Source organism: Lolium rigidum, chromosome 5 (assembly GCF_022539505.1).
Source record: "Lolium rigidum isolate FL_2022 chromosome 5, APGP_CSIRO_Lrig_0.1, whole genome shotgun sequence".
Lineage (NCBI taxonomy): Eukaryota > Viridiplantae > Streptophyta > Magnoliopsida > Poales > Poaceae > Lolium > Lolium rigidum.
Genome location: NC_061512.1, coordinates 248,848,639 through 248,920,727, shown reverse-complemented (window position 1 = coordinate 248,920,727; position 72,089 = coordinate 248,848,639). Strand labels below are relative to the sequence as shown.

The 72,089-nt window shown below is 42.7% G+C and overlaps 2 protein-coding genes across 2 annotated transcripts; both read left to right on the top strand.

The window, feature by feature from the left end:
• Nucleotides 1-27,748: 27,748 nt before the first annotated feature.
• Nucleotides 27,749-31,567, top strand: LOC124657437 (eukaryotic translation initiation factor 5B-like). The gene is made up of 5 exons (XM_047195990.1): nucleotides 27,749-27,898; nucleotides 28,025-28,484; nucleotides 28,569-28,670; nucleotides 29,425-31,064; nucleotides 31,161-31,567. Exons 1-5 carry the CDS (start codon nucleotides 27,749-27,751, stop codon nucleotides 31,239-31,241), a joined length of 2,433 nt encoding a protein of 810 aa, XP_047051946.1. The 3' UTR covers nucleotides 31,242-31,567.
• Nucleotides 31,568-33,997: 2,430 nt separating this feature from the next.
• LOC124654871 (ribosomal RNA processing protein 36 homolog) lies at nucleotides 33,998-36,716 on the top strand. Its single transcript, XM_047193849.1, has 8 exons — nucleotides 33,998-34,359; nucleotides 34,453-34,519; nucleotides 35,212-35,264; nucleotides 35,409-35,463; nucleotides 35,551-35,625; nucleotides 36,260-36,377; nucleotides 36,459-36,505; nucleotides 36,596-36,716. The coding sequence occupies exons 1-8, from the start codon at nucleotides 33,998-34,000 to the stop codon at nucleotides 36,695-36,697; spliced, it is 879 nt and encodes a 292-aa protein (XP_047049805.1). The 3' UTR covers nucleotides 36,698-36,716.
• Nucleotides 36,717-72,089: the final 35,373 nt, after the last annotated feature.

The window sequence follows — 72,089 nt, the reverse complement described above, 5'->3', positions numbered from 1 at the left end:
GCCTCCTTTCGTAGCGTGAAGGTGACAAGTGTGCATGCTATGTTAGTACTTGGTTTGGTTATGTTGATCTGTCATGCACTCTAAGGTTATTTAAACATGAACATCGAATATTGTGGAGCTTGTTAACTCCGGCATTGAGGGTTCGTGTAATCCTACACGATTAGTGGTGTTCATCATCCAACAAGAGAGTGTAGAGTCTAGCATTTATCTATTTATTCTGTTATGTGATCAATGTTGAGAGTGTCCACTAGTGAAAGTATGATCCCTAGGCCTTGTTCCTAAATATCGCTATCGCTGCTTGTTTATCGTTTTATCGCATCTCTACTCATCCGCAATATTACCACCATCAACCACACGCCAGTCCTGGGCAAAGCACTTTTCTGCGGTGCCGTTGCTACTCGCTTATATTTATTCATACCACCTGTATTTCACTATCTCTTCGCCGAACTAGTGCACCTATTAGGTGTGTTGGGGACACAAGAGACTTCTTGCTTTGTGGTTGCAGGGTTGCATGAGAGGGATATCTTTGACCTCTTCCTCCCCGAGTTCGATAAACCTTGGGTGATCCACTTAAGGGAAACTTGCTGCTGTTCTACAAACCTCTCGCTCTTGGAGGCCCAACACCGTCTACAAGAATAGAAGCACCCGTAGACATCAAGCACTTTTCGGGCGCCGTTGCTCGGGAGGAAAGGTAAAAGGTACTCACACTCCGGATCTCGGCTACTAAGCACTTTTCCAAGCACCGTTGTAAGTACTCGAAGCTATTTCCTTTAGATCCTGCAATTGCATCTTTTTGTTTCTTGTTTACCCTAGTTTGGCATAATGGACAACAATGCGCTTCTTATTCTATTTCCTGATTTAAGACATGGATCGTTTGATGCGAAAATTAAAAAACCCATGGAACATATTAGTATGAACACTTTGAATACCATTGTTGCTAATGATATAGAAAGTTCTAAGCTTGGGGAAGCTGGTTCTGATGAGCATGATCTTTTTAGTCCCCCAAGCATTGAGGAGAAAATTTACTTTGATGATACTTTGCCTCCTATTTATGATGATTATAATGATAGTAGTCTTTTAGTACCACCTGTTATGGAGGATAAATTTGATTATGATTACAATATGCCTCCTATATTTGATGATGAGAATAATAATGATAGCTACTTTGTTGAATTTGCTCCCACTATTACCAATAAAATGGACTATGCTTATGTGGAGGGTAATGATACTTTTATGCATGTGAATAAAGATGTTTTATGTGATACTTATATTGTTGAGTTTGCTCATGATGCTACTGGATATTATTATGAGAGAGGAAAATATGGTTGTAGAAATTTTCATGTTACTAAAACACCTCTCTATATGGTTTTGAATTGTTTAAAGGTAGCACATGAAGTATTTACTTGGAATGGCAGAAAATACCACATAGTAGGTAGTTATGGTGGACACAAATGGCATAGGTTTTGGCTCAAGGTTTTGGATGCACGAGAAGCATTTCCTCTCAGTACAAGGCTTTGGCTAGCAAGGTTGTTTGAAGCAAACACAAGTATGAACCGGTACAGCAAAACTTACATAAGAACATATTGCAAGCATTATAAAACTCTACACTCGTCTTCTTTGTTGCTCAAACACTTTTACCGAGAAAATATCTAGACCTTAGAGAGACCAATCATGCAAACCAATTTCAACAAGCTCTACGGTAGTTCTCCACTAATAGGTTTAAACTACATGGTGCAAGAGCTTAATCATGATCTACTTGAGAGCTCAAAACAATTGCCAAGTATCAAACTATTCAAGACAATATGAAGCATTTTCTGTTTCCAACCAAATAATATTAAGTGCAATAGCTTCCAACTTTTGTCATTGAACATTAAAAGTAAGAGCGAAGAACACAAGTGTTCATATGAAAAAGCGGAGCTTGTCTCCCTCCCAAACAAGCATTGCTAGGATCCGAATTTATTCAAACACAAACAAAAATAAAAACACACAGACGCTCCAAGTAAAGCACATAAGATGTGACCGAATAAAAATATAGTTTCAATAGAAGAAACCTGATAAGTTGATGAAGAAACCAAGCTTAGACTTTAGTCCTGTAGTTTCAATAGAAGAAACCAAGCTTAGATGCTTGAGTATACTTGAAATATGCAGGGATGAACCACGGGGGCATCCCAAGCTTAGACTTTTCACTCTTCTTGATCATATATCATCCTCCTCTCTTGACCCTTGAAAACTTCCTTCACACCAAACTTCTCATAAACTTCATTAGAGGGGTTAGTACTCAAAAAACTTTAATCCACTTTAGTCCTGTAGTGACACATTGCAAGAACTCAATAAAACATTAGCTACAGCTCTCCACGTGTAGAAAGCCTCACTTAAAGTCCACAAAAGACAATGCAAAAAACAGAGACAGAATCTGTCAAAACAGAACAGCCAGTAAAGACGAATTTTTGAGAGGTACTTCCATTGCTCAAATCAGAAAACTCAAAACTAATAAAAGTTGCATACATATCTGAGGAACACTCACGTAAATTGGCAGATTTTTCTGAGTTACCTACAGAGAATCCTACCCAAATTCGTGACAGAAAGAAATCTGTTTCTGCGCAGAAATCCAAATCTAGCATCAACCTTCTATTTCACGGTGGGCAAAAAACCGATGACCGAAGACCAAAACCGAAAAGACCGAGACCGAACCCGAAAAGACCGAGACCGAAATGACCGATAAAATATTGGGTAGAAAATTTTATAGACCGAATTAAGTTTGGTCAATTCGGTCATTTTGTTCCGAGTAACCGAATAGACCGAACTGACCGAATTTTACGTAAGACTGTCCCAATCTTTAGATTTTGTGATATGCGTGAGATGTGATATTGTTGAATGTTCATAAACTTCTCTAATGTTGTTATATTTTTATTTAGATTGTTGAACATTTATTCGTGCCAATTGATAATAATAATATATGCAATAAAAAAAATCCAAAATACATCTAAAATGATGCCAACCTTTTACTAAATAATGTCTAAGTTTTGCGTTGACAACGTCGGCCACTATGTTCGGTCATGACCGAACCCGAACCCGAATTATTGGGTACCCGAATTTGTCGGGTAGTAAAAGTAACAAGTATATTTCGGTCTTCATTTTTTTCAGACCGAATTTGAAATAGACCGAAATACAAAAACCGAATTTTCGGTCATGACCGAATGCCCACCCCAGCTTCTATTAGAGACTTCACTTGGCACAACATTGCAATAAAATAAAGATAAGGAGAGGTTGCTACAGTAGTAACAACTTCCAAGACACAATAAAACAGTAGCAAAATAAATACATGGGTTATCTCCCAAGAAGTGCTTTCTTTATAGTCATTAAGATGGGCTCAGCGGTTTTAATGATGCACTCGCAAGAAATAAGAGTTGAAGCAAAAGAGAGCATCAAGAAGCAAATTCAATACACATTTAAGTCAAACCCACTTCCTATGCATAGGAATCTTGTACACAAATAAATTCATGAAGAACAAAGTGACAAGCATAAGAAGATAAAACAAGAGTAACTTCAAAAGTTTCAGCATATAGAGAGGTGTTTTAGTAACATGCAAATTTCTACAACCATGTTTCCCTCTCTCATAATAATTTTCAGTAGCTTCATGAATAAACTCAACAATATAGCTATCATATAAAGCATGCTTTTCATGATCCATAAACACATAATTTTTATCAAGCTCAAAAATAATAGGATCAAAACTTTCAAACCCACTTTTATCAATAATGTAACAAGATGATTGATCAATCTCAAAAGATATGGGACTCATAGATAAAGTCAAGAATTCTCCAATCCCATTTTCATTAGTAGTACAATTAATATTATCAAGTAACATAGGACCATCATCTAGAGATCTATCATAAACATTTGCCAAGCAAAACTCTTTAGTACCATGCATTTCGACATCGGGAACAAACAAAGCATTATCATAAGATTTATCAAAATAGCATGGATTATCATAAATAATAGTAGCATAATTATTCTCACAAGTTTTACTCATAGGGAATATTTCAAGAGAATCCACAGGAATATAACATTCATCCGCCTTCGGTAAGCATGGAGGACAATCAAATAGTGTAAGAGATAAAGAGTTACTCTCATTAGAAGGTTGGCATGGGTAGCTAATCCATTCTTCCTCCTTTTGTTCATCACTCTCCTCTTCTTTTTCATCCAATGAGCTTTCAGGTTCATCAATTTCCTCCTCTTTTTCATCCAATGAGCTTTCGAGTTCATCAATTTCTTCTTCCACGAGGTTCCTGCAAATTGTGAGTGCATTCTTGTGCATTAATGAGTCTCTCTTTATAATCAATGATATAAGGATTATCACTGTAGCTTTCTATGCAAAAATTAAGGATAGAAGAGACATAATCTTTAAGGTCCTTACAAACAACACAAGTTTCATAATTTTTAGCAATGAAGGATTTGATCTCGAAGCTCCCATAAACAAAACAAATTGTTCTACTTCTTCGAACCCAAAATGAATATAGCTATCCAATTATAGTTCTTAATTAAAACTTCCTCACTAAAGCCACATTGAAATTTAAGATGTTTAGTATCCTATTGAGAGCAACAGTTTATATCATGGCGTTTAAGCAAGATTTTAGCAATTGTATTAAATTTTTCTATCACATCACTCATAACTTTACCCGTTCTTGATTCTCTATAGTTATTATATAATTCTATAAGCTCCAAATAGGTTGTAGGTTCTCCCATAATAGCAGTTTTTATTTTTTAGGTTTTTCAAATTTTTATGGATTTTCGGGTATATAGGGAAAATAAAACAAGACAAAAAGAAACTAGACAAAAATAAACTAAGCAAAATAATACTACACGAAATAAACTAAGCACAAATAAACTAGACAAAAGTAAACTAAGCAAAACAAAATAAAATAAAATAAAAGCAGAGAGAGAGGTAGAGTGTACTCCCCGAGTGAACTTATGAGTAGAGCTATGCCTCCCGGCAACGGCGCCAGAAAATAGTCTTGATGACCCACAAGTATAGGGGATCGCAACAGTCTTCGAGGGAAGTAAAACCCAAATTTATTGATTCGACACAAGGGGAGGTAAAGAATACTTATAAGCCTTAACAACTCGAGTTGTCAATTCAGCTGCACCTGGAAAAGCACTAGTAACAGGGGTGATGTGAAAGCAACAAGTAATATGAGAGCAGTAGTAACAATAACACAGTGACGATAATAGTAACACAGAGGCAATGACACCAGAAAATAGTTGATACTACTTCCAATGACATGTAGAACGAGTATATGATGATGAGAGATGGACCGGGGTTCCCAACTATCTTCACTAGTGGTAACTCTCCATTAACAAGTGTTGGGTGAACAAATTACAGTTGGGCAATTGATAGGATTGAAATAGCATTAAGACAGAACATCAAGATTATTAATCATGTAGGGCATGTTTTCCATAAATAGTCATACGTGCTCGCAATGAGAAACTTGTACAACATCTTTTGTCCTACCATCCGGTGGCAGCGAGCCTCTAGGGAATCTCTTGGATATTAAGGTACTCCTTTTAATAGAGCACCGGAGAAAAGCATTTACACTCCGTGAAAACATGTGATCCTCATGTCTAAGCCTTCCCTCCAGTTATCCCGATTCTTTGTCACTCCGGGGCCTCGGGTTCCGGACATAGACATGTGCAAACAACTTGTAGATACAATCTAAGCAATAAGTATAGAGCTTAAATCTAAGATCATGCCACTCGGGCCCTAGTGACAAGCATTAAACACAACAAGATTGCAGCAACAATAACTTCATAAACTTTATAGTAACAATCCATCGGATCCCAACAAACACAACACCGATTACATCAGATGAATCTCAATCATGTAAGGCAGCTCATGAGATCATTGTATTGAAGTACATGGGGGAGAGAGAGTACCAACAAGCTACATCTAGAACCTGTAGTCCATGGGGGAACTACTCACGGAGCATGATGGAGGCGGTGGCGTCGATGGAGATGGCTTCCGGGGGCACTTCCCCGTCCCGGCAGGGTGCCGGAACAGAGACTTCTGTCCCCCGAATTGGAGTTTCGCGATGGCGGTGGCTTTGGAAGGTTTTCTGGTGTTTCGTCAATTGGTATCGAGGATTTAGGTCAGGACGGCTTAAATAGGCGAAGAGTCGGAGCCGGAAGGGCCACGGGGCCCCCTCACAGTAGGGGGGCGCGCCCCCCTAGGCCGCGCCGCCACCATGTGTGGGGCCCCCAGGGCTCCCCTCTGGTCCCACTCTGGCTCTCTGGAAGCTTCCGGGAAAAATAAGGTTCTGGGCATGTCACCCACTTCCTATGAAAAGGAATCTTGTAAATAAATAAGTCATGTAAGCATAATGCAACAAGCATAGAAAGGCAACACAAGCGCAACTTCAAGATTCTCAACATAAAGAGGGGAAACTTAATATTATTAAGATGCATATAACCATGTTTCCCTCTCTCATGATAACTTTCAGTAGCATCATTGATGAAATCCACATTATAACCATCACATGAAACATTCTTATCATGAGCTACATGCATAAAATTATTACTCTCCACATAAGCATAATCATTACTATTAATTATAGTGGGAGCAAATTCAATAAAATAGCTATCATTATTATTCTCATCACCATAATCATCATATATAGGAGGCATATTGTAATCATAATTAATTTTCTCCTCAATAGTAGGTAGACTCGAAAATATGATAGTCATCATTGTAATCATCATATATAGGAGGTAAAGTATCATCAAAGTAAATTTTCTCCTCCATGCTTGGGGGACTAAAAATATCATGCTCATCAAAACCAGCTTCCCCAAGCTTAGAATTTTCCATAGCATTATCAACAATGATGTTCAAAGCATTCATACTAATAACATTGCCATTAGCATGCATATAAAGTTCCATAGGTTTTTTAATTTTCTCTTCAAACACCTCATGTCCTAATTCAATATAAATTTCATAAAGATCTCTAATTTTTTTGTTGTTTTCCATTAAGCCTAACTAGTGAAATAAAAACAAGAAACAAAAAGATATAATTGCAGGATCTAAAGGAAATAGCTTCGAGCACTCACACACCGGCAACAGTGCTAGGAAATAGCTTAGTAGTCGGAGGATGTGAATACCTTTTACCTTACCTCCCCGGCAACGGCGCCAGAAAATAGCTTGATGTCTACGCACGCTTCTATTCCTGTAGACAGCGTTGGGCCTCCAAGAGCGAGAGGTTTGTAGAACAGCGAGCAAGTTTCTCTTAAGTGAATCACCCAAGGTTTATCGAACTCGGGGAGGTAGAGGTCAAAGATATCCCTCTCAAGCAACCCTGCAATTAAGATACAAGAAGTCTCTTGTGTCCCCAACACACCTAATACACTTGTCAGATGTATAGGTGCACAAGTTCGGCGAAGAGATAGTGAAATACAAGTAATATGGATGATAATAAGTAGTAATTGCAATCTGAAATAAAAATGACAACAAGCGAACATGTAGCAGAACTTGTTGGAAACGGTGTTTCAATGCTTAGAAACAAGGCCTAGGGATCTTACTTTCAGTTGTGGACACTCTCAACAATGATCACATAACTGAATAAATAAATGCTACTCTTAAACGCTCTCTTGTTGGATAACAAACACCATTCATTGTGTAGGGCTACAAAAACGCACCTCAAGCCGGAGTAAACAAGCTCCACAACTTCCGGAGTTCATATTAAAGTAACCTCTAGAGTGCGTAATAGACCGTTGCAATTTAGACCGACTACTAACATAACATACACACTATCACCAATAGCTATGAAAGGGGGAATAGATCACATCAATACTATTATAGTAATAGTTAACTTCATAATCTACAAGAGATTACAATCATAACCTAAGCCAAGTACTACATGATGCACACACTGTCAACTTTACATCATGGAGGAGGAATAGACTACTTTAATAACATCACTAGAGTAGCACATAGATTAATAGTGATACAAAGCTCATGATCACATAAAGATCACACCATTGGAGAGAGAGATGAACCACATAGCTACCGGTAGAGCCCTCGGCCTCGAGGGAGAACTACTCCCTCCTCATCATGGGAGACAGCAATGGCGATGAAGATGGCGGTGGTGTCGATGGAGATGACTCCGGGGGCAATTCCCCGTCCCGGCGGCGTGCCGGAACAGAGATTTCTGTCCCCCGAAACTTGTCTTCGCGATGGCGGCGGCTACGGAACTCTTCGTGGAATATCGTCGATTGTTTTAGGGTTTTCGGAGACGGAAGAATATATAGGCGAAGAGGCGATGTCGATGGAGTCCGGAGGGGCCCACCCCATAGCTAGGCACGCCCCCCTCTTGGTCGCGCCGCCAGGTGGGGTGGCCACCTCGTGGCCCCTCTCTGTCTCTCCTTCGGTGTTCAGGAACACTCCGTGGAAAATAGGCCTTGGGCTTTTGTTTCGTCCAATTCTGAGAATATTTCCTGTGTAGAATTTCTGAAACCAAAAACAGCAGAAAATAGGAACTGGCGCTTCGGCATCTTGTTAATAGGTTAGTTCCAGAAAATGCATAAAAATGATATAAAGTATGGATAAAACATGTAGATATTGTCATAAAACTAGCATGGAACATAAAAAATTATAGATACGTTTGAGACGTATCAATGTCCAAACCATCTGAGACGATGTTGGACTAGCTTCTCTTCAATCGGTGCTACCCCAACTCTCTCCCGTATATCGTCGTTCCGTACCCGATCCTTTCTTGTGTGGCCACATATCCATCTCAACATGCGCATCTCTGCTACACTTAACCGTTGGATATGTCGTCTCTTCGTTGGCCAACACTCAGCGCCATACAACATCGCAGGTCGGATAGCTGTCCTATAAAACCTGCCTTTTAGCTTTTGTGGCACTCTCTTGTCACAGAGTACGCCGAGCTTGGCGCCACTTCATCCAACCAGCCTTGATTCGGTGGCCCACATCTTCATCGATATCGCCATCCTTCCGCAACATGGACCCCAAATATCGAAAAGTGTCTCTCTCCGGTACCACCTGCCCATCAAGGCTAACCTCTCCCTCCTCGTGCCTAGTAGAACTGAAACCGCACCTCATGTATTCAGCTTTAGTTCTACTAAGCCTAAAACCTTTCGATTCGAGAGTTCGCCTCCACAACTCTAACTTTCTATTAACCCCCGTTCGGCTATCATCGACTAGCACCACATCATCCGCAAAGAGCATACACCATGGGATATCTCCTTGTATATCTCTTGTGACCTCATCCATCACCAAATCAAAAAGATAAGGGGCTCAAAGCTGACCCTTGGTGTAGCCCTATTCTAATTGGAAAGTCATCAGTGTCGCCATCTCTTGTTCGAACACTTGTCACAACATTATCATACATATCCTTGATGAGGGTAATGTACTTTATTGGGACTTTGTGTTTCTCCAAGGCCCACCACATGACATTCCGAGGTATCTTACATAGGCCTTCTCCAAATCAATGAACACCATATGAAGGTCCTTCTTTTGCTCCCTGTATCTCTCCATCAGCTCGTCGTACCAAGAAGATGGCTTCCATGGTAGACCTCCCGTGCATGAAACCAAATTGGTTTTTGGTCACGCTTGTCAACCTCCTTAAGCGGTGCTCAATGACTCTCTCCCATAGCTTCATAGTATGGCTCATCAGCTTGATTCCACGGTAATTAGTACAACTTTGAACATCCCCCTTGTTCTTGAAGATTGGTACTAAAATACTCCGCCTCCATTCTTCGGGCATCTTGTTTGACCGAAAAATGAGGTTGGAAAGCTTAGTTAGCCATACTATCGCTACGTCTCCAAGGCCTCTCCACGCCTCGATGGGGATGCAATCAGGACCCATCGCCTTGCCTCCTTTCATCCTCCTTAGTGCCTCCTTAACCTCAGACTCCTGGATACGTCGCACAAAGCACATGCTGGTATCATCAAAGGAGTCGTCAAGCTCAATGGTAGAGCTCTCAACCTCTCCATTGTAAAGGTTGTCAAAGTACCCCCGCCATCTACGCTTGATCGCCTCATCCTTCACAAGAAACTGATCCTCTCCATCCTTGATGCATTTGACTTCGTTGACATCCCTCGTCTTCCTCTCCCTAAACTTGGCCATCTTGTAGATGTCCCTTTCGCATTCCTTCGTGTTTAAACGTTGGTAGAGGTCCTCATACGCCCGACCCCTTGCTTCACTCACCGCCCGCTTTGCAGCATTCTTCGCCACCTTGTACTTCTCCATGTTAGCTGCACTCCTGTCCAGATATAGGCATCTGAAACTGTCTTTTTTCTCCCTAATAACCTTCTGGACCTCATCGTTCCACCACCAGGTATCCTTAGCTTCCCTTCTACTTCCCTTAGTCACCCCAAACTCCTCTACAACGACCTACCGCAAGCAGGTCGCCATACTCATCCACATCATGTTTGCATCGCCTCCTTCCTGCCAAGGGCCCTCCTTAATAACCCTCTCCCTGAAAGCCTGGGATGCCTCACCCTTGAGCTTCCACCACTTTGTTCTAGCGACTTTGGCACGCTTACCCCGCTGGACACGGATCCTAAAGCGAAAGTCAGCAACCACCAACTTATGTTGAGGGACAACACTCTCTCCAGGTATCACCTTACAATCAATGCAGGCGCGTATGTCTTCTCTTCTAGAGAGGACAAAATCAATCTGGCTAGAGTGTAGACCACTACTGAACGTTACTAGATGGGATTCTCTCTTCCTAAAGAGGGTGTTAGCTACGACCATGTCATAGGCCAGAGCGAAGCTAAGGACGTCTTCTCCTTCTTGGTTCCTCATGCCATAGCCAAAGCCCCCATGCACCCTTTCAAAACATGTGTTAGATGTACCCACATGGCCATTGAGGTCTCCTCCTATGAAGAGCTTCTCACCAATAGGTACCCTCCTAACCAAGTCCTCCAGGCCTTCCCAGAACTCCCTCTTGGTGCTCTCATTGTGGCCTACTTGTGGGGCATACGCGCTGATAACATTGAGGACTAAGTCCCCAACAACCAGCCTTGACAAGGATCATCCGGTCCCCTTGCCTCTTGACGTCCACAACTCCATCCCTGAGGCTCTTATTGACCAAGATGCCTACTCCATTTTTGTTTGAAGTTATCCCCGTGTACCACAACTTGAAACCGGTATCCTCCACCTCCTTCGCCTTCTGTCCCTTCCATTTGGTCTCTTGGACACATAGGACATCAACACGCCTCCTCACCGCCGTATCAACTAACTCCCGTAACTTACCCGTCAGGGACCCTACGTTCCAGCTACCTAAGCGTATCCTCCTAGGCTCGGCTAACTTCCTTACCCTCCGCACTCGTCGAGTCAAAGGCGGAGACTGTTGCTCATTTTTCACTACACCGTGGCATCGGTGCAGCGCGCCACTAAGGATGCGGCGACCCGACCCTTGCTCACTTATCACCGTATCCAGATCAAGATACGGCGCGCCACCAAGGGGGTGACGGCCCGGCCCTTGCCCATTTGACACCACACCCGGGTTCCGATGTGGCGCATCGCTAAGAAGGTTACGCCCCAACGAGGTTCCTTTGGGTTTCATCTCCATAAGAGTGGCTGGGTTTTTTACGTTGGCTCGCCTCGCCTATCACAACCCTCCTCCTTTACCCGGGCTTGGGACCGGCTATGTTGAGACAACATAGGCGGAGTTTCGTCCTGATGACAAAAACATATTTTTTTGCTTCCTTGCCAACTGCGCTTTGCAAGGTTATCTTTGGTGAGGATCACCCCACGATGAAGATACCACGCAAAAAAAAATAGTTTTAGGCGGGATCGTCATTTTCCAAATTTTCAAATTATTATCGACTGGTATATCTGGTTGACTTAAAGAGTTGTACATAAATGTCACTGAGAATACACCGTCCCCAGTAAGTTCCAACTGAAAACATCGGAGCCCTGCACCAACTGGACAGAATCCAGACGGCGTAACAATTCATCCCATGATGCTTGTCTCGGTCCAATGAGGCTTTGTCGGAACGACACATTTGGTGGGGATGTTTCCAACACCTTAGCAAGTGTATCATTCTTGTGGCGCACAATATTGTACAATGTCGGATAATGTTCTCGGAGCGTGGCATTCTCCAGCCATTTATCCTCCCAGAACCTAATCTCGGATCCGTCCTTAATGGAGGAAAATCCATATCGGAAGAAGAACTTCGTCGCCATAAGACCCGCCCAAAAATGGAAATCTCCAGGTTTCAAAGTAACTTGAGATAGCGCTGTACTTTCTCCTTAGGAGGGTTTGCCAAATTCCTTCCCCAGTAAGTAGTTTTAATAACCATTTACCAAGCAGGGTCATGTTTTTGATCTCGAGGTCTTGAATACCAAGACCTCCTTGATCTTAAGAGTGGCAAACCACACTCCATTTTGCCAATCGATATGTCTGCTTCTCACTATCTCCTTGCCAGAAGAATCTTGATCGGAAATAATCCAATCATTTTAAGACTCCTCTAGGAAGTTGGAAGAAAGATATCATGTACAACACCATATTACTTAGTACTAAATTGATAAGGACTAATCTTCCTCACAGGGATAGTAATTTGCCTTTCCAACTACTTAATCGAATTTGTAATCGTTCCTCCACCATTTTGCATTCGGCTATGGTGAGTCTTCGATAATGAACAGGGATTCCCAAATACCTAGTAGGAAAATAGCCTTGCCTGCAACCAAAAAAAAACAGCATACAAGTCAGCATGATCCTTAGCTTCGCCGAAACAAAACCACTCACTTTTACAGAAGTTTATCGTTAGACCTGATAATTGCTCAAACGCTGAAAGTATTAACTTGAGGTTTTTTTCTTTTTCAATGTCATATTCCATAAAAAGAACTGTATCACCAGCATACTGAAGAATAGATAGTCCACCATCAACCAGATGAGAAATCACACCTTCAATTTGGCCATCGGATTTCGCGTGTTCAATCATGACAACGAGCATACTAGCTACTATGTTAAATAGCATTGGCGATAATGGATAACCCTGTCTAAGCCCCTTCTTGGTTTGGAAGTACTTGCCAACGTCATCATTGACTTTAATAGCAACACTTCCTCCCGAGACGAAACTATAAATTAAAGCACGCCACTCATCAGAAAAACCTTTCATTCCGAGGGTCTCATTGGAGGAAATACCACTTCACTTTATCATAGGCATTTTCAAAGTCAATCTTAATTACTTAGCTAGCCACCCCCTTCAGGATGTTACACCCTTGCATCAAAGCAGTTTGTGAAGGTCGAACCACATGGTCAGCCACAGTTTTTAGGCAATAACATGATTTCACCAAAGTTTGGGCGGAACAACTCTAGTTGTCTCGTATGGAGGTGACCAAATAAAGCAAGCAGGTCTGGCTTAACAACATCCTAGAAAGACTGGTAGAACTCAGATGGGAAGTCATCCGGACCTGATGAATTATTATGCTCCATTTGGAAAACCGCTTTACATACTTCTCCTCAATGTAAGGTGCAATAAGTAAGTTGTTTTCCTCCTGGGACACTTGGGGGGATATCGTCGGTTTCTAGATTCATCCAATGAGAAATTTCCTTTCTCTGGAGCACCGAATAAACCCTTAGATGTGGATAATAATACCGAATAAACCCTTAGATGTGGATAATAATGAAATGTACTAGTGTGCAGAAAACCAATCTGAAAATTCATTGAATTTAGGCCGAGAAAAATGATGAATGTGTGGATCTGGGTTAGGTGAAGAGTACACATTTTAAAACTTGAAAAATTGCCAGATATATCATTTTAAAACTTTTGAATTCGTTAGCATGTCAAAATTATTATGCTCCATTTGGAAAACCGCTTTACCTACTTCTCCTCGATGTAAGGTGCAATAAGTAAGTTGTTTTCCTCCTGGGACACTTGGGGGATATCGTCGGTTTATAGATTCATCCAACGATAAATTTCCTTTCTCTGGAGCACCGAATAAACCCTTAGATGTGGATAATAATGAAATGTACTAGTGTGCAGAAAACCAATCTAAAAATTCATTGAATTTAGGCCGAGAAAAATGATGAATGTGTGGATCTGGGTTAGGTGAAGAGTACACATTTTAAAACTTGAAAAATTGCCAAATATATCATTTTTGTGTAGCCTAGAATATATGGAATTTTGAATTGAGATTTTGCACTAAGGTATAATTCAACATTATCCAAACCTTGGATTTTTATTTTGAATTTTTACAAACATTCAAATGACGATTTTGAAAATTTCAAAAAGAAGTCTACCATGAACCTCAAGGTCGATTTGTGGGTTCCGATAGTACAAATGCTTTGGAATTTGTTGATCTCTTCCCTCGGCTCCTATAGTGGGAACTTATCGCCTATATAAGGTCTTTTAAAAAAATGTTAAAATTTTGTTTAAATTAAGATGTATTTATTATCTTTTTGGGTTTATTCAATATCTCTCCGGAATCAAAGACATTGCAAACTCGTAATAAAACATGGCGTGTTTACACGTTGTGTTTTCCTAGGACCAACACTTCAGCGAGTGAGATACAGGAAAAGGAAGAAACCAAAGGGCTAGATCTGTAGCGCATCCCAGACCTTCCAAACTCGTAGTAAAACGCGACGTGTTTACACGATGTGCTTTCCTAGGACCCACACTTCAGCGAGCTAGAGATACCGGAAAAGGAAGAAACCAAAGGGCCAGATCTGTAGCGCATCCCAGACCCAGACCTTTCAACCTCGTAGTAAAACGTGGCGTGTTTACACGCCGTGCTTTTCTAGGACCCACAGGTTGGCGAGTGAGATACCAAAAAGAAACAAATCAAAGGGCCGGGTCTGTAGCAGCATGTGTACACCCGTGCTTTTTTAGGAGGTGCATCATTGGGCGAGATACTGAAAAAGGAAGAAACCAAACGATTAGATCTGATCTGCAGCGCATCCTATACCCAGACCTTCCAAATTTATAGTAAAACGCGGCATGTTTACACGCTGTACTTTCATAGGACCCACACGTCCGCGAGCGAGATATTAGAAAAGAAAGAAATCAAAGAGTCAAATCTCTAGCGCATTCCAGGCCCACAATCAGCGACTCTACGGGGACTACCTGGCCATGGACAGCCCGACCCGAGGCCCAGCCCGAAAAACTCGGGCCAGGGCCTAAAAAAGTTGGCCCGATGGTCGGGCCGGACCGAGTATGGGTAGCCCAAAAAACGTATTTAACACTACGGCCTGGTCCACGGCCCGACGGCCCAACGTGCTTCATGGGTATTTGGTCGGGTCGGGCCGGGCTTGTGCCTGATTTTCCTGCGTTGGGCTTTCCTTGGCCCCTTCTGGAAAGCCGACCTCGATCTGGCCCCTTCTGGACTCTTCTGTCCATTTCAAACTTTCAAAAAACAAACAAAAAAGGACGCGTGCCCAAACCCTAGGCGCGCACCGCCTTCCTCGTCCCCAACGGTCATATCAATCCCCCCACCTATATAATCCCTCGCGCTCCCGATTGCGCCGCCGCATCTCAGCATTTCGCCGTCAGCAAATCCGCCGCGCCACATCACATCACCAGTAGAAGGTAGGAAGGAGACGGGAGCGAGAGATGGAGGCGGTTGCAGCGGCGGCGGCGGCGGACATGGTGGACCTGAACACCCTCTCGCGCCGCGAGCTCCAGGCGCTCTGCAAGCTCAACGGCGTCCGCGCCAACATGACCAACCTCGCCATGGTCGAGGCCCTCCACTCCCTCCCCTCGGTAAGCACCCTTCTGATTCACGCTTCTCCATTCCGTTGCGGTATACCAACCGCGATTCCGTCTGGTGATGATTTAGGGATCGTTGTTTGATGCGGGTTTTCGTTAGGTGGACGGGATCGACCAGATCGGCACCACGCTCTGCCTCCCGACGCCGGGCAAGTCGGCGATGAAGTCGGCCCTGCGGACCGCGGCGCCGGCGGACCAGCAGCAGCAAGGGAGCCCGCTCCCGCGCGGCCGCCGCGTGTCCGTCAAGTCTCCGGAGGCCATCAGGATGGACGCCATGGACGATGAGGGGGACGAGACGAAGCGGGATTTCGTGCGGACCCCGGGCGTCGCGCTGCGCAGCACCAGCCGCCGCCCGCGGGCCACGCCCGCTCCTCTCCCGACCCCGGCGGCTGGCACACTGCGGAGGAGCCAGAGGTCGACGGTTCGCAAGGCCGCGGCACCGGTTGAGGAGACCGAGGTCTCCACTGCGAGGAGATCGACGAGGAAGACCGCGATTCCGAAGGTCGCGATTGATTTCGACCAGGAAGAGGAGGATGCGACGGCGGCGACACAGGAGGAGGACAACGCGCAGCACGTGGAGCGGGAAGGTGAGTGTGATTTGCTTTTCACCTGATTAATTTGTTTGGATCGCCCGGAGCGTTCCAGTTTTGATGCGAGATTTGTGGTTATGCAGGTGCTACTCCTGACGAGAAATGTGATGACCCTGTGGAGGAGGAAGTTACAAAGCTTCCGGAAGAAGGAGATATCAAAGAAGATGAACCAGAGCAGGGAGAGGAAGGTAAGATTTGTTACTGACTCGATTGTTTTTTTTTTCTATTAGGATTATGTGTGAAATTTGCGAGCACTAAACCATTAAGCATAAATGCATGATGACTGAAAAACTATAAGAGTCTGCCAAGCATATAATTTCTGTACTGATCAAGTCTCTTGATTGTAGCATGTCAAAATTCAGATTCAGATACTTGTTACTTGTTTTATCTGTACTTATTAAGACTGATTTGTGGCTTTCTGAATTGAGCATGTGTTCCTTGCTCCCATCTGTAGCAATTACTTAATTGTGGCATTCTGAAATTCATCCATTTGTTCCTTGCTTTATTGTTACTGCTGTAAGACTATGAGTTGTGGCTTTCTAAATTATGCATGTCTTCCGTGCTCTCAACTATGACCATTCTGAATTCATCCATGCTTATGACTTTTATATGTTGATTCAATTTGCTAACTTCTAACCATGATGAAACAGGAGCTGCTGCAATTGAGGAAGAAGAGAAGCTTGTCAATGCTGAGAAATCTGCTCCCCTGTCAACCATGGAGGATTCACCAATAATAGGTGTCATTTCCAAGGTGGCACCTGAACCAGACATGAAGAACGTTGCAAATAGCTCGACTGAAGATCGTGAGGTTCTTGGCAGTTGGTCACCTGTGCGGGAGATAGCTGATGAGATCAACAAGTCCAGTGAAGATAAGGAAGATATTGCTGTTGAAGTGCCTGAGGAAGCCGTCAAGGAAGATGCTACCAATTCCACCATTGAGGATGCTGCTGCACCTAGCAACATGGCTCCAGCTGCTATGACTGAGAAGGACGTCACTGTTGATGAGAGTGCTGAGGAATATAATCTTGTTGCGGAGAACAGAGAGGAAGCTGACCTCACAGAGCAGAGCAGGGAGGTGGGTGATCACGATCAAGAGGAGGAGGATATGCTGAAGGCTGACCGGACAGTTGATGAAGAGAGTGATGAGACCATTGAGGCTGCTGCTGCACCTAACAAGATGATCCCAGCTGCTGTGACTGAGATGGAAGTCGCTGTTGATGAGGTGCCGCAGGCTGATCTGACCGACGATGAGAGTGTTGATGAATATGATCAAGATGGAGAGAGCAGCGAGGAAGCTGACTTCAGTGAAGAGAGTGGCGAGGTGGATGACCTCGATGAGGAGGAGGAGCATATGCTGAAGGCTGACCAGACAGTGGATGAAGAGAGTGATTATACCTTTGAAGTGAGTGGCTCCACTGGCGTGAACTTTGATTCAGACGAAGAAGAGGAGCAGCTCGAGACAGGAGAAGAGACAAAGGAAGTCGAGGATAGCGACTCACTCACGGGAGAGGAAGATGATTTCAGCGGTGATCTGTCATCAGAGTTTGACGATCTCGGGAATTTCAGTGATGCTGAAACTGAAAGCGACAGCTCTCATGTGGCGCTGGAGGGAATCCATGTTGCTGGTGCTGCTGTCTCATATGCAGCCAAGGAAGCTGAAGAATCTGTCATTACAGAAGATACAGAAGTGCCCAGCGAGGAGGATGTGGTTTCTCAACACGTCGAGACCATTGTCGAGTCTCTGGACAAGGTCACCATCGCTGAGGAGAAAAAAGAAGAGTGTGCAAAGGAGAAGCAGCAGCTGAAAGTTGGAAAGGAAATGAGCCTAAGAAAGCTGAAGAGCGCTTACAAGGAGAGCCTCATTGCTGCCAAGGTAATGCCAAACCTCAGTTGCACCAATATTTCATATCTCCGTTGTTTTATAGTGTAAATTGTTCCCTGGATTTTGCTGATTAATATGTATCTGATGCAGGGAGGGAAGACGCTGACCATCGCCAGCGACGAAGGCAGCAGGGTGGCGCTTGCGGAACTGGACGACAACGCTGAATGCTGATACAGGAATCATCATGCATCTGCTCGGACTGAATGAAAGAGTGAGGGCTCTAGCCCTGAAGTGAAAACTAGGTTTTCCATCTTTCTGTTTTCATTTCCAAATGCTGTGGTGAAGTGACCACTCCAAGTTTTCGTGTGTGTGGTGAGAGCATTGGGTTGTGAAACCATGGTTTCTCTGAACCAACCTGCAGTTCGTGTTGCTCCACATCGTTTTTTTCAGTTCTTCAGGTCGTTTTGTGTTAGTTTTGTGACATGTCAAATGGATATGAACTATACACATACGGGGTTGATCATACAACCTTGTTAATCGTATACGTATATTACAGCAGTCCCTACTACATGTGTTTTTTTCTTTCTCAAATGTCCCTAGTACTTGATGCATAGCTGCATTTTTGCACTGCAACATCTGTCAGGTAATGTCATGCCTGATTCAGGATTCTTCCAAAGATTTTACGCCGGTTGTATGTGCTGCAAAATAATATTGTAATTTGTAATGGCTTGTTCCTAAACGTGAGCTGTGAAGTTCGTTAGCAATCTGCCAACTATTATTCGGGCATGCAGTTGGTTGAGAAAATTCCATTTCCAATTTCCTTCAAAATGCTGTAAATTTGGAAAACCAGTCAATCTGGATTTCTGGAACAAGGTAGCAGTAGTGCAATCTCAAGTTTTGAGCTGCTTTTGTCTCGCCGTAGATTTAACTCTGAATACGTACTAGTAAATGCAGAGACCGAACAAAGGCCTTCTCAAATCGATTCAGCATTGATATACCCGTGCAGTGGCCGCTGTGCCAAGTCTTGCGCGCCACCTTCTAATCTTGATTTGGGGCTGAACGTCATCCCTACAATGTAGGATGAGTGCTATCCAATGGAGCAACTGCCGAGCGTCTCATGGTCATATATTTTATATAAGATGTAACTTCAGGGGAAATACTATATTTTGTGACAAGGTTTACATAGTAGTCATGCTATTATAGATGAAGGATCTTGAGGAGGAGGATCGCGGTGAAGATCAAAGGATGAGTTCTTCTTCGGACCCCTTCTTCTCCGTTCGGGGACGAACTGTGGTGGATGTGAATGTTTTTCGTCTATCCCCTTCACGAAGTTGTTTCTTTTGAAGAGGTGAAGGTTGCGACATATGACCGGGGGTCGTTAAGATGTTTGTTGCCTAGGATATCAATCTTCTCAATTAAGGACTTGCTTGATTTCTTCCAAATCTTCATTTATGACTTGATTTACTTTCAAAATTGACAATTTCCTACAAGTTTCATAGGAACACAAGGAATGCAAGTTTCGTTGTATTTTGACACTTTGTCGGTTAGTTAGAAAGCAAAAATCAATGAATCCAAATAAAATCAAAAACACCTCGGGAAACACATCATTTTAGGAGCTATGAGCGGCATGACGGGGACTCCGGCCTCATGGGAGGCGCGGAAGCTTGTGGAAGCGTGGGTTGGGGCGGCGCAATATTGATGCCGACGGGCGGTTGCCGCATGAGCTCCATGATGACACTTGGTGGCCTGACGAGTCTAGAAGGCGTGGGGTGGGGAGATCGGCCGCGGCGCTTTGGCGGGAAGGAAGGAGCTGAAATGTACCTCCCACCAATGAGGGTGATTGGATCCTGTCTACCGAAAACCTGGGCGTCATTCTCGACTATATCCGGGAACTTGCGGCCCATTTTCCGTGCCCCTTACAAAAAAATTTGGTTAAGGCCATTTTACGGTATATGCACGAGTTATTTTTCAGCCAAAAACCTAAAGACAGTTTTAGTTTTTCGAGGCAGAGGTATTGAGGGATATGTTAGAGATCTTTTACCATGTATCACCAATAATCATGCTTCCTAGCATTGAAATGAATATCACAAATTTATCTAAATTTGGATGTGACATCTTTTCGCGAGAGAGGGAGCACATTATTTTGGTTAGATCATGGTCCAAAATGCAACTTGTAGACTCCTATTACATGTCGGTAAGGGCATATTCAGCGGCTCGAGGCAACATACCAAACGTGTTCGCTTTGGTCCGCGTGGATAGGAAACGGGTAAAACCCTAACCCAACAACCCGATGCAAAGTGACAGGCATGTCTACGCTGAAGCATTCCCGACCCAACTTTGGGCTGCAAATGCGTCAACTTTGGGCCTAGCGGTGGGTGTGCTGCATGCATCGCTTCACCTCCTGTGTTGTCACATGATTTCCCCAACGGTCAGCGGCCACATTCCTTCCCTATTGTGTGGCATCAATATTGCCTAGGCGCGGCTTGGACCTAGCCCGCGTCTAGGGGTGGTCTGGGCCACCAGGCGTCCACCGACCTCGCCCTTCCGCCTATAAATTCCCTTCAACGCAAAAACCTTAAAAAATTACAGCCTCCATCCACGAAAAGTTCCATCGCCGCCGCCAACGTCCAGACAAGTTTCGGGGGTCAGAAGTTCCTGTTCCGGCACCCTGCCGGGACGGGGATTAACCCACGGAGCCATCTCTATCGACTTCACCGCCTGCACTTCGACTCCATGATGTTCGTGAGTAGTTTCCCCCTGGACTACATGTTCTTGACTGTAGGTAGTTGGTACTCTCTCTTCCATGTACTTCAATACAATGATCTCATGAGTTGCCTTACATGATTGAGATCCATATGATGTAATTGGTGTTGTGTTTGTTGGGATCCGATAAATTATGGAATTGTGATCAGATTGTTCATCATATTATCATACTACTGTTATTTAAGATCTTGCATGCTCTCCGATATTTGTAGTTATCTTGATCAAGTAGTTGCATGTATCTACAAGAGGGAGTATTTATGTTCGATGGTAGGTTCATATACCTCTAGTTTTCTGGAAGAGTGACAATAACTTCTAAGATTGTAGATGTGATGTTGCTACTAGGGAGAAAACAACAATTCTTTGTCTAAGGATGATTCTATTATTTACTTTACACACATTGCTTAATACGATAATCTGTTGCTTGCAACTTAATAATGGAAGGGTTCGGATGATAACCGGAAGATGGGTTATTAGTCATAGACACAGTTGGATTACGATCTATGTATTATATTGTAATGCCCAATTAAATACTACAGTAACTTTTATCTTATCATAGCATGCATCGTCATGCCCTCACAATTATCAATTGCCCAACTACAATTTGTTCACCCAACACATGTTATTTGGAGAGTTACCACTAGTGTAGATAGTTGGGAACCCCGGTCCTTCTGTCATCATTATTGCTCTACAATCAACTATGCACTGGAATATTTTCTGGTGCCATCTCCTATGTGTTACTGCTACTGCTGTTGTGTTACTATTGTCACTACTCTCATATTACTGCTGGTTTCACATCACCCCTGTTACTAGTGCTTTTTCAGGTGCAGCTGAATTGACAACTCCGCTGTTAAGGCTTATAAATATTCTTTACCTCCCCTTGTGTCGAATCAATAAATTTGGGTTTTACTTCTATCGAAGACTGTTGCGATCCCCTATACTTGTGGGCCATCAGCGAGTGGCTGCTGGGCTTCTGCGCCACCATCAACGTCACACGCTTGGAATCCCACACTGGCACTTCAGGAGGTCTTGCCTCCATCCTTTTAAGGGTACAGACAACGTCCTACCATCATTCACTCCAGACACCATAGTTCTTTGGAGCTAGCCAACTTGGTGAAACCATGGGCAATGGAGCGTGTCCATGGAGGAAGTTGAAGAAGAACGACGTGAGACCGGGTCATCATCGGCGAAGCCCCGCATCTGCGTCCCCATCCCCCCCCCCCCCCCCCCACCACCACCAAGTGACCGTGGGATCATTGTCCTGCACCTGCAGCGGGCGCTCCCCATCAGCTTCGACTGGCATTACCTCCAGTGGTGTCGACACACAACTGGTTGTGGTTGATCCCGCCATTCGTCAACCTCACCCAGCCGATGATGAGTTGTCTAGAGTTTGGAGGCCCGCTTTAAACTTATTTTGTAATTTGTTTCTTCATTTTTTCTATGTAAATTAAGTTTCATTAATTAAATTTATAGGAACATTGGAACACATTTCTTAAGGCTGCTAGGGCAGCCCCGACCCAAACATGCAAGGGAGATGACCGCACCTGATTTTGTGTCCGCAACCCGACCTGTACGGACAAAAATGGACACATTTCGTGTCTAAAAAGCGTCAGGCCGCTGAGTGATGCCCTAATGCTTGCTTATTCAGGTTGCTCAAAACAAAAAAGAAAATATAGAGAACCGATCAATCTCAACGTTTGCCCAAAGAAGGAGAGCCTCAAAAGGATTCACATCTCTCCGGAATCAAAGACCTTCCAAACCCGCAAAACGCAGCGTGTTTACATGATGTGCTTTCCTAGGACTCACATGTCAGCGAGCGAGACACTGAGAAAGAAAGACAACGGGCGTGTTTGGTACGCTGCATCTAAATCGTGCATGGGTTGGGTAGTTCTAAGTTAGGCTTTGCCAGGTGAGTACGAGAGCTAGGACTCCGTTTGGTAGGATGTGGTGCATATAGTGGACCAAAATTGTAGCATGTTTGGTTGTCTGGGTTTCCCTTGGCTGCAACCTAGGCTTTGCCCCTCTTCTGTTTGGTTATTATGAACACATAAGCAACATATGAGCACTAGATAAAGATGCATATAGGAAAAACACCCATGCATTATACTATCATAGGCAGCAACCTCATGGATACACACCCGTGGGTTCAAAAGGACTCGTTCTTCAGATCGAGATGACAAACATTGATGTTCTTGACATCATAACACTACTACTAGTACTACCAACTATATGTAAGTCCAGGTCATAATATCATTGTGGCTCAAGAAATTGCTCACTCTTTATCTCTGAATTCTTGGGATGGCTACAATTTTATGCTAAAAATTGATTTGGCCAAAGCTTTTGACAGAATTGAGTGGCATTTTATTGTTTCTGCTCTTAGACGTATAGGGCTTCATGGCCATTTCATAAATTTGATCCATGCGTGCATTTCTTCACCAACGTTCTCAATTATTATTAATGGAAAATCTTTTTCCCATTTCAAAAGTAGTAGGGGTGTAAGACAAGGATGTCCTCTGTCACCCTCTCTTTTTGTTCTTGCAGTGAATGAACTATCCCTCAAGCTACATAACGCTCTTGAGGCCAACCACCTTTCTGGTATTTCTCTTGGTCCGAATTGCCCTCCGATTCATTCTCTAATGTTTGCAGATGACCTCTTGGTTTGTGGAAAAGCTAATATGCAGGAAGCAACCACCATATCCCATATCTTGCAACAATTTTGTCGAAATTCAGGTCAGCTACCAAACTGGAGCAAATCAGGAATAATGTTTAGTAAAAAGGTGAGTGTGCAGGCCAAACAAGAGATCAAGCAAATATTCCCGGTTCCGGACATAGACAACAACACTATCCATTTGGGGAACCCGCTCACACTCCCGTCGAAGGACATATCAGCGGCATACAATTTCGTCTACAACAAGTTCAAATCAAAGTTGAGCGCCTACAAAGCCAATAGGCTTTCACATGCGGCACGATTAACCCTTATAAAATATGTCTTTTCCTCTATCCCAGTCTACTATATGTCAAATATTCTCTTCTCAAAAAAATTTCTAGCTAAACTCACTGCTATCATTAGAAATTTTTGGTGGACAGGGGTGAAAGAAGAACCATCTACGAAGACTCTTTGCTTAAGAGCATGGGCAGACATTTGCACGGAAAAAAGAATTGGTGGTTTGGGCATTAGAAACTTACAGGCCATTAATCAAGGTCTGATTCTCTCAACAGCTTGGAGGCTAGCAAAGGAACCCCAAAGTCACATTGCTCTCATTCTTAAATCTAAGTATCACAGCGACACATCCATTTGGAGGGCAAAGCAAAACATGCCAAAATCTTCCTTCTGGACAGCAATTCTCAAGGTAAGACCGTTGTTAATCTCTGCTTCTTCTTACCAAATTGTTGATGGCAGCAGCTCTGTTTGGAGTTCACCCTGGTTCTCGCATTGGCGGACCATTTATGAAAATCTAATTATTCAACAACCTTCCTATAATTACCCGGCTGTGGTTAAGGACCTTTGGGTTCCAAATCAAAAAACTTGGAATGTTGAACTTGTTAAATCTTTGTTTACTCCTCTCATTGCCGATGCTATATTAGAAACACCCATTGCCTGCAGGTGAATGTACTTCCAAGAGTGCTTATAAACATTGCTTCAATAATTTGTCATTACCAGCACATCAGAGACCGAAACCTGTTCCGCAGTAGGTTGTTAACCTTCTCAATAAGGTATGGAAAGAAAAGCTAATGGCGCCAAGAGTCCAAACTTTTGCATGGAGGCTACTTCGCCGAGCGCTTCCAACAGGTAAGCGAGCAAGTAAATTCTCTAAACATATTGGTGAAACTTGTGCTAGATGTGGTAGCCTTGAGGATGAAATGCACATGCTTTTCCTTTGCCCTTTTTCAAAGGCTGCTTGATTTTCACCCCCTGGTATATTAGAACAGAGGTGCTTGCTGTAGATAACCAAACTATTCCTCAAATGATCAAAATTTTGTTGGAATTGGATCATCCTCACATCAATATAACCAGCCTATACACTTTTTTGTGGTGCCTTTGGAAGACAAGAAATGATGCCCTCTTTGGTATAAAATATTGCAAGCCTTCACAGGTGTACCAGGAAGCCAATGCAATTATGAAGGGATCAAAGTTAGATGATTTGTTGCAAGCCCAAAATCAACACTCATCTTTCGATGTTGTCCACCGGCAAATTACCTAGCAGGAACCTTGCTTGACCATAGGTCAACGAATATTCTGCGATGCGGCTTGGACAATGGAAGAAAATATGCAATCTTCTCCTGCAGGTATTGGCGTTATAATACAATTTGAAGACAATGAGCACTGTAAGGAGCTTCATATCTCGGCCATGTCTCCTCCTGTGACATCATCTCTCCAGGCTGAAGCATATGGACTACTACCTGCTACAATGCTTGCAGGCATTCTAAACATACAGGAACCACACTATTACACGGACTGTTTGGTTCTGGCTTCAGCAGCAACAAAGAAGTCAATCTTCAAAGAAGCAGGTCATTGGAATGTAAGGCCCATGCTTGCCTCCATAATGGCTTCACCGTCCTTTTTTAGAAGCAGGGTAGCACACATCAACAGATGTTTTAATGTAAAGGCGCATCATCGTGCAAAGTTAGCAATCAAAATTCAAAATAGGCCTCGTAGCTTTTAGATGCCTCTCGTTCCGATTCTACATGTTCATGTATTGTGAGGAACTTTCTAGAAAAATCAAGTGTGAGCCCTTTCACACTTCTCTCTGTAAAGTGTTGCTAATGAAATAAAATATTTCGTTGTTCAAAAAAAAATGAACAACTTCTTCACCAGCCATGGATCGGCTCCTCAAGGTGTGCGCACGTGATCTACTCCTGGGTGCTGGTGATAACCCTGAAGAGCTTGATCCTAAAGCCCTTCTTCTTGTTGATGTACTTGAAGATGATGACGTCGCCTATCTAGAGGTTGATCTTCCTGGCGAATTCCCTCCACCGATTGAAGAATAAGAGCTCGTCCTGGACCAACTGCATGTGGACACCATACTCGCAGAAGTTGTTACATTTCAGCGGCAAGGTCACCACTACGTTTTGTATCTACATGCTCTTGATGAGGATCGGTTTCATCGTCGGAGGGGCCTGCAACACAAGGAGTTGAGAGGCCCTAATCTGCACGTAGAAGCGGTGAGGCTCGTCCCCCACGGGACGGTGGAGAGTCCTCGGAGCATGGGGCAGGATTGGCCTACATCTCATCCACAAGTTGTTTCATACGTGGAACCACCGGCCTGACCACCACCTCCATTTGACGGATGCATAGACGATGAAGCACATAGGTGGGATGATGGACCTCCTACACAACATGGACCAATCCACCAACTTCGATTCCTTTGCCAAGGACAGACGACCAAAATTTGTACAAGATGTTGAACTAGTTGTTGCTCTAAACTTGTAGCAAACAAATGCAATGCAATGCATGCCAAAAATATCCCAGAAGCATAACGCAATGCGAAAAAGAACTTGCTGAATCTGATGCTATGGAAGTGATTGAAGCATGCACGGGAAAGGAGACTTGGTGGAATGAAGCTGCCGCCATTTTTGCTAACATTATAGACTCAACTATTACCATTGGCGAGGTTACATTCAAGCACTGTCCGAGGGAAGCAAACAAAGTGGCTCACGAGTTAGCTAAGTTTAGTTTTTTGAATAAGAATTCATGTAGTTGGGCTAGTGAGCCGTCTAGTTTTCTTCTTAATAGTCTCATTAATGATGTAACCATACATTGATGTTGAAGCAGCAAGTTTTAGACGCACTATTTTCCTTAACAGGGTACCTACGGGGACTGGAAGATTTTTAATGAGGCGGCTTGCTGACTTAATATATTTGATTTTACCTAAAAAAAAGATCATACTAACTAGGATAAGATGTCCTACTACATCTGCTCCTAAAATTGTGAGCCCCCGTAATGAGTACAAGTGCCGTAAGCACACCCTACTAGTAGATGAAGTACAATTTTGATGCAAATTTGAAGTCTCAAATCAGTTTTCATGTTCAGATCTACAACGCAAGAAGATAAAAAACCCTCGTACCACGGATGGGGCGCAGGGCTCGATGTACCACGCGTCGTCGATGGTCCCACCAAAGAGGACAAAGCTCCACAAGCACCAAGAGCGCCAAATCCTAGCAGTGCGGGCGTGGAAGAGGACGCACCAGGAGCACCAAATCTCGGCGGCGCGACGACGAATGCTGGACCAACTGCCAGAGGTAAGCTGAATCCCGCGACGAGAGTAGAAGGGGAAACGGGAGCCCTTACGCCACGGGGCTGAAACCCGGCAGGTGAGCCATGGCCATGCTTGACCCCGGAGAAACCGTGTCGAAGACGACCGCTTGTCATGCAGAAACGGTCGGATTAGGCTCCAGGATGACAGGGGGCCTATAAATCGAGCCCAAACCCGATCCAAATAGGCAAAAGACCAACCCGCCCCGAGAAGCCCACCCTAAACCTTACCTGAATCGTGAAAACTGCAAGCCTAAGCACGGCCTTTTTGGGCTAAAAAATCAGGTCCAAACCCAACCTGGCCCGACCCGAGATTTTCGGGCTGGCCCGGGTTGGGTCGTTCGGGCCATGCTGCTGTACCTCGATGTGGTCACTTCTGTCCATTTCAAACTTTCAGAAAAAGGAAAGAAGAGGACGCGTGCCCAAACCCTAGGCGCGCGCCGCCATCCTCGGCCCCAACGGTCATATCAAGCCCCCCACCTATATAATCCCTCGCGCTCCCGATTGCGCCGCCGCATCTCAGCATTTCGCCGCCAGCAAATCAGCCGCGCCACATCACATCACCGGGTGAAGGTAGGTAGGAGACGGGAGCGATGGAGGCGGTTTCAGCGGCGGCGGCGGCGGACATGGTGGACCTGAACACCCTCTCGCGCCGCGAGCTCCAGGCACTCTGCAAGCTCAACGGCGTCCGCGCCAACATGACCAACCTCGCCATGGTCGAGGCCCTCCACTCCCTCCCCTCCGTAAGCACCAATTCCACCCTTCCGATTCACGCTTCTCCATTCCTTTGTGGTGTACGAATTGCGATTCCGGCTGTTGATGATTTAGGGATCCTTGCTTGACGCGGGTTTTCGTTTGTCGCGGATCAGGTGGACGGGATCGACCAGATCGGCACTACGCTCTGCCTCCCGACCCCCGGCAAGTCGGCGGTGAAGTCCGTCCTGAGGACCGCGGCGCCGTCGGACCAGCAGCAGCAAGGGAGCCCGCTCCCGCGTGGCCGCCGCGTGTCGGTCAAGTCGCCCGAGGCCATCAGGATGGACGCCGAGGGAGAGGAGGACGAGACGAAGCGGGACCTCGTCAGGGAGATCGTGCGGACCCCCGGCGTCGCGCTGCGCAGCACCAGCCGCCGCCCGCGGGCCACGCCCGCGCCGCTCCCGACTCCGGCTGCGGGCACCCTGCGAAGGAGCCAGAGGTCGACGGTTCGGAAGGCCACGGCGCCGGTGGAGGAGGTCGTGGTGTCCACTGCGAAGCGATCGACGAGGAGGACGGGGATACCGAAGGTGGCGATTGATTTTGACCAGGAAGAGGAGGATGCGTCGGTGACCAAATGTGAGAGTCATTTGCTTTTCCCCCTCTTAATGATTTGATTGGTTGTTCGATTGCAGTTCTGATTCGAGTTTTGTGATCGTGTAGGTGTTACTTCTGACGAGAAATGTGGTGACCCTGAGGAGGAGGAAGTTACAAAGCTTCCGGAAGAAAACACCAAAGGGGATGAACCAGAGCAGGAAGAGGAGGGTAAGATTTGTTACTGACTCGAATGCTATTTCCCCCCTAGACTTATGTGTGAAATTTCTCTGAGCGGTAAACCATTGAGCATAAATGCATAATGACTCAAAAACTATAAGAGTCTGCCAAGCATATACAATTTCTGTACTGATTATGTCTCTAGATTGTGGCATGTCAACATTTTGATTCAGTTGCTTGTTCCCTGTTTTATCTGTACTGATTAAGACCGAGTTGTGGCTTTCTGAGTTGTGCATGTGTTCCTTGCTCTCAGCTGTAGCAATTAGAAGTGAACTGTGACATTCTGAAATTCATCCATGTGTTCCTTGCTTTATTGGTACTGATTAAGACTCTGAGTTGCGGCTTTCTAAATTATACATGTATTCCGTGCTCTCATCTGTAGCAATTAGGAATGAATTGGGGCATTCTGAATTCATCCATGTGTTCCTTGCTTTATCTGTACTGATTAAGACCGAGTCGTGGCTTTCTGAGTTGTACATGTGTTGGCTGCTCTCATTTGTAGCAATTAGAAGTGAATTGTGGCATTCTGAAATTCATCCATGTGTTCCTTGCTTTATTGGTACGGATTAAGACTCTAAGTTGTGGCTTTCTAAATTATACATGTCTTCCGTGCTCTTATCTGTAGCAACTAGGACTCAATTGCAGCATTCTGAATTCATCCATTTGCTCTCTGCTTTATCCCAAGTTAACTAGGCCTTTTATCTATTGTTGATTCGATTTGCTAACTTGTAACCATGATAAACAGGAGCTGCTGCAATTGAGGAAGAAGAGAAGCTTGTGAATCCTGAGAAGTCTGCTCCCCTGTCAGCCATGGAGGATTCACCAATATTAGGTGTCCTTTCCAAGTTGGCATCTGAACCAAACATGAACAACGTTGCAAATAGCTCGACTGAAGCTCGTGAGGTTCTTTGCAATTGGTCACCTGTGCGGGGGATAGCTGATGGGATCAACAATTCCAGTGAAGATAAAGAAGATGCTGCTGTTGAAGTGCTAGGAGAAGCCGTCGAGGAAGATGCCTTCAATTCCACCGTTGAGGCTGCTGCTTCACCTAACAAGATTGCCACAGCTGCTATGACTGAGAAGGAAATAGCTGTTGTTGAGATCAACAATTCCAATGAAGATAAGGAAGATGTTGCTGTTGAAGTGCCAGGAGAAGCCGTCGAGGAAGATGCCTTCAATTCCACCGTTGAGGCTGCTGCTGCACCTAGCAAGATTGTCACAGCTGCTATGTCTGAGAAGGAAATCGCTGTTGATGAGAGTCCTGAGGAATATGTTCTTGTTGGAGAGAGCAGCGAGGAAGCTGACCTCACCGATCAGAGCAGTGAGGTGGATAATCTTGATCAAGATGAAGCTGACCTCACCGAGCAGAGCAGCGAGGTGATCGATCAAGATGATGCTGGCCTCACCGAGCAGAGCAGCGAGGTGGATGATCTCGATCAAGATGAGGAGGATATGCTGAAGGCTGACCGAACAATCGATGAAGAGAGTGATGAGACCATTGAGGTTGCTGCTGTACCTAACAAGATGGACCCAGCTGCTGTGACTGAGATGGAAGTCGCTGTTGATGAGGTGCCACAGGCTGATCTGACGGACGATGAGAGTGCTGATGAATATGATCAAGATGGGGAGAGCAGCGAGGGAGCTGACCTCAGTGAGGAGAGTAGCGACGTGGATATGCTAAAGGCTGACCAGACAGTGGATGAAGAGAGTGATGATACCATTGAGGTGAGCGGCTCCATTGACGTGAACTTTGATTCAGATGAAGAGGAGGAGCAGCTCAAGATGCCTGGGACAGGCGAAGAGACAGATGAAGTTGAGGAGAGCGACTCACTTTCTGGAGATGAAGATGATTTCAGCGGTGATCTGTCATCAGAGTTTGACGATGTCTTGAATTTCAGTGATGCTGAAGCTGAAAGCGACAGCTCTCCTGTGGCGCTGAAGGGAATCGATGCTGCTGCTGCTGCCTCATCTGCAGCCAAGACCGTCGAATCTGTCATTACTGAAGAGACAGAAGTATCCAGCGAGGGGGATGCGGTTTCTCAACACGTTGACACCACTGTCGAGTCCCTGGATAAGGTCGCCGCCACCGAGAAGAAAGAAGAGTGCGCAAAGGAGAAGAAGCAGCTGAAAGTTGGGAAGGAAATGAGCCTAAGAAAGCTGAAGAGCGCTTACAAGGAGAGCCTCATTACTGAAGAGACAGAAGTATCCAGCGAGGGGGATGTGGTTTCTCAACACGTTGACACCATTATCGAGTCCCTGGATAAGGTCGCCGCCACCAAGAAGAAAGAAGAGTGCGCAAAGGAGAAGAAGCAGCTGAAAGTTGGGAAGGAAATGAGCCTAAGAAAACTGAAGAGCGCTTACAAGGAGAGCCTCATTGCTGCCAAGGTAATTTCAAATGACACTAATATTGCATATCTCCCATTGATTCCTCATAGTGTAATTGTTCACTGCATTTTCCTGACTGGTCTGTATCTGATGCAGGAAGGGAAGAAGCTGACCATCGCCACCAACGATGGCAGCAGGGTGGCGCTTGCAGAGCTGGACGACAATGCCGATTGCTGATCGGCCAAGCAGTTGCATCTGCTGGGACTGAATAAAGAAGAAAGGGCTCTAGTTCTGAATTCATAACTAGGCTTTTCATTCCTTTTCATTTCCAAATGCTGCGTGCAAGTTTTCGTGTTTGTGGGGTAGAGAGCATCGGGTTGTGAAACCATGGTTTCTCTGAACCAACCTGCAGTTTGTGTTGGTTCTCTCCCCATCTCTTTTTCAGTTCTTCAGGTCATTCCGTGTTAGTTCTGTGACATGTCAAATGGATATGGATTATACATACTGGGTTGATGAGACAGCCTTGTTAATCGTATACACATATATTACAGCAATCTCCACTACATGTGTTGTCTCTTTCAACCGTCATGTACCTGATGTTTTTTTGCATGAGCTGTCGTGGCCTTCTTTGCAAGATATTGAAAGCATTGCACGATGGAAAATGAAGTGAAACCGTGGGTCCTTTTTTACTGTCCTGTATGTGAAAGGTATATTCTACCAGATTTATTCCTAAAAACGAACTGAAGATAGGTAGCGAGTTGAGTATTCAGGCATAGTTCTTCGTAGTTGCCTTCGAAAATTTTGTTTAAATTGATGTACATTTGGAAAACCAGCCAATCTAGATTTTGAAACAAGGTGGAGTAGTGCAAGTGTTGAGCTGCTTTTTCATCTTGCGGTAGATCAAACTCTGTTTAGAATGCAGAGACTGAACATATAAGGCTTTCTCAAATTGATAGCCAAGGCTGCCATTGGAGCAAGGAGCGTGTTGCCGCCGCCTGCGGGCTTTCATGCGTCTTCTGCATCCTGCCAACCCTGCTTGTCACTGCCTACGATTCTCCTGCGCAGCGCCAGTTCTTGTGCTGTTGCCGGTGTTCAGGCTGCTCTCCAACCCAGCTCCTACTCAACTGTCGCCACCTCCTACACTTGATTTGGGGCAGCGCGTCCCCCCGTTTCCCGACAAGGTGGCCTAAGGTTTTATACTGGTGGTTCATTTGGAGAAAGTTTGCAGGTAATTAATATGTTACTGTTGCTATCCCTTTGTTATGTTGTATATTTTAGACCTTGATTCCCGTCACAGTAGTGGTAAGAAACATGGTTTATTGCTCAACATGGTTATGCATCTCCATGCAATAAGGCATTTTTTTTTGAACAAGTGCAATAAGGCATAGAGGGGGTCTTAAGCTCTCTAGTTTCAGTTTTTTCAGAGGTTGTTTAGCAACATATTCTCATAACGCAAAACTCATTGTGTGCCTTTTGTCCATACATTCGAATCCAATTGTCATGAGATTCTCAAGTATAAAACATCTCACACGACACAACTTCATCAAAAAAGAACAAACACATGTATAATGCCTTTGTGTGATACTTCCTATGGTAGACACAAAGACTTGTTCCCAGGTCATGCAATTCAAAACATCAGAAACTGCATGATCCCATATTCAGCACCCCACGGGCGATGTCCTCGAATTTAAAGCCCATTTACTAGAGCTCTTCACACTGCTAACCAGAACAGAACTTGCAATCTGTTAAGCAAATAACATAACTAGCACTAGCAGGACAGTGGACTGTGTTGGGCTGCAACACTGGTAGGCTGGTAGCATGTATTTCCAGACACAAACGAAAAATGGGTCTTGCAAACAATAAGGATAGCATATATAGGAGCACTTGATCCAGGTACATATAACATCCTAATCCAGCACCCAATACCTTTATGACTGGATCAAAATACACAGCTAGCAGATGCCACTGCACTAGTGCACTTGCTACTCTAAGATAGGTTTTCCCTCGACGAACCAAGAACTTGCTCTTCATGTGGCGTCAGAACAGAACATAGATCAGGATATAATTAATCATGAAAAGATCTAGAAAGCTTAAAGGACAACTAGCTGTACAACGAAAATCAAATACTGAGTGGTGCTCGGAAGTCAAAATGATATAAGCTTCCAGCAATTACAGATAATAAATACCCAAATAGATTTATTTACAGTTTTCAACTAAAATATACAGATTGACCACAGAAGATGAGGGTAAAACGAACATCACCTAGGAACCTTACATGTTTTAAGCTAAGATCCGGTGAAAAGAAAAGCGCGGGAAATCGCGGGAGTGGAAATCGCAGGAGTTCGCGGGAAGCGTGGTGGGCTTCTCCTGTCAGCGAGCGAACCACTCGGCATTATCTCCTCGGTTTATGTTGCGGGAAGGTTGCCGGTAGTCAGCGTATGGGGAATATGCGTCAGAGTAGTGACGCGCCACCGCTCGTTCGGCTTCCCACGTTATCTTACCGCGTGGCTACACCCCTCCCGCCCACCCTTCTTCATATATAGGGCTTGATCTCCGGAGAACCCCACTCCACTTCTCCCGTCCCCTCTCTTCTCCCGCGGTTAATTAATCTATCGAGCTCTCCTATAATTAATGAAGATCATGCGGTTAGCCTAGCCGAATTGTGTTCAGTTTTCTGAAATTTTTCTGCAATTCAAACCGGCAGCCGGTCTAGTTTGAAAATAACTGAAAGTTCGGCGCTCTTAGGCCAAACTTGCCTCAAATCCGGCGCTATTTTGTACCGGATTCGCCTTGTGGGCACCAACGGGCTGGAGATGCTCTTATTTAGGAGTAGTTGGGGTCTGCCTAGAGTTATACCGGGCCGGGCCCAATTGGTCTCATCTCTCAGGTTGTAATGGCAGCCTGCACGGAAAATATCAGAACGTCAAGTCCGTTCTGCCAGAACCCTGAGACTCGCCGCCGCTCCCAACTTAGCCGCCGCCGCCGCCGCCGCCATGAGAGGCCGCACCAGCCACCGCGGGGCCGCTCCCACCACCTCCGCCGCCGCAGCCTCGACTTCCAGCAAGCGCGACCCCGCCTCAGCCTCCGAGGAATCGGGCGACGAGGAGGCAAAGCCCAAGCCCTCGCGTTTTCCCCGCAAACCGCCGCCGCGCGAATCCGGAGAACCTTCCTCGTCGTCTGAATCGGAGTCGGACAGCGACAGCCTCGCGGAGCGGGAGCGGGAGCTGGAGCGCGTGCTCGCCGACGTGCCCTTCGGGGAGCTGCAGCGCGCGCGCGCCGACGGGTCGCTCGCCGCTCGGGGAGGTTCTGCTGCCGCGGCCGCGCAGAAGAAGGCTCGCAGGGAGAGCAGGAAGAGGTTCGGTTTCCACGCCCTGCTGGATCCTGCCTAGGATTAGCCGAATTAGGGGATCGGATGTTCGTGCTGATGTGTTTGATGTTTTGTGAACAGGCCCATGGAGATCAGCACAAATGTGCGTCCGCCGAGGTTGAGGGAGGTGATCCAGGTTCCCAAGAAGGTTGGTTGCTTGTGCAATTCAGTTCAGATAAAGCATGTTGTCCGGAGGTGTTCTATGTTCGAGTTGATTGGATTAGTAGTTTTTGGTAGTGGTAAAGTAGAGTGTGCACACCGGTAGTTCAGTTTTAGCCTTTGTGAGTTCAGTCTCTCCTTGTTATTGCCGTTACATTAACTTATCAATCCATAGCAGGCATGATCTATGCCTATTGCCCTGATTTTAAACCACGTATTGGCATTAGGCATGTCTTGCTACTTACATATGCTATTGTCCTGGATAAAATAGCTTGATCAATGCTGTTCCGATGTTTTGGTAAGTCCATTGCCAGCTTGCTGTTGTTTGTGTGTCTGGTGCATCGGTGAAAATCATACGCTACTGGGTTCCTTCCTTGTTTCTTAATCCAACTAAATGTTCTTTTGATAAACCCGCTATGAACATAGAACAAAGACTACCTTAAATCTGTCTTTACCTATCTTAATCTATTTTCATATTTTTCAGTTTTTTTGTTATTGTTATACTTAGATTTTGTAGTCATCGCAAAATAAAAATAAGTTAATATATGAACTTTCTATATCTCACCTATATTATGCTTCAGAAGGTTGTTGTTGTTATTTATTGTAGCCCGGCCTCTGGTGAGGCAGTGTGACTGTACCAAATACTATCTTTTGAAGTTTGTTCTGTTCTTTTTCCTGTAGGTTGTAAGGGATCCAAGATTCGAACCTGTATATGGAGATGTTGACAAAGAAGGGTAAGAATCGAACATACTTGTATCTTTTGTTGCCACACCATCCTTTGATTTGTGCCATTTCGAAGTGCAGGTTCATCGCACAACATGCTTTGCTTTATACCGTTAGTGTGTTTGACAGTTTGGTCATTTTATGTTGGCATGCAGTTTCAGGAAAAGATACAATTTCTTATTCGACAAGGAACTCCCTGCAGAAAAAGAGGTATGCTCATACCTCTGCCTGTGCAATCCATCTTATGATGAGTCATGTAGATACTTATATTTGACAGAATTAAATGTGTTTGTCCAGAAACTCCAAAAGTCGATGAAGAAATTGAAGGACCCTAATGCCATTGAAGAAGTGAAGAGTCAGATCACCTGGATTGTAAGTTTTTTACACTTGTTGACAACTTGACATTTTGTAAAAGGTTTTGGCATTTTTCTTATTGATGTTATTGTTATACTTGGCGGCGAAACCATGAAACATTCAGATACCTTGCTAGGTCAGCATGCTGACCATTGTTATAACAAATCTGTATGAATTTACATTTGAATTTGTTTGGAATATTTTACTATCAGGCATTTGACTTCAGCCTCTTTGTAAAGCATAATAACAACTAGGTAGGCGCGGCACGCTATGTGCATCATTAGACTTATTTGTCAGGCCGACAAGTGTCAATCAATTATTTATATTTTGCACAAACTCGAAAGGGATAAGCAAGTTTATTTTTGGATGTTGCTGTGCGGAGATGGGGCATGTGCAGTGTAGAATCAGAAATAGAAATAGTAGGAAACTACCTGCACTTATCCAATAAGCACATGCTTACTGCAATTATAATGTTAGATAATATACAGGAGGAAATGCTTGTTTAGTCTTATTTTAAGTTAACTGTTAAATGTGTATTTGTTAGACCAAATATAAAGTTTGATTATATCAGGACAGGGTTCCTATTGAGCAATGTTACCAGGTTTTCATATTCTGTTGAATGTTGACTGATGAAACATGTTGTTTACTTCAGGATAAGCAGTTGAGGTCTAATCCTCAGAAGAACGTTGAATCAGAAATTCTGCGTGGGCATATTAAGAAAGAGAGGGAAGCTGCCAAGGCCGGAAAACAGCCGTATTATCTGAAGAAATGTTTGTTCCTCGATCCAATTCCGTCCTGTTTCACAGTGTGCTTCTCAGCGTATCTTAAGTTTGTTATTATTTCTTGACCAGCTGAAATTCGACAAAGGAAGTTGATGGATAAGTACAATGAGCTCAAGGTAATGCTCCCAGGGTTCATGTGACTGCTAATTTTCTACGATCATGGACATCTCTTGCCTTACGCTTGAATTTATGTTGATAATTTGCAGGAGATGGGAAAGCTTGACGCCTTTATTGAGAAGCGAAGGAAGAAGAATGCCTCCAAAGATCATCGCTACATGCCATACAGAAGGGATGGGGGTGGTGCATAACAATGTCCCTTATTGTTTTAACAGAGTTTTTCTAGTACTATTTTTTGTTGCCCCAATGTGACAGATATTCATCAGCAACCATGAGTAGAAGTTACCCATAGACCATAATTTATAGTTGAGCTCTGGTTGCTGATAAGCTATTCTAAACGCAAACCATGGACATAATATGTGTGCCATTTGCTGGTTTCAATCCTTTTTGGATCAAGTGAAACACCTGAGCAGAACTTCATTATCTTTCAGTTGAGTATTGCTGAACTGTACTTGTTCGTTGGAACTGAATTGATCCTTCCACCGAAAGTAAGGAGTGATCTAATCTCATGTCTGTCTTAAACTAACATTTCCTTTCCATTTCATTTGGAATGAAGGAAGAGATTGATCCCAGTTCATATATCTGTCTTGAACACTAACATCTCCTTTGTCCATTTCATTTTCCTAAATACAGCTGGAGGCATCTACCGTCCAACACTTGGTTATGGCCTTGACAACTGCCACCACGACGCCCATTGCAGCTTGCTCCAACACATGGAAACAGATACCTTTAACTATTGTTGGCCGAACTCCCTTTTGATTTTAATGTATCTGTCCGGCCAAGATGCAGAAAAACTGACAGGGACAGTTCAGATAGACACACCAATGAATAAGTTAGCATTTGCCCAATAATGCATATGAAGTCTACCAGATTTATGTCATGCCTTGGACGGAAGCGTTGTACATAGATGTCAGATCAGATCACTAGATGCATGCTCGAAGCGTAGATGACCATGGTACTTAGGTGGCTGTTGTCTGCATGACACGAGATCTTATCCAGAATCTATGCAAAACCTGTTGCTTGATTGCATTGTTTAGAAAGCAACTCGTCCACTTGGAGAGACATTTGATTCATGTCTATCTCTACGCAGGAATCCGCTAATCGAACAGCACCAATAGGGTAGGCTAAAGTGAGGATTTGCACTTAACAACATGAACAACTATCAGGAGGTGAGGTGTGATTAACTCCTTCCTTTCTTATACTAGTAGTGGTTCCTTTATTTCCAAGGCGTAGGTACGATGGCGAGATGTCTTTAATTATCATACGGAGTACACCTTTTCGTGAGCGCTTTTATCTACGTCGTCATCAGATATGTGACGAAAAGCACCCAAAATAATAAAATGATATCCTCCTATGGTACCATGAATAATGCAAACGCTATTGACTTTTGTTGGAAAGCGATTTATTTTCTTCTTCATATATCTACTCTGCGTTAGTTGGTGGCGAGGAAAGGCAAAAAAAGGCACGAGTGGTTGGAACGGGAGTACACCTGGATGCATGATGGCCGCCTTAGACGACGCTTCTGAACCTTTGTCTAGAACTATGTAGACTGCAGATGTTGACGATCTAGGCCATCGGATCTCAAAGCAAACACAATTCTGTCGTTGTTATGGGATAAGAATGACGACTCTTGCTGTCGTGCAACCAGCTAGGCAGGATTGTTTCTGACGGACCCAGGGCAGGATTTTGGGTGTGTTTGGATGGTAGCCGGCGATAACCATACCAAAATATTGGCGTTGACCGGTAGCATAGGCCAACGTTTGGATTGAAGCCCATTTACATCAGCCACGCCAAAATATTGGTTGCTGGTACTGGTTTTGCGCCCACGCGCTGGCCGAATGAGGGTGGGCGAATCCTTCGCCAAAATATTGGCTCGCCCCAGATTTGGCATGGCAGCTGCGGGCAAGAACCAAACAGCCCCTTAGTACTTTTGGCCGGCACCGTCTCTCTCTCTCTCTCTCTCTCTCTCTCTCTCTCTCTCTCTTCTTTTCGCCACAAGTCCTGGATTGGGATAACTGAAGTATATAGGAAATAATAGGCCGTATGCCACCTAAAATAATACTCACTCAGTCCGAAAATAAGTGATTCAACTCTATCTATGAACATATATGTCTCAAAACTTTATCGAAAAAATATATGTCTCAAAATAAAGTTAGTTCACTTATTTCTGGATGGAGATTGTACCTAATGCTACTTGACTTTCCTATCCGGGTTGACGGGTAACTTTGACTGTTAAGTGATAGCTTCATGCCATGTAGTAATTGCCTCGAGAGCGGCGCAAGCCGCAACATGTTTTCTGATAGTGCCTTCTGCCTTGAATTCGCTCTTTGCCTTTCATGTTTCTTTACTCTAGCCTAGTAATCGTTATTTTTGTTATCAGTAACAGCCTAATCCGTTGTTAGTTAGAGCAACTTTAACGGGCAATCCTAAATCTGACAAAAAGAAGTGTTTGGGGTGGTCTAAGCACCCAAAGGTCCTCCTCATTTTCAAAAATAAAATGTTTAAAAAACTTTGAATTTTTTTGCATGTAGCCAATGTTGTCTACCACTACAATGCAAATTTATAATACGAAATAACTTATATATTAAGAGCAACAAAATGACAAAATTATAAAAGTTTAGAATCAATTATAAAAGTTTAGAATCAATTATAAAAGTTTAGAATCAATTATATATTAAGAGCAACAAAATAACAACTACCATGCGCGTCCCTCCGCAAACTCACCCCAAAATTGGCCCGAAAATGGTGTGGTCCAAGCAAAAAAGAAAAGAGCAACAAGTTAGGTTGAGGTGCCCTGTTGGGTGTTGTATTTGTTCGCGCGGATAGAATGTCCATTTAGGGCGCACACCGTTGGAGTTAGCCTTAGATCATAAATTATGGTGGCAGCTACATGCCGCCCAATTAAGCAGGAAGCGCCCAATGCATGTCATTGTCTCATTGGGCCCCACTGTCACTTTGTACGCAACAACCTTTTCTTCCAATGGAGTAGCATTAGAGCATCTCCAGCCGCGTCCCCCAAAGCGTCCCCCAAAGGGATTTGGGGCGCGTCGGACAAAAAAGCGTTCCAGCCGCGTCCACCAAAGCCCTTTTTTGTCCGGCGCGCCCCTATACGGTGTCCGGCGCCCCGAGCCCGTCCCCGTCCCACAGGGGACGCACCGGGCACGCCGGACACAACGAAAGCGAGGCGAGGAGGCGCGGGGCCGACGCGTCGGCGGCACGGTTAATTTTAACCTAACCGTCGCCTACCTCGCGACGGAAGTTATTCGCGCGCAGCGGCATCTTTGCCTTAATGGCGACGGAGGGGCGGGCGAGACGTCTCGTCGGTGCTGCGCAGCCTCCACGCGTCGCCGGCGTTCGCACGCCACCGCCCGTTCCCGCGCGATCTTCCCGCCTCTTCTCGTCTGTTCCCGCGCTTTCTTCCCGGCGCCGGTGAAAGGACACGGATGTCGCCTAGAGGGGGGGTGAATAGGCGATTTAAAACTTTTACGAGATGGGCTTAACAAATGCGGAATAAAACTAGCGTTTACTTTGTCAAGCCCAAAGCCTATAAACTATGGTTCACCTATGTGCACCAACAACTTATTCTAAGCAATGGTTCACCTATGTGCACCAACAACTTATGCTAAGCAAGACAAGCAACTTATGTGATAGCAAGATATATATATAACTTCAAGCACGATGGCTATCACAAAGTAAAGTGCATAAGTAAAGAGCTCGGGTATAGGAATAACCGAAGTGACGCGGAGACAACGATGTAGCCCGAAGTTCACACTCTTGCGAGTGCTACTCTCCGTTGGAGCGGTGTGGAGGACAAGTCACTCCAAATGCACGAGGGCCACCGTATTCTCCTCGAGAATTCCCACCAAAAGGGATGTCCTCGATCCACTATGGGACCTTAGGAAGGTCACCGAACCCGCACAAAGCTTGGGGCTATCTCCACAACTTAATTGGAGGCTCCCAATAAATTGCCACAAAGGCCTTGCCCTTGAAGATTCTCCACAACTTAATTGGAGTCCCCAAGAACACCACTAAGATGCCACAAAGGCCTTGCCCTTGAAGATTCTCCACAACTTAATTGGAGTCCCCAAGAACACCACTAAGATGCCACAAAGGCCTTGCCCTTGAAGATTCTCCACAACTTAATTGGAGTCCCCAAGAACACCACTAAGATGCCACAAAGGCCTAGAATCTGTCTAGGGTTCCAAGAACCCAAGAGTAACAACCTTCTTGCTTTCACCTCCACGAATCACCGTGGAGAACTCAAACCGATGCACCAAATGCAATGGCAAGAACACCACAAAGATGCTCAAGTTCTTCTCTCTCAAATTCCAACAAAGCTACAAAAGCTATTGGGGGAATAAGAGAGGAAGAACAAAGGAATTCACAAAGAACACCAAGATCAAGATCTAGAGAGTTCCACTCGCAAAGAGATGGATTTGATTGGTAGAAATGTAGATCTAGATCTCCTCTCTCTTTTCCCTCAAGAATATGCAAGAATCATGGGAGGAAACAAGAACTAGGGCAAGCTTTGAAGTACAACAATGGAGGAGGGAGAGAGAAAGTGAACCAACCAGCCCAAGGAGGAAGAAGGGGGTCTTATATACCCCCTCCCAACGAAATATGACCGTTTGGGGCCTCCCGAGCCGGAAAATCCGCCCCGGGCCGGATTATCCGCCCCCGAAATCGCCCCTGGCTCGGGCCGGATATTTGGCCGGATATTGTCCCTGTTTTGGCCTTTGGGCCGGATTATCCGCCCCCCCCCCCGAAAACTGCGAGAATCACCAAAACTAAAACGGGCATAACTTTTACATCCGGACTCCGATTTTGATGATCTTGGGCTTGTTTTGAAGCTAGGAACAAGCTCTACAAGATCATGCAGGAAACCATCATAGTCCAACAAGGGAGGATAGAAACAAATGATGAAAGGTTTGACCTATCTAAAAAAGACATACCGGTAAAACTTCCAAACTTGAAAATGCAACAAGTTGCCCATGCAAAAACCATTCTCAATGAACTAGAGCTTGTCATGAGAATAAGCACAAGCTCTAAAACATCACATGGATAAGATCCAAATAAAACCAAGAAAGATGATGAACCAAACTCGAAAACGCAACAAGTGATCTATGCGAAATCCGTTTTCGATGAACTAGAGCTTGTCATGAGAATAAGCACAAGCTCTAAAACATCACATGGATAAGGTCCAAATAACAACCAAGAAAGATGATGCAAGGATGCAAAGGTTTGAACTCTCTCCGAACGATACGATCGAGTTACTCACTCGAGAGCCCTCTTGATAGTACGGCAACTAAATTATAAACCGGTCTCCAACTACACTATGAGACCGGTGAGAAAGAAATCCTATCAAGAGCAAACCTTATACTTGCGCATTCCACTTGAGCTCGATGACGACGATCTTGACCTCAACAAGATGGAACGCCTTTCTTGCTTGTGTTTGCTTGACGAAGTCTTGTGGATTGCTCCCCCATAATCCACCATGGGAGAGCTTCTTCTTCGGCGCATCTTCACATAACCATGACCACCATGTGGATTGCTCCCCCATAATCCACCATGGGATAGCTTCTTCTTCGGTGCATCTTCACATATCCATGATCACCATATGGATGGCAAGACTCAAGCAAAGGACCTCTTCGAGATGGCTCATCTTGAACTTGCACTTCATTTCTTCATTATTCATCATGTTGATGTCTTGAAGTAACTCTAGGGCTCACTTCATCTTCATCTTCAAGACATACTTGACATTCATCTTCATCTTCAAGACATACTTGACACTTGATATCCTTCATCAAATTCTTCTTATTGCAACCTTGAAGCCAACATATGGTTCAAGAATTGCCTATGGACAACTCCTACAAATATAACTCAATGCAAACATTAGTCAATAGGGATTGTCATTAATTACCAAAACCACACATGGGGGCTCCATGCACTTTCAATCTCCCCCATTTTGGTAATTGATGACAATCTCTTTGAGAGGGTTTATATAAGGATTTTTAAGTAACAAATAAGTTGAATATATAGAGCAAACTCCCCCATAATATATGCATGTGTGAATGATCTTGACTTTCATTGCATATATTGGCATTCAAAGCCTAGTGGAGTTTCCTCTAAATATTCAACTATGCAAAGCAACAAGATGCAATGCAATAAAGGCACATGCTTAAGCACAAAGCAAAGACATAACCAAATTCTCTTAAACCCTCCAAACTTCTCCCCCATTGGCACCAATTGCCGAAATGGGTGAAAAATTTAGAAGGCCAATATAGTGAGAGTTCCTCCATAGCGTGTGCATTTCTCATAATTTGAGTGGAATCAAATGCACATATTCAATGACGAATATTCGGAAGGAATCACACTATAGATAGGATCAAAGATTGCAAAAAGATAACAAAGTCAAGAAGCTTCAACAAATGAAGCAAGCAACCAAATGAACCACAAAGAGGATACCAAAAGAAAGATAGATATTATGATAAGATCAAGAAGATTGCTCTAAATAATATGAGGAAGCTTCCCAAGGTTTGTGCACAAAACTAGACAATTTGCATTGGAGTATAAAGTGCACAAACATGGAATCATCACTCCCATAATATCATTCAAAAACAAAAGATACCAAGTGAATCAAACTCTAATGATCACCATAAGATAGTGCTCTAAATCAAATGAGGAAGCTCCCCAAGGTACATGCATAAAATAAAATGTTGCATTTGAATAAAATATGCATAACATGGAATCCTCACTCCCTCATTTAAAACACAAACATTTGTAATAGATCATAGATAGAAAAATAAGCTAAACACTTGCAACAAACAAATAGTTGAGCAACAAGTAAGAGGCACCATAATAAAAAGGCTCAACCAAGATGATATGTGAAAGGCATGATAAAGCATATTATAAGACTATTACAAGGATGAGCAAAAAGCATCATCATAGTCTTCAATGAATTATATTGCTTAGCATGACCAATCAACACGCAATAAATAAATAAGATATCAAAAGGAGATGTACCATCTCTTATGTTTATAAGTTTCTCTAAGTGGGCAATATCACAAAGATATTTATCCACAAAGAAACATGCACACACAAAATAGATACGCAAGAAAAATAGTATGATATCCAAGACGAATTCATGCAATATACCAATAAGAATTTTTGCTTAATAGCATGGCCAAAGGCTCAATTTTATCTTATTGTACATTCATGAAATTCAACCACAATCATCTAAAATACATCACAAATATCAAAAAGGGATAGAAGATAGTTGGGATACATTGAGATAGGCAACAAGTATCACAAACGAGAATACCAAAAGATATAACTAAATTTGCACTTTCATCTATATTGCACATGTGAGAGCCTTGAGGAATTGATATGCAATAAAATTGCTAGATAGGCATAGTTGGGATGGGTGAATCATGAGCATGATTTTATATACTTCCCAACATATGTACTCATCTCAAATTACTCACATTCGCAATAAAGAGGTTTCGTTAAGACTTTAGCAAGAAGCACAACATTTGCAAATCAAGAGATTCATGCCAAGATGCAACCACATGGTTGGATGCTAGAAAAATATGCATGAGAAGATACTTGTTACCGAGATAGCATTGGTGAGGATATAGTAGATATGTGTTCGTTGACCATCCTAGCTTGCCTCAAGTTACCATTGAGTCACCACTTCTCCCCAAGAGTGAGACAAGCATCCAATGGATATCCATTGTACCTAACACAAAGGTTAGTACAAAAAGGTCCCCAAACTAATTGGGTCCAAAGTAGTTAGACACACTACAACATATAGGACAAACTCCACAATACTATGTTCATATAGATATGAAATTGAATTTCATGCACATCTTAGCCAAATTAGGATTTGATGGAGTTTACCCTATATATTGGATCAAAGAAAGTGACACATGCCATAAGATATACATATATTAAATATGCATGCACAATACTTTCAAGAACCAAAGGAAGATACAATTTGGACAAAACACCAAATAAACCAAGAGACAATGGTTGTCCAAATTATATCAAAGAATCAAATCAACACAAGATTGACTCCAAAGACTTATCTCATTATAAGAAGCTAATTAAACCTAAACACAAAGGAATGAGATAACCAACTCCCAAGAGAGCAAGGTTCCAACAAATAAACCAAACCCTCGAAACTTTTTATGATGGCACAAAGTACCAAAAAGAAAAATTTATGTCTCCCAAAACCAAATTTTTGATAAAGATCAAGAGATGTTAAGCATTCTAATAATATAGAAGAGCTCCCCCAAGTTTGGTGCATTATCTAGGATTTTTTATATGAATACAAAATGCACAAAACTAGGATCATCACGCTACCTATATCTTCTAACAATGCTAAGAAAGTTTGAATAGACAACTTAGATCCATAAGATGCAAGGAAGACACATGGGAGTCAAAGCACAACAAATTCATGGCAATGAATAAGGCAATATAAATACAAGAGTCAATGTAGATATGATCAATAAATATCTACCTCATAATTGACTACCAATTGTCCTAGGACAAAAGGTATTAGGAAATATTTCCCGGTGGTAGTTTGTAAGTATACAAAAGATCATATTTACAACGAACAAAGCATATGGTAAAATATAAGAGTTAACCATCATGCAAAGATAGTTTCTTGATAGCTTCATTTAGTCATACCAACATGCAAGGCAATTAATAGTATTCATACCAACATGCAAAGCAATTAATAGTATTCATACCAACATGCAAAGCAATTAATAGTATGACTTGAAGCACATGGTTTTCCAAAAATGTATTAAGGGACACGTTGTGAAAAACCATGCCAAGAAAAACTTTCACAAATAAGATCCACAAAGATATTAGCAATGAAGCCATTTAAGCAAATTGGAGCTTGTTTGAGCAAACATGCCACATAGGAGAGAGATAATTTACGGTATCAATTCTATGTGACACAACCTCAAATGTTCACATTTTCTAGGCTTGTAATATGCACAAAGCTTATTACTCCCCCATAATGTGATAAGGAATTTATTTTCACAAGAGGCAAATAAGATACAAGTAGAGATATTAATGGACATTAGAATTTGAATTTCTCATGAAGATGACATACCACATAGCGACTAGATAATCTTGCAATATCAATTCTAAGTGATATTCCTCATGTACACACATTGTTTAGGATCATGAAATTCCCAAAGGAATATCACTCCCCCAAAATGGGATTGTCCATTAATCGCTCATAAGAGCCATATAAGATGCCACAAGATGCAAAGAGGCTCCAACACAAACACAAATACATGGTGTGCAACCCAACATGCATAGACTTGATTTCTCAAGCAAAACTATTAGGAAGCACAACATATACAAACACATGTTAGGAACAAAACTAACACATGCAATGGGGCGAGTAACTTTCAATATAAATGAGTTGAGAACATGTTACCGCAAGGAGGAACATTGGATATATGATAGTAGCAAGATAATCAAAAGACTTGGCTTGATATAATATAAATGATGAAGATCCCTTAATTCTTCATGATGTAGCCAAGTCTCCAATGCCCTCCAACAAGCACCTATTGATCAAGTTTTGGATTGTTGGTCCCCAACAAAGTTGGGTCCTAAGAGGTTAGTCACAATAGGCTTGGCAACCCAAATGGTTCTTTTCTTGACACCACTTTGAGCACCAACATATTTGGCAAACACATTGCCACCCTCATCCTTATGAAGAGAATAAACATCATCAATGGTGATAGAGTTGGATGAGGTACCAATAGTGCAAAAGGAGGAGATGTGGCCCTTCTCACGGCATATGTAGCAAGTTCTTTTCTTCTCCTTCTTCTCACTAGATTTCTCCACAATGGGAGCATTGGCTTGATTCTTCTTGGGAAGTGGAATTTCTTCAACTTGAGGTTGAATATGAGTTTGAGCTTGAGGCCGCTTCCTTTTTGCTTCTTCTTCAAAGGGCAAGATCTAACATGGTGCCCTTCAATTTTGCACTTGAAGCAAACAATCTTGGCCGGGTCTTTGACTTGTACTTGGCCCTTCTTCTTGTTGTTGTTGGACTTGTTCTTGTTGATGTATTTGAATCCAAGTCCACTCTTGTCATTGGGAGATTGTTGCACACTTAACATCGTGTCAAGTTTGCATTTCCCTTCATGACTCTTTACCAAGTCGGTCTTCAAAGAAGTGACTTGGGCCTTGAGCTCTTTGATTTCCTCTACATGGTTAGTAACAACACAAGTACTAGAGGAAGTAGAACCTTCATTGTTAGAGCAACAAGGCAAGGAAGATAATTCATCACAAGATTTAGCAATACTATGAGTGGATGAATTACTAGGACTAGCACATGGCAATATAGCTTTTTGGGTAATAGTGCTAGTATCCACATGAGGCTCACAAGGTGTTGCCTTTGATATGATAGCCTCATGAGCTAACTTTAGCCTATCATGGGAGGATAGAACATCCTCATGGGAGCTAGAAAGCTTTCCATGATTTTCTTCCAATTTCCCATAATTGCTAGTTAGCAATTCAAGTTGAGCCCTTAGCTCAACATTCTCCTTCAAGATAGATGCTTCACAAGAAGTAGAGTTAGTAGCACAAGCATCAACACAAGACATATTAAGAAGAGAGGGTAACATAGCATGCTCTTTTAAATAGGAAGCTTGAAGTTGCTCATGGGACTTGGTGAGGATAGAGTGTTCGCTCTCCAAGACCTCATGGGCCTTGTCTAGATCATCTAGATCCTTAACAAGTTTATCATGACCAACACCAACTTTGGGATTTCCCTTTTTAAGCATTTTTACTTGAGCTTTAGCATGGTCTCTTTCCTTAGTGAGTTTAGAAACTATTTCATTTTGAGACACTTCAAGGGTTTCAAGTTGCTCTTCAAGAGAGGCTATGGTCTCTTGTTCTTCTTCAAGGTCATTCTTTAGGGATGCTACATCATTGGCATACTCTCGTTCAAGAGCACCCTTTTGATCAATGGTGTTCTCATGCATCCAAATAAGTTTTTGGCTCTCAATAGCGATAGTCAAGATTTCAAAGAAGTGAGTGCTAGCAATTTTATCTTTGCAAATAACCTTGAATACGCTCTCACCCTTATCGCGTAGAGAGACAACCCAATCCTCTTCTTCATATTCATCCTCATCCTTATCACCACGAGACATATTAGGTTCCATGGTAGGAGGTACCGTGGAACCCTTGGCCATAAGGCATATATGAGGACCGTGAGATAAAGATGAGGAGTTACTTGAGGCTCCTTTCAAGATCTTGTCTTGACCAATAGAATCTTTGGTTTTCTCTACAATGTTAGTCACACAACAACTAGAGGAAATAGAAGCATTTTTATCATGGCCACATGACAAAGCAAGCATATCATCATTAGATTTATTCAAGCAACTTACACATGATATGCAAGGACTATCAACACAAGCATGTAAATCATTTCTAGTGCTAGATGTGTTTAAGTCCAAAGATGAAGCATTGCAATGAGATAGAGATGAAGAATCATCAATAGTAAGCTCAATATCAATACTGCAATTTTCATCACCACTCACCATATCATTACCTTGTGTCTTACCACGCTTTGGTGAAGTGGATGAAGATGAGAACTCATCACGGCCGGAAGTGGAAGCAATACAATCATCCTCAATAATATTGGACACATCATATTTGTCTTGAAGCTTTGTCCATAATTCATGAGCGCTCCCGAAAGGCATGATTGAAGAAGTAACTACATTGCTCACAACAATGGAAAACACATGAGAAGCAAGAGCATCAAGGCAAGAGTTTTTCTCCTCCTCAAGAGATAAATTTTGAGGATCCTTAGGAGAAGAAAAACACATGCCAAGATATTGCTCCATGTCCAGGGACATACCCCGTAAGATTTTAAGCACATAAATTTTCCATAGATCATAATTTGTGCCATCAAATATAAACAAGTTATTGTGCACTAATCCCCTAACCGACATCTTTACTCTCAAGGCGGTGAAGCCTAATAATGAGAGACCTTTCTCTGATACCAATTGAAAGGACACGGATGTCGCCTAGAGGGGGGTGAATAGGCGATTTAAAACTTTTACGAGATGGGCTTAACAAATGCGGAATAAAACTAGCGTTTACTTTGTCAAGCCCAAAGCCTATAAACTATGGTTCACCTATGTGCACCAACAACTTATTCTAAGCAATGGTTCACCTATGTGCACCAACAACTTATGCTAAGCAAGACAAGCAACTTATGTGATAGCAAGATATATATATAACTTTAAGCACGATGGCTATCACAAAGTAAAGTGCATAAGTAAAGAGCTCGGGTATAGGAATAACCGAAGTGACGCGGAGACAACGATGTAGCCCGAAGTTCACACTCTTGCGAGTGATACTCTCCGTTGGAGCGGTGTGGAGGACAAGTCACTCCAAATGCACGAGGGCCACCGTATTCTCCTCGAGAATTCCCACCAAAAGGGATGTCCTCGATCCACTATGGGACCTTAGGAAGGTCACCGAACCCGCACAAAGCTTGGGGCTATCTCCACAACTTAATTGGAGGCTCCCAATAAATTGCCACAAAGGCCTTGCCCTTGAAGATTCTCCACAACTTAATTGGAGTCCCCGAGAACACCACTAAGATGCCACAAAGGCCTTGCCCTTGAAGATTCTCCACAACTTAATTGGAGTCCCCAAGAACACCACTAAGATGCCACAAAGGCCTTGCCCTTGAAGATTCTCCACAACTTAATTGGAGTCCCCAAGAACACCACTAAGATGCCACAAAGGCCTAGAATCCGTCTAGGGTTCCAAGAACCCAAGAGTAACAACCTTCTTGCTTTCACCTCCACGAATCACCGTGGAGAACTCAAACCGATGCACCAAATGCAATGGCAAGAACACCACAAAGATGCTCAAGTTCTTCTCTCTCAAATTCCAACAAAGCTACAAAAGCTATTGGGGGAATAAGAGAGGAAGAACAAAGGAATTCACAAAGAACACCAAGATCAAGATCTAGAGAGTTCCACTCGCAAAGAGATGGATTTGATTGGTAGAAATGTAGATCTAGATCTCCTCTCTCTTTTCCCTCAAGAATATGCAAGAATCATGGGAGGAAACAAGAACTAGGGCAAGCTTTGAAGTACAACAATGGAGGAGGGAGAGAGAAAGTGAACCAACCAGCCCAAGGAGGAAGAAGGGGGTCTTATATACCCCCTCCCAACGAAATATGACCGTTTGGGGCCTCCCGGCCGGAAAATCCGCCCCCGGGCCGGATTATCCGCCCCCCGAAATCGCCCCTGGCTCGGGCCGGATATTTGGCCGGATATTGTCCATGTTTTGGCCTTCGGGCCGGATTATCCGCCCCCCCAGAAAACTGCAGAATCACCAAAACTAAAACGGGCATAACTTTTGCATCCGGACTCCGATTTTGATGATCTTGGGCTTGTTTTGAAGCTAGGAACAAGCTCTACAAGATCATGCAGGAAACCATCATAGTCCAACAAGGGAGGATAGAAACAAATGATGAAAGGTTTGACCTATCTAAAAAAGACATACCGGTAAAACTTCCAAACTTGAAAATGCAACAAGTTGCCCATGCAAAAACCATTCTCAATGAACTAGAGCTTGTCATGAGAATAAGCACAAGCTCTAAAACATCACATGGATAAGATCCAAATAAAACCAAGAAAGATGATGAACCAAACTCGAAAACGCAACAAGTGATCTATGCGAAATCCGTTTTCGATGAACTAGAGCTTGTCATGAGAATAAGCACAAGCTCTAAAACATCACATGGATAAGGTCCAAATAACAACCAAGAAAGATGATGCAAGGATGCAAAGGTTTGAACTCTCTCCGAACGATACGATCGAGTTACTCACTCGAGAGCCCTCTTGATAGTACGGCAACTAAATTATAAACCGGTCTCCAACTACACTATGAGACCGGTGAGAAAGAAATCCTATCAAGAGCAAACCTTATACTTGCGCATTCCACTTGAGCTCGATGACGACGATCTTGACCTCAACAAGATGGAACGCCTTTCTTGCTTGTGTTTGCTTGACGAAGTCTTGTGGATTGCTCCCCCATAATCCACCATGGGAGAGCTTCTTCTTCGGCGCATCTTCACATAACCATGACCACCATGTGGATTGCTCCCCCATAATCCACCATGGGATAGCTTCTTCTTCGGTGCATCTTCACATATCCATGATCACCATATGGATGGCAAGACTCAAGCAAAGGACCTCTTCGAGATGGCTCATCTTGAACTTGCACTTCATTTCTTCATTATTCATCATGTTGATGTCTTGAAGTAACTCTAGGGCTCACTTCATCTTCATCTTCAAGACATACTTGACATTCATCTTCATCTTCAAGACATACTTGACACTTGATATCCTTCATCAAATTCTTCTTATTGCAACCTTGAAGCCAACATATGGTTCAAGAATTGCCTATGGACAACTCCTACAAATATAACTCAATGCAAACATTAGTCAATAGGGATTGTCATTAATTACCAAAACCACACATGGGGGCTCCATGCACTTTCAATCTCCCCATTTTGGTAATTGATGACAATCTCTTTGAGAGGGTTTATATAAGGATTTTTAAGTAACAAATAAGTTGAATATATAGAGCAAACTCCCCCATAATATATGCATGTGTGAATGATCTTGACTTTCATTGCATATATTGGCATTCAAAGCCTAGTGGAGTTTCCTCTAAATATTCAACTATGCAAAGCAACAAGATGCAATGCAATAAAGGCACATGCTTAAGCACAAAGCAAAGACATAACCAAATTCTCTTAAACCCTCCAAACTTCTCCCCCATTGGCACCAATTGCCGAAATGGGTGAAAAATTTAGAAGGCCAATATAGTGAGAGTTCCTCCATAGCGTGTGCATTTCTCATAATTTGAGTGGAATCAAATGCACATATTCAATGACGAATATTCGGAAGGAATCACACTATAGATAGGATCAAAGATTGCAAAAAGATAACAAAGTCAAGAAGCTTCAACAAATGAAGCAAGCAACCAAATGAACCACAAAGAGGATACCAAAAGAAAGATAGATATTATGATAAGATCAAGAAGATTGCTCTAAATAATATGAGGAAGCTCCCCAAGGTTTGTGCACAAAACTAGACAATTTGCATTGGAGTATAAAGTGCACAAACATGGAATCATCACTCCCATAATATCATTCAAAAACAAAAGATACCAAGTGAATCAAACTCTAATGATCACCATAAGATAGTGCTCTAAATCAAATGAGGAAGCTCCCCAAGGTACATGCATAAAATAAAATGTTGCATTTGAATAAAATATGCATAACATGGAATCCTCACTCCCTCATTTAAAACACAAACATTTGTAATAGATCATAGATAGAAAAATAAGCTAAACACTTGCAACAAACAAATAGTTGAGCAACAAGTAAGAGGCACCATAATAAAAAGGCTCAACCAAGATGATATGTGAAAGGCATGATAAAGCATATTATAAGACTATTACAAGGATGAGCAAAAAGCATCATCATAGTCTTCAATGAATTATATTGCTTAGCATGACCAATCAACACGCAATAAATAAATAAGATATCAAAAGGAGATGTACCATCTCTTATGTTTATAAGTTTCTCTAAGTGGGCAATATCACAAAGATATTTATCCACAAAGAAACATGCACACACAAAATAGATACGCAAGAAAAATAGTATGATATCCAAGACGAATTCATGCAATATACCAATAAGAATTTTTGCTTAATAGCATGGCCAAAGGCTCAATTTTATCTTATTGTACATTCATGAAATTCAACCACAATCATCTAAAATACATCACAAATATCAAAAAGGGATAGAAGATAGTTGGGATACATTGAGATAGGCAACAAGTATCACAAACGAGAATACCAAAAGATATAACTAAATTTGCACTTTCATCTATATTGCACATGTGAGAGCCTTGAGGAATTGATATGCAATAAAATTGCTAGATAGGCATAGTTGGGATGGGTGAATCATGAGCATGATTTTATATACTTCCCAACATATGTACTCATCTCAAATTACTCACATTCGCAATAAAGAGGTTTCGTTAAGACTTTAGCAAGAAGCACAACATTTGCAAATCAAGAGATTCATGCCAAGATGCAACCACATGGTTGGATGCTAGAAAAATATGCATGAGAAGATACTTGTTACCGAGATAGCATTGGTGAGGATATAGTAGATATGTGTTCGTTGACCATCCTAGCTTGCCTCAAGTTACCATTGAGTCACCACTTCTCCCCAAGAGTGAGACAAGCATCCAATGGATATCCATTGTACCTAACACAAAGGTTAGTACAAAAAGGTCCCCAAACTAATTGGGTCCAAAGTAGTTAGACACACTACAACATATAGGACAAACTCCACAATACTATGTTCATATAGATATGAAATTGAATTTCATGCACATCTTAGCCAAATTAGGATTTGATGGAGTTTACCCTATATATTGGATCAAAGAAAGTGACACATGCCATAAGATATACATATATTAAATATGCATGCACAATACTTTCAAGAACCAAAGGAAGATACAATTTGGACAAAACACCAAATAAACCAAGAGACAATGGTTGTCCAAATTATATCAAAGAATCAAATCAACACAAGATTGACTCCAAAGACTTATCTCATTATAAGAAGCTAATTAAACCTAAACACAAAGGAATGAGATAACCAACTCCCAAGAGAGCAAGGTTCCAACAAATAAACCAAACCCTCGAAACTTTTTATGATGGCACAAAGTACCAAAAAGAAAAATTTATGTCTCCCAAAACCAAATTTTTGATAAAGATCAAGAGATGTTAAGCATTCTAATAATATAGAAGAGCTCCCCCAAGTTTGGTGCATTATCTAGGATTTTTTATATGAATACAAAATGCACAAAACTAGGATCATCACGCTACCTATATCTTCTAACAATGCTAAGAAAGTTTGAATAGACAACTTAGATCCATAAGATGCAAGGAAGACACATGGGAGTCAAAGCACAACAAATTCATGGCAATGAATAAGGCAATATAAATACAAGAGTCAATGTAGATATGATCAATAAATATCTACCTCATAATTGACTACCAATTGTCCTAGGACAAAAGGTATTAGGAAATATTTCCCGGTGGTAGTTTGTAAGTATACAAAAGATCATATTTACAACGAACAAAGCATATGGTAAAATATAAGAGTTAACCATCATGCAAAGATAGTTTCTTGATAGCTTCATTTAGTCATACCAACATGCAAGGCAATTAATAGTATTCATACCAACATGCAAAGCAATTAATAGTATTCATACCAACATGCAAAGCAATTAATAGTATGACTTGAAGCACATGGTTTTCCAAAAATGTATTAAGGGACACGTTGTGAAAAACCATGCCAAGAAAAACTTTCACAAATAAGATCCACAAAGATATTAGCAATGAAGCCATTTAAGCAAATTGGAGCTTGTTTGAGCAAACATGCCACATAGGAGAGAGATAATTTACGGTATCAATTCTATGTGACACAACCTCAAATGTTCACATTTTCTAGGCTTGTAATATGCACAAAGCTTATTACTCCCCCATAATGTGATAAGGAATTTATTTTCACAAGAGGCAAATAAGATACAAGTAGAGATATTAATGGACATTAGAATTTGAATTTCTCATGAAGATGACATACCACATAGCGACTAGATAATCTTGCAATATCAATTCTAAGTGATATTCCTCATGTACACACATTGTTTAGGATCATGAAATTCCCAAAGGAATATCACTCCCCCAAAATGGGATTGTCCATTAATCGCTCATAAGAGCCATATAAGATGCCACAAGATGCAAAGAGGCTCCAACACAAACACAAATACATGGTGTGCAACCCAACATGCATAGACTTGATTTCTCAAGCAAAACTATTAGGAAGCACAACATATACAAACACATGTTAGGAACAAAACTAACACATGCAATGGGGCGAGTAACTTTCAATATAAATGAGTTGAGAACATGTTACCGCAAGGAGGAACATTGGATATATGATAGTAGCAAGATAATCAAAAGACTTGGCTTGATATAATATAAATGATGAAGATCCCTTAATTCTTCATGATGTAGCCAAGTCTCCAATGCCCTCCAACAAGCACCTATTGATCAAGTTTTGGATTGTTGGTCCCCAACAAAGTTGGGTCCTAAGAGGTTAGTCACAATAGGCTTGGCAACCCAAATGGTTCTTTTCTTGACACCACTTTGAGCACCAACATATTTGGCAAACACATTGCCACCCTCATCCTTATGAAGAGAATAAACATCATCAATGGTGATAGAGTTGGATGAGGTACCAATAGTGCAAAAGGAGGAGATGTGGCCCTTCTCACGGCATATGTAGCAAGTTCTTTTCTTCTCCTTCTTCTCACTAGATTTCTCCACAATGGGAGCATTGGCTTGATTCTTCTTGGGAAGTGGAATTTCTTCAACTTGAGGTTGAATATGAGTTTGAGCTTGAGGCCGCTTCCCTTTTTGCTTCTTCTTCAAAGGGCAAGATCTAACATGGTGCCCTTCAATTTTGCACTTGAAGCAAACAATCTTGGCCGGGTCTTTGACTTGTACTTGGCCCTTCTTCTTGTTGTTGTTGGACTTGTTCTTGTTGATGTATTTGAATCCAAGTCCACTCTTGTCATTGGGAGATTGTTGCACACTTAACATCGTGTCAAGTTTGCATTTCCCTTCATGACTCTTTACCAAGTCGGTCTTCAAAGAAGTGACTTGGGCCTTGAGCTCTTTGATTTCCTCTACATGGTTAGTAACAACACAAGTACTAGAGGAAGTAGAACCTTCATTGTTAGAGCAACAAGGCAAGGAAGATAATTCATCACAAGATTTAGCAATACTATGAGTGGATGAATTACTAGGACTAGCACATGGCAATATAGCTTTTGGGTAATAGTGCTAGTATCCACATGAGGCTCACAAGGTGTTGCCTTTGATATGATAGCCTCATGAGCTAACTTTAGCCTATCATGGGAGGATAGAACATCCTCATGGGAGCTAGAAAGCTTTCCATGATTTTCTTCCAATTTCCCATAATTGCTAGTTAGCAATTCAAGTTGAGCCCTTAGCTCAACATTCTCCTTCAAGATAGATGCTTCACAAGAAGTAGAGTTAGTAGCACAAGCATCAACACAAGACATATTAAGAAGAGAGGGTAACATAGCATGCTCTTTTAAATAGGAAGCTTGAAGTTGCTCATGGGACTTGGTGAGGATAGAGTGTTCGCTCTCCAAGACCTCATGGGCCTTGTCTAGATCATCTAGATCCTTAACAAGTTTATCATGACCAACACCAACTTTGGGATTTCCCTTTTTAAGCATTTTTACTTGAGCTTTAGCATGGTCTCTTTCCTTAGTGAGTTTAGAAACTATTTCATTTTGAGACACTTCAAGGGTTTCAAGTTGCTCTTCAAGAGAGGCTATGGTCTCTTGTTCTTCTTCAAGGTCATTCTTTAGGGATGCTACATCATTGGCATACTCTCGTTCAAGAGCACCCTTTTGATCAATGGTGTTCTCATGCATCCAAATAAGTTTTTGGCTCTCAATAGCGATAGTCAAGATTTCAAAGAAGTGAGTGCTAGCAATTTTATCTTTGCAAATAACCTTGAATACGCTCTCACCCTTATCGCGTAGAGAGACAACCCAATCCTCTTCTTCATATTCATCCTCATCCTTATCACCACGAGACATATTAGGTTCCATGGTAGGAGGTACCGTGGAACCCTTGGCCATAAGGCATATATGAGGACCGTGAGATAAAGATGAGGAGTTACTTGAGGCTCCTTTCAAGATCTTGTCTTGACCAATAGAATCTTTGGTTTTCTCTACAATGTTAGTCACACAACAACTAGAGGAAATAGAAGCATTTTTATCATGGCCACATGACAAAGCAAGCATATCATCATTAGATTTATTCAAGCAACTTACACATGATATGCAAGGACTATCAACACAAGCATGTAAATCATTTCTAGTGCTAGATGTGTTTAAGTCCAAAGATGAAGCATTGCAATGAGATAGAGATGAAGAATCATCAATAGTAAGCTCAATATCAATACTGCAATTTTCATCACCACTCACCATATCATTACCTTGTGTCTTACCACGCTTTGGTGAAGTGGATGAAGATGAGAACTCATCACGGCCGGAAGTGGAAGCAATACAATCATCCTCAATAATATTGGACACATCATATTTGTCTTGAAGCTTTGTCCATAATTCATGAGCGCTCCCGAAAGGCATGATTGAAGAAGTAACTACATTGCTCACAACAATGGAAAACACATGAGAAGCAAGAGCATCAAGGCAAGAGTTTTTCTCCTCCTCAAGAGATAAATTTTGAGGATCCTTAGGAGAAGAAAAACACATGCCAAGATATTGCTCCATGTCCGGGGACATACCCCGTAAGATTTTAAGCACATAAATTTTCCATAGATCATAATTTGTGCCATCAAATATAAACAAGTTATTGTGCACTAATCCCCTAACCGACATCTTTACTCTCAAGGCGGTGAAGCCTAATAATGAGAGACCTTTCTCTGATACCAATTGAAAGGACACGGATGTCGCCTAGAGGGGGGGTGAATAGGCGATTTAAAACTTTTACGAGATGGGCTTAACAAATGCGGAATAAAACTAGCGTTTACTTTGTCAAGCCCAAAGCCTATAAACTATGGTTCACCTATGTGCACCAACAACTTATTCTAAGCAATGGTTCACCTATGTGCACCAACAACTTATGCTAAGCAAGACAAGCAACTTATGTGATAGCAAGATATATATATAACTTTAAGCACGATGGCTATCACAAAGTAAAGTGCATAAGTAAAGAGCTCGGGTATAGGAATAACCGAAGTGACGCGGAGACAACGATGTAGCCCGAAGTTCACACTCTTGCGAGTGATACTCTCCGTTGGAGCGGTGTGGAGGACAAGTCACTCCAAATGCACGAGGGCCACCGTATTCTCCTCGAGAATTCCCACCAAAAGGGATGTCCTCGATCCACTATGGGACCTTAGGAAGGTCACCGAACCCGCACAAAGCTTGGGGCTATCTCCACAACTTAATTGGAGGCTCCCAATAAATTGCCACAAAGGCCTTGCCCTTGAAGATTCTCCACAACTTAATTGGAGTCCCCGAGAACACCACTAAGATGCCACAAAGGCCTTGCCCTTGAAGATTCTCCACAACTTAATTGGAGTCCCCAAGAACACCACTAAGATGCCACAAAGGCCTTGCCCTTGAAGATTCTCCACAACTTAATTGGAGTCCCCAAGAACACCACTAAGATGCCACAAAGGCCTAGAATCCGTCTAGGGTTCCAAGAACCCAAGAGTAACAACCTTCTTGCTTTCACCTCCACGAATCACCGTGGAGAACTCAAACCGATGCACCAAATGCAATGGCAAGAACACCACAAAGATGCTCAAGTTCTTCTCTCTCAAATTCCAACAAAGCTACAAAAGCTATTGGGGGAATAAGAGAGGAAGAACAAAGGAATTCACAAAGAACACCAAGATCAAGATCTAGAGAGTTCCACTCGCAAAGAGATGGATTTGATTGGTAGAAATGTAGATCTAGATCTCCTCTCTCTTTTCCCTCAAGAATATGCAAGAATCATGGGAGGAAACAAGAACTAGGGCAAGCTTTGAAGTACAACAATGGAGGAGGGAGAGAGAAAGTGAACCAACCAGCCCAAGGAGGAAGAAGGGGGTCTTATATACCCCCTCCCAACGAAATATGACCGTTTGGGGCCTCCCAGGCCGGAAAATCCGCCCCCGGGCCGGATTATCCGACCCCCGAAATCGCCCCTGGCTCGGGCCGGATATTTGGCCGGATATTGTCCATGTTTTGGCCTTCGGGCCGGATTATCCGCCCCCCCCCCCAGAAAACTGCAGAATCACCAAAACTAAAACGGGCATAACTTTTACATCCGGACTCCGATTTTGATGATCTTGGGCTTGTTTTGAAGCTAGGAACAAGCTCTACAAGATCATGCAGGAAACCATCATAGTCCAACAAGGGAGGATAGAAACAAATGATGAAAGGTTTGACCTATCTAAAAAAGACATACCGGTAAAACTTCCAAACTTGAAAATGCAACAAGTTGCCCATGCAAAAACCATTCTCAATGAACTAGAGCTTGTCATGAGAATAAGCACAAGCTCTAAAACATCACATGGATAAGATCCAAATAAAACCAAGAAAGATGATGAACCAAACTCGAAAACGCAACAAGTGATCTATGCGAAATCCGTTTTCGATGAACTAGAGCTTGTCATGAGAATAAGCACAAGCTCTAAAACATCACATGGATAAGGTCCAAATAACAACCAAGAAAGATGATGCAAGGATGCAAAGGTTTGAACTCTCTCCGAACGATACGATCGAGTTACTCACTCGAGAGCCCTCTTGATAGTACGGCAACTAAATTATAAACCGGTCTCCAACTACACCATGAGACCGGTGAGAAAGAAATCCTATCAAGAGCAAACCTTATACTTGCGCATTCCACTTGAGCTCGATGACGACGATCTTGACCTCAACAAGATGGAACGCCTTTCTTGCTTGTGTTTGCTTGACGAAGTCTTGTGGATTGCTCCCCCATAATCCACCATGGGAGAGCTTCTTCTTCGGCGCATCTTCACATAACCATGACCACCATGTGGATTGCTCCCCCATAATCCACCATGGGATAGCTTCTTCTTCGGTGCATCTTCACATATCCATGATCACCATATGGATGGCAAGACTCAAGCAAAGGACCTCTTCGAGATGGCTCATCTTGAACTTGCACTTCATTTCTTCATTATTCATCATGTTGATGTCTTGAAGTAACTCTAGGGCTCACTTCATCTTCATCTTCAAGACATACTTGACATTCATCTTCATCTTCAAGACATACTTGACACTTGATATCCTTCATCAAATTCTTCTTATTGCAACCTTGAAGCCAACATATGGTTCAAGAATTGCCTATGGACAACTCCTACAAATATAACTCAATGCAAACATTAGTCAATAGGGATTGTCATTAATTACCAAAACCACACATGGGGGCTCCATGCACTTTCAATCTCCCCCATTTTGGTAATTGATGACAATCTCTTTGAGAGGGTTTATATAAGGATTTTTAAGTAACAAATAAGTTGAATATATAGAGCAAACTCCCCCATAATATATGCATGTGTGAATGATCTTGACTTTCATTGCATATATTGGCATTCAAAGCCTAGTGGAGTTTCCTCTAAATATTCAACTATGCAAAGCAACAAGATGCAATGCAATAAAGGCACATGCTTAAGCACAAAGCAAAGACATAACCAAATTCTCTTAAACCCTCCAAACTTCTCCCCCATTGGCACCAATTGCCGAAATGGGTGAAAAATTTAGAAGGCCAATATAGTGAGAGTTCCTCCATAGCGTGTGCATTTCTCATAATTTGAGTGGAATCAAATGCACATATTCAATGACGAATATTCGGAAGGAATCACACTATAGATAGGATCAAAGATTGCAAAAAGATAACAAAGTCAAGAAGCTTCAACAAATGAAGCAAGCAACCAAATGAACCACAAAGAGGATACCAAAAGAAAGATAGATATTATGATAAGATCAAGAAGATTGCTCTAAATAATATGAGGAAGCTCCCCAAGGTTTGTGCACAAAACTAGACAATTTGCATTGGAGTATAAAGTGCACAAACATGGAATCATCACTCCCATAATATCATTCAAAAACAAAAGATACCAAGTGAATCAAACTCTAATGATCACCATAAGATAGTGCTCTAAATCAAATGAGGAAGCTCCCCAAGGTACATGCATAAAATAAAATGTTGCATTTGAATAAAATATGCATAACATGGAATCCTCACTCCCTCATTTAAAACACAAACATTTGTAATAGATCATAGATAGAAAAATAAGCTAAACACTTGCAACAAACAAATAGTTGAGCAACAAGTAAGAGGCACCATAATAAAAAGGCTCAACCAAGATGATATGTGAAAGGCATGATAAAGCATATTATAAGACTATTACAAGGATGAGCAAAAAGCATCATCATAGTCTTCAATGAATTATATTGCTTAGCATGACCAATCAACACGCAATAAATAAATAAGATATCAAAAGGAGATGTACCATCTCTTATGTGTATAAGTTTCTCTAAGTGGGCAATATCACAAAGATATTTATCCACAAAGAAACATGCACACACAAAATAGATACGCAAGAAAAATAGTATGATATCCAAGACGAATTCATGCAATATACCAATAAGAATTTTTGCTTAATAGCATGGCCAAAGGCTCAATTTTATCTTATTGTACATTCATGAAATTCAACCACAATCATCTAAAATACATCACAAATATCAAAAAGGGATAGAAGATAGTTGGGATACATTGAGATAGGCAACAAGTATCACAAACGAGAATACCAAAAGATATAACTAAATTTGCACTTTCATCTATATTGCACATGTGAGAGCCTTGAGGAATTGATATGCAATAAAATTGCTAGATAGGCATAGTTGGGATGGGTGAATCATGAGCATGATTTTATATACTTCCCAACATATGTACTCATCTCAAATTACTCACATTCGCAATAAAGAGGTTTCGTTAAGACTTTAGCAAGAAGCACAACATTTGCAAATCAAGAGATTCATGCCAAGATGCAACCACATGGTTGGATGCTAGAAAAATATGCATGAGAAGATACTTGTTACCGAGATAGCATTGGTGAGGATATAGTAGATATGTGTTCGTTGACCATCCTAGCTTGCCTCAAGTTACCATTGAGTCACCACTTCTCCCCAAGAGTGAGACAAGCATCCAATGGATATCCATTGTACCTAACACAAAGGTTAGTACAAAAAGGTCCCCAAACTAATTGGGTCCAAAGTAGTTAGACACACTACAACATATAGGACAAACTCCACAATACTATGTTCATATAGATATGAAATTGAATTTCATGCACATCTTAGCCAAATTAGGATTTGATGGAGTTTACCCTATATATTGGATCAAAGAAAGTGACACATGCCATAAGATATACATATATTAAATATGCATGCACAATACTTTCAAGAACCAAAGGAAGATACAATTTGGACAAAACACCAAATAAACCAAGAGACAATGGTTGTCCAAATTATATCAAAGAATCAAATCAACACAAGATTGACTCCAAAGACTTATCTCATTATAAGAAGCTAATTAAACCTAAACACAAAGGAATGAGATAACCAACTCCCAAGAGAGCAAGGTTCCAACAAATAAACCAAACCCTCGAAACTTTTTATGATGGCACAAAGTACCAAAAAGAAAAATTTATGTCTCCCAAAACCAAATTTTTGATAAAGATCAAGAGATGTTAAGCATTCTAATAATATAGAAGAGCTCCCCCAAGTTTGGTGCATTATCTAGGATTTTTTATATGAATACAAAATGCACAAAACTAGGATCATCACGCTACCTATATCTTCTAACAATGCTAAGAAAGTTTGAATAGACAACTTAGATCCATAAGATGCAAGGAAGACACATGGGAGTCAAAGCACAACAAATTCATGGCAATGAATAAGGCAATATAAATACAAGAGTCAATGTAGATATGATCAATAAATATCTACCTCATAATTGACTACCAATTGTCCTAGGACAAAAGGTATTAGGAAATATTTCCCGGTGGTAGTTTGTAAGTATACAAAAGATCATATTTACAACGAACAAAGCATATGGTAAAATATAAGAGTTAACCATCATGCAAAGATAGTTTCTTGATAGCTTCATTTAGTCATACCAACATGCAAGGCAATTAATAGTATTCATACCAACATGCAAAGCAATTAATAGTATTCATACCAACATGCAAAGCAATTAATAGTATGACTTGAAGCACATGGTTTTCCAAAAATGTATTAAGGGACACGTTGTGAAAAACCATGCCAAGAAAAACTTTCACAAATAAGATCCACAAAGATATTAGCAATGAAGCCATTTAAGCAAATTGGAGCTTGTTTGAGCAAACATGCCACATAGGAGAGAGATAATTTACGGTATCAATTCTATGTGACACAACCTCAAATGTTCACATTTTCTAGGCTTGTAATATGCACAAAGCTTATTACTCCCCCATAATGTGATAAGGAATTTATTTTCACAAGAGGCAAATAAGATACAAGTAGAGATATTAATGGACATTAGAATTTGAATTTCTCATGAAGATGACATACCACATAGCGACTAGATAATCTTGCAATATCAATTCTAAGTGATATTCCTCATGTACACACATTGTTTAGGATCATGAAATTCCCAAAGGAATATCACTCCCCCAAAATGGGATTGTCCATTAATCGCTCATAAGAGCCATATAAGATGCCACAAGATGCAAAGAGGCTCCAACACAAACACAAATACATGGTGTGCAACCCAACATGCATAGACTTGATTTCTCAAGCAAAACTATTAGGAAGCACAACATATACAAACACATGTTAGGAACAAAACTAACACATGCAATGGGGCGAGTAACTTTCAATATAAATGAGTTGAGAACATGTTACCGCAAGGAGGAACATTGGATATATGATAGTAGCAAGATAATCAAAAGACTTGGCTTGATATAATATAAATGATGAAGATCCCTTAATTCTTCATGATGTAGCCAAGTCTCCAATGCCCTCCAACAAGCACCTATTGATCAAGTTTTGGATTGTTGGTCCCCAACAAAGTTGGGTCCTAAGAGGTTAGTCACAATAGGCTTGGCAACCCAAATGGTTCTTTTCTTGACACCACTTTGAGCACCAACATATTTGGCAAACACATTGCCACCCTCATCCTTATGAAGAGAATAAACATCATCAATGGTGATAGAGTTGGATGAGGTACCAATAGTGCAAAAGGAGGAGATGTGGCCCTTCTCACGGCATATGTAGCAAGTTCTTTTCTTCTCCTTCTTCTCACTAGATTTCTCCACAATGGGAGCATTGGCTTGATTCTTCTTGGGAAATGGAATTTCTTCAACTTGAGGTTGAATATGAGTTTGAGCTTGAGGCCGCTTCCCTTTTTGCTTCCTCTTCAAAGGGCAAGATCTAACATGGTGCCCTTCAATTTTGCACTTGAAGCAAACAATCTTGGCCGGGTCTTTGACTTGTACTTGGCCCTTCTTCTTGTTGTTGTTGGACTTGTTCTTGTTGATGTATTTGAATCCAAGTCCACTCTTGTCATTGGGAGATTGTTGCACACTTAACATCGTGTCAAGTTTGCATTTCCCTTCATGACTCTTTACCAAGTCGGTCTTCAAAGAAGTGACTTGGGCCTTGAGCTCTTTGATTTCCTCTACATGGTTAGTAACAACACAAGTACTAGAGGAAGTAGAACCTTCATTGTTAGAGCAACAAGGCAAGGAAGATAATTCATCACAAGATTTAGCAATACTATGAGTGGATGAATTACTAGGACTAGCACATGGCAATATAGCTTTTTGGGTAATAGTGCTAGTATCCACATGAGGCTCACAAGGTGTTGCCTTTGATATGATAGCCTCATGAGCTAACTTTAGCCTATCATGGGAGGATAGAACATCCTCATGGGAGATAGAAGCTTTCCATGATTTTCTTCCAATTTCCCATAATTGCTAGTTAGCAATTCAAGTTGAGCCCTTAGCTCAACATTCTCCTTCAAGATAGATGCTTCACAAGAAGTAGAGTTAGTAGCACAAGCATCAACACAAGACATATTAAGAAGAGAGGGTAACATAGCATGCTCTTTTAAATAGGAAGCTTGAAGTTGCTCATGGGACTTGGTGAGGATAGAGTGTTCGCTCTCCAAGACCTCATGGGCCTTGTCTAGATCATCTAGATCCTTAACAAGTTTATCATGACCAACACCAACTTTGGGATTTCCCTTTTTAACCATTTTTACTTGAGCTTTAGCATGGTCTCTTTCCTTAGTGAGTTTAGAAACTATTTCATTTTGAGACACTTCAAGGGTTTCAAGTTGCTCTTCAAGAGAGGCTATGGTCTCTTGTTCTTCTTCAAGGTCATTCTTTAGGGATGCTACATCATTGGCATACTCTCGTTCAAGAGCACCCTTTTGATCAATGGTGTTCTCATGCATCCAAATAAGTTTTTGGCTCTCAATAGCGATAGTCAAGATTTCAAAGAAGTGAGTGCTAGCAATTTTATCTTTGCAAATAACCTTGAATACGCTCTCACCCTTATCGCGTAGAGAGACAACCCAATCCTCTTCTTCATATTCATCCTCATCCTTATCACCACGAGACATATTAGGTTCCATGGTAGGAGGTACCGTGGAACCCTTGGCCATAAGGCATATATGAGGACCGTGAGATAAAGATGAGGAGTTACTTGAGGCTCCTTTCAAGATCTTGTCTTGACCAATAGAATCTTTGGTTTTCTCTACAATGTTAGTCACACAACAACTAGAGGAAATAGAAGCATTTTTATCATGGCCACATGACAAAGCAAGCATATCATCATTAGATTTATTCAAGCAACTTACACATGATATGCAAGGACTATCAACACAAGCATGTAAATCATTTCTAGTGCTAGATGTGTTTAAGTCCAAAGATGAAGCATTGCAATGAGATAGAGATGAAGAATCATCAATAGTAAGCTCAATATCAATACTGCAATTTTCATCACCACTCACCATATCATTACCTTGTGTCTTACCACGCTTTGGTGAAGTGGATGAAGATGAGAACTCATCACGGCCGGAAGTGGAAGCAATACAATCATCCTCAATAATATTGGACACATCATATTTGTCTTGAAGCTTTGTCCATAATTCATGAGCGCTCCCGAAAGGCATGATTGAAGAAGTAACTACATTGCTCACAACAATGGAAAACACATGAGAAGCAAGAGCATCAAGGCAAGAGTTTTTCTCCTCCTCAAGAGATAAATTTTGAGGATCCTTAGGAGAAGAAAAACACATGCCAAGATATTGCTCCATGTCCAGGGACATACCCCGTAAGATTTTAAGCACATAAATTTTCCATAGATCATAATTTGTGCCATCAAATATAAACAAGTTATTGTGCACTAATCCCCTAACCGACATCTTTACTCTCAAGGCGGTGAAGCCTAATAATGAGAGACCTTGCTCTGATACCAATTGAAAGGACACGGATGTCGCCTAGAGGGGGTGAATAGGCGATTTAAAACTTTTACGAGATGGGCTTAACAAATGCGGAATAAAACTAGCGTTTACTTTGTCAAGCCCAAAGCCTATAAACTATGGTTCACCTATGTGCACCAACAACTTATTCTAAGCAATGGTTCACCTATGTGCACCAACAACTTATGCTAAGCAAGACAAGCAACTTATGTGATAGCAAGATATATATAACTTTAAGCACGATGGCTATCACAAAGTAAAGTGCATAAGTAAAGAGCTCGGGTATAGGAATAACCGAAGTGACGCGGAGACAACGATGTAGCCCGAAGTTCACACTCTTGCGAGTGATACTCTCCGTTGGAGCGGTGTGGAGGACAAGTCACTCCAAATGCACGAGGGCCACCGTATTCTCCTCGAGAATTCCCACCAAAAGGGATGTCCTCGATCCACTATGGGACCTTAGGAAGGTCACCGAACCCGCACAAAGCTTGGGGCTATCTCCACAACTTAATTGGAGGCTCCCAATAAATTGCCACAAAGGCCTTGCCCTTGAAGATTCTCCACAACTTAATTGGAGTCCCCGAGAACACCACTAAGATGCCACAAAGGCCTTGCCCTTGAAGATTCTCCACAACTTAATTGGAGTCCCCAAGAACACCACTAAGATGCCACAAAGGCCTTGCCCTTGAAGATTCTCCACAACTTAATTGGAGTCCCCAAGAACACCACTAAGATGCCACAAAGGCCTAGAATCCGTCTAGGGTTCCAAGAACCCAAGAGTAACAACCTTCTTGCTTTCACCTCCACGAATCACCGTGGAGAACTCAAACCGATGCACCAAATGCAATGGCAAGAACACCACAAAGATGCTCAAGTTCTTCTCTCTCAAATTCCAACAAAGCTACAAAAGCTATTGGGGGAATAAGAGAGGAAGAACAAAGGAATTCACAAAGAACACCAAGATCAAGATCTAGAGAGTTCCACTCGCAAAGAGATGGATTTGATTGGTAGAAATGTAGATCTAGATCTCCTCTCTCTTTTCCCTCAAGAATATGCAAGAATCATGGGAGGAAACAAGAACTAGGGCAAGCTTTGAAGTACAACAATGGAGGAGGGAGAGAGAAAGTGAACCAACCAGCCCAAGGAGGAAGAAGGGGGTCTTATATACCCCCTCCCAATGAAATATGACCGTTTGGGGCCTCCCAGGCCGGATTATCCGACCCCCGAAATCGCCCCTGGCTCGGGCCGGATATTTGGCCGGATATTGTCCATGTTTTGGCCTTCGGGCCGGATTATCCGCCCCCCCAGCTAAAACTGAGAATCACCAAAACTAAAACGGGCATAACTTTTACATCCGGACTCCGATTTTGATGATCTTGGGCTTGTTTTGAAGCTAGGAACAAGCTCTACAAGATCATGCAGGAAACCATCATAGTCCAACAAGGGAGGATAGAAACAAATGATGAAAGGTTTGACCTATCTAAAAAAGACATACCGGTAAAACTTCCAAACTTGAAAATGCAACAAGTTGCCCATGCAAAAACCATTCTCAATGAACTAGAGCTTGTCATGAGAATAAGCACAAGCTCTAAAACATCACATGGATAAGATCCAAATAAAACCAAGAAAGATGATGAACCAAACTCGAAAACGCAACAAGTGATCTATGCGAAATCCGTTTTCGATGAACTAGAGCTTGTCATGAGAATAAGCACAAGCTCTAAAACATCACATGGATAAGGTCCAAATAACAACCAAGAAAGATGATGCAAGGATGCAAAGGTTTGAACTCTCTCCGAACGATACGATCGAGTTACTCACTCGAGAGCCCTCTTGATAGTACGGCAACTAAATTATAAACCGGTCTCCAACTACACTATGAGACCGGTGAGAAAGAAATCCTATCAAGAGCAAACCTTATACTTGCGCATTCCACTTGAGCTCGATGACGACGATCTTGACCTCAACAAGATGGAACGCCTTTCTTGCTTGTGTTTGCTTGACGAAGTCTTGTGGATTGCTCCCCCATAATCCACCATGGGAGAGCTTCTTCTTCGGCGCATCTTCACATAACCATGACCACCATGTGGATTGCTCCCCCATAATCCACCATGGGATAGCTTCTTCTTCGGTGCATCTTCACATATCCATGATCACCATATGGATGGCAAGACTCAAGCAAAGGACCTCTTCGAGATGGCTCATCTTGAACTTGCACTTCATTTCTTCATTCTTCATCATGTTGATGTCTTGAAGTAACTCTAGGGCTCACTTCATCTTCATCTTCAAGACATACTTGACATTCATCTTCATCTTCAAGACATACTTGACACTTGATATCCTTCATCAAATTCTTCTTATTGCAACCTTGAAGCCAACATATGGTTCAAGAATTGCCTATGGACAACTCCTACAAATATAACTCAATGCAAACATTAGTCAATAGGGATTGTCATTAATTACCAAAACCACACATGGGGGCTCCATGCACTTTCAGCCGGCGTCTATAAAAGGTCTCCCGGCTCATCAATGCTAGCCACCACACCCCGCCGGCAACAAACACAGCCCTCGTCGCTCCACAGCCGTCTCCTCCATCACCAGTGGCAATGGCGAACCGCCCCGGCGATGGCCACTTCCTCCACCGCCGTCTCCTCCATTGACGAGCCGGCAGCGGCGTGCGGCACTCGAGGAGGCACTCGAGGAGGAGGCCCGCCGGCGGCGTGAGGCGCAGCAGGCGGCGGATCTAGCGGCGTTCTCCGCCCCGCCTCCGCAGGTCGAGGAGGCCGCGGCGGCGCAGCGGCGTGGCGAGGAGCAGCGGTGCGACACCGTTGCGGCGTTCGACGCCTCGACGGGGCAAGAGGCGCGACGGCGCCGGTGCCGGGAGGAGATGGAGCAGCGATGGGCCGACGAGCGCCGGCGCCGGCGCGATGAGCGGCGGGCGCCGTTCCGTGAACGGCGTGACTCGATCGAGCGCCGGCGGCGTGAGTCGATCGAGCTCCGGCGAGCGAGGCGACGGCGGAGGAGCGTCGGCAGCGGGAGGCGGCGCTGACGGCGCTATGGGGGAGGCGGGCGGAGCAGTTGGCGGCGGAGGCCGACGCGTTTGCGGCGGCGATGATGGAGGCGCCAACAGATGTGGAGGAGGAGGCGCCAATGGAGGAGGAGGAGGCCGAGGCGGAGGAGACCGAGGTGGAGGACGACGACGACGACGAGTTCGGACCGGTCCGACGACGGCGCCCCGCACCCGGACGAGACGGCCGATCGGCAACGCGCCCTCGTCGAGTCCTTCGAGTCGGAGAAGAAGCTCCAGGACGACGCCCGTGCCCTCGAAGAGGCGCATATTCGTCGCGCCATCGAGCTCTCCCTCCAGGCGGCGCAGCAGGGGACGGAGGAGGACGCGCGGCGGGAGCGGCACCGTCTGGCCACCGCCGAACGCAAGGAGAGGAGGCGCGCGCAGGAGGAGCTGCGGCGTAGGGGAGGCGACGACGGGGCGGGGCCGTCGAACGCGCCGCCGGGCGGTCAGTAGTCTAGGTTTAGATGAAAAATCTAGCCGTTTTCATTCAAACTTTGTAATATATAATCAAAATTGAATGAAAATCTTTATTTTCGTGCACAAATATTCATTTGGGGGCGGCGTTTGGGGGACGCGGCTGGGGAGCGACGTCCCCCAAACGCGGCACGAACAAAACACGTCCCCCAAACGCTCAATCCGGCGCGGTTTGGGGGACGCTTTGGGGACGCGACTGGAGATGCTCTTAGGCCATCACTTTCCCTTCTTTTCTATTTTGTATCTTCTATTTCCCCCTTTCTCCCTCTTTCTTCTAGCTTTATCTATCAAAGATGCAACCTCCTCTGCAAGAGACTAGTTGACCTATCGGGCAACGACTTGCATGTTTGGTCTGACATCCGAGCCTAGTTGGCTTGCGTGATAGTGAGTTGAGGCTCGGCGTTGGTCATGTGAAAGGACAATATATCGTCTAGAGGGGGGTTGAATAGGTGTTTTAAAACAATTATGGATTTGGCTTGTAAGAATGCGGAATTAAATTAACATTCATTTTATAATGACAACACCTGAATAAGCTAGGCTCAACTAAGTGCACCAACAATAACTAGAGTTAACCAAAATAGGCACACGATATATGTAACACAATTGATAAGTAAAATATAAATACTTCAAGCATGAATGCTATCGTCACAAGGAGGTAAACTAGGGTATAGAGATAACCGAGGCACGCGGAGATGAAGATGTATCACGTGTCTCCAAGCCAATTTCACGAAGGAAAAAGATCCTTACCTTATGGCTAGCTTTTCCTCCACTCTAGAGATGGCAAGCTCCACAACCACTTCACAAGCTCCACGAAGGAGAAGCCCAGACCTCTTCACAATCTTCCACGAAGAGGTCATCGGAGCACCAACCACCAAGCCAACTAGGAGGTCACTTTCCAAGAGTAACAAGCTCACGATCTCTTACTCAACCAAATCGTAATGGAGAGCTCAACACCAAGCAAGAACACCAAAGTTGTTCAAATCCTTCACACACAAACCCCACCAAGCAACAAGTGCTAGGAAGGAACTAGAGAGGAAGAACAATGGAGAAAATGAAAAAAAGTCTTTAAAATATAGATATAATTGGTTCTCTTCACTTAGAGGAGGAATTGATTGGTGGAGATTCTATATCTACATCTCCTCTTCCAATGCCCTCAAAGAGATGCAACAATCATAGGAGGGAAGGGAGAGGAAGCAAGATTTTCAAGGTTCAGCAATGGAGTATGATAGAGATATATGAATGGTTGACCTTGCCTCCTCAAGGAGGAAGAAAGGCTATTCAAAGTACAAGGGAGAAAACTAGGCGTTTGGGGGAAGTTTGGCGACCCAATCCAGCGGTAAGTTTGGCGGTGTCGAGCCAAATGACAGATGGTTCGGCGCATAGATCATCGAATAAGAATGGATAGAGAAAGACAAGGCCAGGACAACGTAGTTCGGCGCCTAGGAATCCTCGCTGGCTTGGTTTTGGCGAACCGGAACTAGTTATGCGGCTGTTTGAACGGTACTTAGTATAGCCTTTCGATATATACCAGAAATTCTGGTGGGCTCTGGTTTGATCTGGCGGTGAGCCCGGTAAAGCTGGTTTTCATGCCGGTTTTGCAAAGCTCCTTCAAAATGTAGTTTTCTCAAAGGAATAAACTATGCTCTCGAATTCCTATTAGGATGAAACCAATCCTGTTGGAAAGATAACGACAAATAAAACCCAACAAACTTCCAAACTCGAAAACGCAATAGATGATTCATATTAGGAACCAGGAAAGTATATTTTTACATGATTTTAGAAGTGAAACCTCTCTAGACAAAGAAATAGTAAAAATGTCCAAACTCGAAAACGCAATAGAAGATGGATAAGAGTTCCATTTTTGATGAACTTGGGCTTGATGAAAATCTAGCAACAAGCTCAAAATCCTGACACATAGAAACACTAAGAAGCAAAAAGAATAGGGGATGCAAAGCATGCTAAGGATTGAGGTCCCTGAAATGATATGATCAAGTTACCCAACTGAAATCTCCTCTTGATAGTGCGGCTATCTATATATCCTATAATCATGTCTCCCAACAACCACCTTGAGACCGGTAAACGGAAAACCTAGAAAGACCATATCTCTATCTTGCGCATCTCGTTTGATCTTGATGACAACACTGGCTATCTATCCTATAATCATGTCTCCCAACAACCACCTTGAGACCGGTAAAAGGAAAACCTAGAAAGACCATATCTCTATCTTGTGCATCCCGCTTGATCTTGATGACAACGCTTCAACCTTCATTCAAGCCGAAATGCTTCACTTGATCATTGTTGATTCATGAAGACTCACCATTTACCCCCTCCATACACCACTATGGGATAGCTTAGTTAAGTCACACCTTCACATGTCCGTTATCACCAAATGAGATAACAAGCTTCAAGCATGTGAGCTCGAGATTCTCATCTTGAACTTACCCTTCTTAACCTTGATGACGATCTTCCCTTGATGACATCCTCTCATGGGCTATATGAAATATTTACTTTTGATGCATGCCCATAAAAAGATACCTAACCCACATACACAACACAGACACACATATGATGAGTTAGTTCACAAAACATAATTGACAAATCCCACAAGATCACATCATCTCATGTGGTACCTTCTTTATGCTTCATGTGTTGACCAACTTTAATTCAATATTCACTCTAAGCTTGGATAACCTTGTATCTCCTCATGCTCTATCATAATATGTTGAGGTACATAAATAACTCTTTATTTGATTGCATGCTCTAAATCTTAGTCAATCATAACT

Coding starts and splice junctions, on each gene's coding strand:
- LOC124654871 (XM_047193849.1), top strand. CDS start 33,998: ATGAGAGGCCGCACCAGCCACCGCGGGGCCGCTCCCACCACCTCCGCC. Junction 36,378..36,458: donor GCCGTATTATCTGAAGAAAT/GTTTGTTCCTCG, acceptor TTTCTTGACCAG/CTGAAATTCGACAAAGGAAG. Junction 36,506..36,595: donor ATAAGTACAATGAGCTCAAG/GTAATGCTCCCA, acceptor GATAATTTGCAG/GAGATGGGAAAGCTTGACGC.
- LOC124657437 (XM_047195990.1), top strand. CDS start 27,749: ATGGAGGCGGTTTCAGCGGCGGCGGCGGCGGACATGGTGGACCTGAAC. Junction 27,899..28,024: donor CCCTCCACTCCCTCCCCTCC/GTAAGCACCAAT, acceptor GTCGCGGATCAG/GTGGACGGGATCGACCAGAT. Junction 31,065..31,160: donor AGAGCCTCATTGCTGCCAAG/GTAATTTCAAAT, acceptor TATCTGATGCAG/GAAGGGAAGAAGCTGACCAT.